The sequence below is a fragment of the Pinus tabuliformis genome, chromosome 5_2 (genome assembly GCF_031772625.1).
Source record: "Pinus tabuliformis cultivar Carrire ecotype Pingquan chromosome 5_2, CPIR1, whole genome shotgun sequence".
Taxonomy (NCBI): Eukaryota; Viridiplantae; Streptophyta; class Pinopsida; order Pinales; family Pinaceae; genus Pinus; species Pinus tabuliformis.
This window is the reverse complement of record NC_142306.1, coordinates 489,146,192-489,218,280: the sequence shown is the minus strand read 5'-3', so window position 1 is coordinate 489,218,280 and position 72,089 is coordinate 489,146,192.

Here is a 72,089-nt window from a genome sequence, read left to right as displayed (position 1 = left end):
ACCAGCACACCACCTCACTCAAATCACCCATAAGAGGAAATAAATGTTGATCCCCATGCATAGAAGCATTCACATTCTTGAGGCTCACACTAGAAAAATTTCTCTCAGCCCTCAGGTAGTCTACAGGAAAGGAAAATTTCATTTTCTTCCTACACAAGACCACCTACAAGATCCTACAGGATCCTACAGGAGATCCTATAGGATATAGTCAGGTAGTTTACAGGATTGGCAGTGAGTAGCTTTAGAAGGGAAAAACAGAGGGTGGCTTCATCAAGTAGTGTTAAGGAGGTAGGATCTACATTTCCCCACATCCAAGTGAAAGTAACATAGAAAAATCTTCTATTTTGATGAAATTGATTTCAGTATAGGGGAGTTGTGTACTCATAAATTTTAGTTAAATTTCCTCCTTCATTAAATTTTGTATCAGACATCTACACTCCTCCATCCATCGGAGAAAATGATAGGGGGGTTTAATAGAAGGGATACCATCAACAATGTGAGGATTCATCAGCACCCTCCTATGCTAGAGATATTCACAAGGCATAATTGGATGGGTTTCTTTGAGAAATCGGGGGGAATGATGATGAAGTAGCCAGAGATTTTTCTCTCTACCTCATTCCATTGACTAGTACCCACGCCACTATTATGGTGAGAGGCATCTCCATAGAACTCACCCTTGAACTCATAGGCAGAATTACCACACTTCCCTTAGGAGTGAATTGGAGAAAGGAGGATAAGGGAAATAGCCAAACTACAAAGTAGAAATCCTTTTTAGAAGGAGAGGAGGCCATGGAAGACAAAAATGGAGTGAGGAGAGTAAGCCTACCCTATCCTTGGAATGAAATTAGCTACCACCTTATAAAGTATATCTCATGTGAAGGTAGGTACAATGTGGTATATGGATATTGTTGTCCTTTGAGATATCCCTCGGTAATTTAAATTTGATGTCTGATCATTTTTAGAAGAAAAGGAAATGTAAATGATCATATACTCAGATAGAATACTTAAACATTTACAAGAAGAAATCATTAAAATTGTGTTTCAATGATCAACATAATACAACCAAATTATAACAGAAACCTAATGCAATTTAACTTTCAAGAGGAAGTAGTAGAAGCAAACAGCTCTGTAACTTAGTCTCTTAATTAAATTACAATTCACAATGAATTAAAAATGAAATTGATACTCAATTAAGATTTTTAATTGGATAACTATCTATAAGATAAATTATATGAAGAAACAATTATGATAAACACAAAGAAGAACTCACTAGAAGACAAGCCATGTGTAGATAACTCAAAATCCTTTATTGACATTCAAAAAGCTCCAGCTTAGTACAATTTTGTTTAAAAACTAATTCCAAGGTGCAACCCCTGATTCTTTATCAGAATGAGGTATTTATACAAAAAAAGGAGTTTTACAATTAATGCCTTATTGACTAGGCATGCTAAAATATCTAAAACTAAAACAGAATTGAAGGATTCGATCTAGGAAGAATGCATTTGCGTTCTGGCCCTGTTCTGCTAGAATCTATTGCTGAGTCACCTCTTTTTTTGGATATACTGGCAACTGACTATTGTGATGGAGTTAGGTGTTGGAATAATATTGTTGGCTTGATGGGGCCTAACCCAAGTTTGGAAGCGTTTTAGCGAAACAAATCCCATACTATTGGCTGTTTCGGCAACAGTCCATAGAGTGCAGACTGAAGTCTCACCTGAGGTAGTATGGGATAGTGCTGTAACCAGGTTTCCACACCCTAGGGATGTCTTGATGAGGACTGGAAGGGTTGCGAACCGATCTACGCACTCGTGCTACTCTGCACAACTGTCAGGCCTTCGCGTAGCTTGGCGATGGGGTAATTCTTAGATTCTTATTATTAATGTGCTTATTATAGATCAGATCTAATTCTTAAGTTCTTGAATCAAGCATTCAACAGTTATAACTAGCGCACATGACCTTAAATCTTAAAGATATGCATAAAGTCAGAACATAAGCACAAACACATAGATCTGCGATCAAATGCACAATTTTTCCAGAACAACTTATCTTTATTAACTTAGATCCAATACATTCTGATTCCACCCTGCACACTTAGCTGCAGGGGTTCGCGCACACACTTGTGGACCCTACTAGGCCTCTACGCACACAGCTACAGAGCCTCTATCTAACTACTACCAACCTCGACTCAGACTTATAGAACCGGAGTGAATAATTCCTTTACAAACCCATACACTTCAGATCTAAACCAAGGCTAAAAACTAAAAACTGACCTCTAAACCTAGAGCCTTGCTTTATTTATACATTCCCATGGTCTGCAAACCATGGGTAGGCCGACTCACTTTCTATTATCTTACATTATTCTTGGGCAGACAACCCTTTAACTTGACTCATTACAATTCGTGCTCCGCGCACTTCGCGGAACTTTTACCATACTTTTTCCCCAAAATTGTGGGCTTTGAGCCCCAAAACCCTTATGCGAGGGGCCCGCTGCACAACAAATATGTTGGTAGGCTTTATTTTTTTTTATATTCTTCCAATTTCTCCCAATGTTCTGAATTTGGAATTGTTACCTTTATAGCCTTTCGGTAGATTTCATCTACCTCAGTGTATTTAGTAAAGGTAGGTTTTACTAGAAAAACATGTTGAATCTCATTTTGAATAAAACAAATATTTCCAAATGCTTCATACAAAGCTCTGCCAGTGATTGATCCTTTGATTGAAGATGATGCAACAATTGAAGTTTTCATTTGTTCCTGTAATATTTGAAAATAATCTGTTTTGTCCATCATCTTGTCATTCAACACAAAAATAGAAGGCAGTGCTTTCTTAATCAATGCCTCAATTCTTGATAGAAACCTGTTAATGCCAAAATATAGAGTATGGAATTTTTCTTCTAGCTGTGTCACTAAGTTCTTCATAGTAAGAACCTTTTTTACTTCAAGGATTGTTTCAGTTCTGTCTTCTACTCCCAATTCTTACAGCTCATATTTATCCTTAGAATTCAGAAACTTAATGATTTTGTTTGTTGTTGCAAGCATTCTTCCTAACTAATCATTTATTTCAGAAATAGATTTGTTGGCTTTTTCTACCAGTTCTCTTTGTTCAAACATAATCTGGATGCAGGGCCAAATTTGTTTCATTTCATTGATGATGTTGTTCCAAATGATTTCTTTAACCTAAGCAAGGGGAGTACCAATGGAATTTTCATTTGTTGACTTCTTCCAATTCTCTATCTGAGTTTGGGCTCTTTAGAGTTCTATTGAATGATTGGTGTCAGCCATACTTTTAATGTCTTCCAGTTTCTTTACCTTTTTCTCCAACTTTTGGATTTCTTCAGATTGAAGTGACATCTTTTGAACTACTTGGGCCAGTTCGATAGCATCTCCTTGAGTGCTTGTGGTAGGTTTAGCTGAAGGAATATTAGTGATTGGAAGTGCTTGTAGAGGAACAACTAATTTCTTGGCTTCTTCAATGAGTCTTTCTATTTGAACTTCCATCTGCTTTATCTGTGAATTTTGTTCAATAATGATCTTCATCATATCTTCTTTTTGGTTCTCTGTCTCACTTATTTCCTTAGCCAAAGGATCTTTAGTTGCTGGGAGTTTGAGTTGTTTCCTTAATGCAGCAATATGTTCATTCTTATTTTTGATTAATTCCTTTACAACTTTAACATTTGCAGGGTCATAACCCAATTTAATTACCAGGTCTTCTAATGTTTTAATCCTAGATTCTTTGGCATGAGAAGAAACCCTTTCCATGTCAAGCTATGATCGAATGGTGGAAAATGTAGCCTGTAATCTAGACAATGTCATGGTAGTATTAGTAGCAGAGGAAAATATCATCTCTCCTGACTATTTGTGCATTTCCATTTGATCAATTAAATGCACATCCTTAATATCAAACTCAAGAGTTGCTTTCTTGTAATCTGCCTCTCCTTTGGGCTGAGGTACTTGAGCTTGGAGAAATGCCATGTGCATTCTTCCTTTCTCTGAATCAAAGGAAGTTAACAATCTACTCCATGTGCTAGATGTCTGTTTCCGTAATTGATTATAGACATTGATTTTTAAAGCTTCATTCTTTAGCTTGATTTCTTTGTAGATGTCCATTGTGCTTTTCGTAGGCTCGCTTGATGAAGATGCTTCTTTCTGTATGATCTGTTGTTGCTGAATTTGAGAAGGTGTTGAAGATTCAGGAGGATCTATAGATCGTTCTTCTCCTAATATAGTCTTAGGAATTTCCTTTGAAGTGTTAGGCTGTTGCTGTTGTGAATCCTTGTTGAAGTTCACCCTTGAACTGCGTTTTTCCTTTTTCCTATATATAAACTTGAAAGCTGAGTTGACAATTTCTGTTTACATCGGAGACACTTCTTCTCTGTTTCTCTTTCCTGTCTTTTCTTCTTGCAGGGAAGGTGTATTCACAGAAGAATTAGAGACTTTTTTCTCTTGTGATCCTGTAGAGTATTTGGTAGCCATTGTTTTTTATTTTTGTATTGTTCAATCCTTGGCCTTGTTGTATGAAAGTACAGTGTAGATTTGGTGTCCACCCTTAACTTAGAAATGATTCCTAAAGGGTTATAAGACCAAGTAAAACTTAAATCAAAATTCATGGTTTTCAATATCTTCTCTCCCTCTTCTCTTGCTGCCCTGCTATTACAAATAAACTGACCAACCTGAGTCTTTATTCTGAATTGTGATTTATTTTTGGCATATGTAAAGTGAATCTGGTCCATGTTTATCATCTGTCTGATATATTCAAGTGCAAAAATCCTCATTGGGAGGTATTTAGGCAGCTTGAAAGGTGGTAGTTCACAACCAAAAACTCTAATCTCAGTGTGTTTCTCATAGAGATACCAATCTCCAGTTTATGCCTGCTGTGTAAGCTGTAAATTTTTTTTGAATTTCTTCACTTAGTCTGCTCTCAGTACTGCCACTCAAAAGACTCATGGCAGGATGAACAAACATGTCTATGAATTGTTTAAATGAATATTCATTTTGCTCTTTCCTGACCATGGTAGTCCAAAATATTACTGACTGCTATTCTCCTTTATCATCTAACTTATACAATGATAGATTTAGATGATCTCCTTGGAAGTATTTGAAGATATAGATCAGAACATAAGTATATTTAAAAACCTCTTGAGTATCAAAGTTAACAAACTGCTGATGGATAGACTCTGCTAAAAGCTAACTGAAATTAAACACAATGGTAGGTTGGGCATCATTAGAAAATATTGACAGGAATCCAATAATGGCATCATTGACCCATTCATCAGAGTAATAGCCAAGTAAAGAAGAAATCAGAGTGATAATTTGCCTAGATCTTTCTGGGAACATGGATGAAGGATATGGAGGATTTTTTTAGGCATAGGGGCATCTTTTGAAAGGAATAACTCCACGGTTTGAGATCTCTTGGTAAAATCTAGTTTTTGATATAATTAAATTAAGGCTTCATGAGAAAATGAAGTGGTATCTTTGACAGTTGGAGCTTGCATCATCTGGTCAATAGATTCAGGGTTATGGTAAACTGAATTTGGCCCTGAGAGTTGACAATAGCTCTCTGATCTGGGAGACAAGAAGCTTGACATCTTTTGATAAATTCTGGAGCACTGAAGGTGAGAGGAATGATGTAATAGGGGAGGTTTGATTTCTGTAGTTGAAGTTCATTAGTTTGGTTGAAATATTTATCTTCTAGCCAACAATATCAGTTTCATGAATCATATAGTCTCTATTGGCTAAAGGAATATGGTGAATGCCAACAGAGGGAAAAATGAGAGGGTTAACATCTTCCCATGGTTTCTTTTGTTTAGGAGGCATGCTGATAGAAATTTGACAGTGGATTTTAAATTATAAACAGAAGAATTGAGTTTTATAATGGAAAGAAGGTTTTCTAACCAATATATGAAGAGGGGAAGTGTACTTATGAATTTGGATGCTGTTCAGATCGACGATGTAGCTTTGAGAATCAATGGAGTACCTGTGATCGAAAATTGACAGCAATTCTAGCTCTGTAGACTGTAGTATGAAAAAAGGAAGTTCGCAGAGGGTTTGAAATAAGTTTATAACAAACTTAGTTTCAACCGTTGATGATGTGGGGTTAATGGACAATTGTAATAAATGAATAACAAGAATATGGAGGGAGGTGATTTAATTCATTGATGACAGGCTACGTGGTAGTAGCGGGATGGTAGAGTAATCAGTGGTCAATGATAAGTTGTTTTGGAGAAACAACTTTCGGAGGGGGGGTGAGGCTATTTATAGTTTTGATGGAGGGGGGTCCGAAATCCTGTGATGGAAACACATAGCAGGTGGGTGGTATGGTGATACAACTTATTTCAGACCCCCCCTATTCATAAAGGTCAGATGAAGGAGGGGGTCCAAAATTATATAAGGAGCATTGGATTAGTTTTATCGGTCGGGGATGAGCAAAAAAATAGTCAGCTTTTAATGGTGGGGCCCGAAACCACATTAAAATTTTTAATCCAATGTTCACATGATGGGATATATGAGGTAAAATGATAATGTGTCGAGAATATAACTTAGGAAAGTTATATGGTAGCGGGGTAGGGAATGAAACATAATGTGTCAGGAATAAATTATTGGGAAATAAAACTTAGGATATAAATATGAGGGGAGTGTGTAATGAAGAAGGGAATTAGGGAAATGAATGTGTAGGGGATTATAATGTAGGAAGGGGATTTTTAGTGTAAGAATGGGAGCATGACCTCCTTTGATAATTCTTCTACACATGCAACATAGGATCAACATGATGATGGTGCATTTGAGCAAGAAGGGAATTAAGGAAACGAATGTGTAGGGGATTATAATGTAGGAAGGGGATTTTTAGTGTAAGAATGGGAGCATGACCTCCTTTGATAATTCTTCTACACATGCAACATAGGATCAACATGATGATGGTGCATTTGAGCTAGAAACCTTATGTATTCCAAAAACTTTTAAATGAATCTTATTTTTCTTTTAGCTTGCCTAACATTTTATTCTACCTTATTTGTTTAAAGAAACTAACACCTAACATTTTATTGATGTGGATGCTTATCATAATCAATTTTTCCTAACATTTTTAAAACAAATATTTTTATTTTTTTTGCATCCACATCCTACCTTAAAATTTTCCAAATTCATATATCTAATATACTAACTTATCAAAACTAGATATGTTACAACATTGGCTCCATCTAGGGAGTGCTTCCCCCTATGGGATGCAGAGAACAATTATATCCAAGTGCCCTCACCTCAGGCTATGGAGTTTTTTCTGCAAAAGATACTCACTTGCAGATATGAAATTAATCCCTTTGAATATTTACATATGGTGGATGAAATGATAAACTAATATTGAATGTAGTGTTTCAAGTATTCCCCATTGACTTGCAATGAGGAATACTCTCCTTCCAGATTCTGCAATATAAGTGTGTTGTTTCCTTTGAATTCTACAATGTTGAATGGACAAAACCAAATATTTTCAAATTTTTGATGCTTGCCTTTGTCTTCTCTTCTTGAATCCCATCTGAGCACAAGATCATCCTTTCTGAAATTTCTTTCTCTTGCCTTTCTGTCAAAAAGGTCCTTCATTTTGTTTTGATACTTCTTCAGCTGATACTGAGTTTCATCTCTATCTTCATTTAGCTCAATGATTTGATTAATTCTCCTTGAAAAATCATCCTTTTCCTCATAAGATTCTTGAAGAAATTTCATTGCAAGTAAAGCTAAATGAGTGGGAAAAATAGCTTCCTTACCATAAACCAATTGAAAAGGAGACTTGCCTGTTGACCTTTTAGGAGAAACTCTATTTGCCCAAATAGCATGGATCAAATGTGCATCCCAACTCCTTTTTTGATCTTCAAGAGTCTTCTTTATAACCTTAACTAAGCTCTTGTTGGAAGATTCTTCCAACCCATTACCCTATGGATAGTAAGGTGAAGAATGATGCAATAAAATTGAATATTTTTGACAAAATTCAATCATTTTTATACCACTAAAAGCTGCTGCATTATCTGTTACAATTTGCTGAGAACATCCAAACCTTGATAAAATATTTTCCTCAAGAAACTTAATTACATTGGTATCATTATCATTCTTTACAAGTATGGATTCTACCCACTTGGTAAAGTAATCAGTAGCAATTAAAATCCATCTATGTTGGTTGCTTGATGGAGGATAGATTTCCCCATTGAAGTCTAACCCCCATTGTAGGAAAGGAGCTTAAACTAACACTAGAACTAAAGGAAGTGATGACCTTGCAAAAATTTGGCATGGCACACAACTTTTTACCCTTGCTGCAACTTCTTTGAAAAGTGAAGGCCAATAAAAACCTACTTTCAAAATATTATAGGTTGTTTCTTTGCAGGCATAATGTCCACCATAAAACCTTGCATGCAACTGATCTATTATTCCTTCTATTTCATTTTTCAGTTAGACAGAGAAGAAGGATGTTTAAAGGATCTTTCCAATACAGGTTTGCATTGATGATGCAGTATTTAACTAATTTTAGTTTTAAAGCTTTGCATTGTTTCAAACTAATATCAGTTGGACATTGAAAATCTCTGAGGAATTGAACAATATCATAATACCAATAAGAAAGAAGATATTTCTGATTTATATGAACAACAATATTATGACCATGAAGGACGAGGTTCTTGTGGATTCTCTCCTTCTATATAAGGAAGAGGTTCTTGTGGATTTTCTCCTTCTATATGAGAAGGAGGTTCTTGTGGGTTCTCCTTTAATATGAAGGAAGGTTCTTGTGGATTCTTCCTAGGTGACATTTCAGCAACCAAATTAATTCCTAGTATTTTGCAATTAGATTCAACCAATAGTTTGGCTAAACCTTGGCCCTTCATAGGATTTGTGGTTTTGATGTCAAGGTCAAATTCAAGGATTTTGGCAATCCATCTCCCCCTTTTCCCATCAGTATCTGGCTGAGTTAAAACAGTCTTCACAACATGACTAGGGACATATGCAGTAATGTGTGAATGCAGCACATAAGTTCTGAAAGCTTTGAGGCCTTGAATAAGGGCATATGCTTGTTTCTCCATGATATCATATCTAAGTTCAGCATCCCTCATGACTTTGGAAAAGAATTCTATGGGATGATCATCATCATTAATGTTTTTCTGTAGGAGTACAATAGCTAAAGTGGTTTCGGATGCAAAAGAGAATATGCTAAAAGGTAGAGAATAATCAGGACTAGCTAATGTAGGGGCTTCAAAAATAAATTTTTTGATTTGGTCAAAATCAAACCTAGTAGAAACTGTCCATTTTACTTCTTTATTTTTCTTAAGCATGTCAGTTATATCTTTTACTATCTCTACATAATTTGGAATAAATATTCTAAGGAAATTAATTTTTCCAAGGAAAATTTGTATTTCCTTCTTATTTCTTGGTAGAGACAATGTTTGAATGGTTGATACTCTTTTTGGGTCAATTATGACTCCATCCTTTGAGATAATATGCCCTAGTAATTTCCCTTCCTTGACAACAAATAAGGATTTCTTAGGATTAAGGGAGATACCAAATTTCCTGCATCTGTCAAAAACCTTGCTCAAGTGCTTTAAATGATTTTCATCAGAATCAGAAAAGACAGTTAAATCATCTAAATATATAACAGTGAATTCAAAAGTTTTACCCATAAATGCTAGGTCCATGGCTCTTTGAAAAGTGGCCCCAACATTGGTCAATCCAAATGGCATCCGGGCATACATAAATGTACCCCAGGGAGTGACAAATGCAGTTTTATCTTGATCCTCTTTGCTCACCATGATTTGGTTATAACCTGAAAAACCATCAAGCATAGATATCCTACTAGATCCTGAAACCTTTTGAAGTAAATGATCCATTTTGGGTAATGGATAATTATCTTTTAAGGATGATTTATTCAGATTCCGGAAGTCTACACACAACCTAATATCATTATTTTTATTTCGGACTGGAACTAAGTTAGCTACCCAATTTGAATACCTCAGAGGTAGAATAATGTGAGCATCAAGTAGCTTCTTTAGTTCTTTCTCAATAGTTGGGAGTAATATGGGATTGATTCTTCTTAATTTTTGCTGAAAGGGTTTTGCATCTGGTTTTAAGGGAATTTTATGTTCAATCAAAGCTGTGTCATAGGTTTTTAATTCACTGTAAGACCAAGCAAACACATCTTTATAGTTTTTAAGAAGATTAAGATATTTAGCTTTTACATCCAAAGGTAGGGTTGATGATAGCTTGATATTTCTAACATCCTCTGTTGTCCCAATATTACACTCTTCAATTTCTTCATCAAGTGTTTTAGACATAGGTTTCTTAAACACATCATTATCATCAAAAATATTCTCTAATGGAATCAATCCTTTAGGAATAAAATTATTGGACAGTTGTATGATTTCATGATCAATAATTTTTTACTCAAGTGGATTATCAGAATTTTGGTGAATTGTTTCATGGACCTCTTTGTGATCTTCCTCAATCTGCATGTTTGAAAATTCTTCAATGACTTGGAGAAAGGATTTTAGTTGCTCATCATCTTCAAAAACCTGCCAATTCCAATATTTTAAATTGCCAGGTATTGGTGGTCTATATTTAACTTGGGTCTGATATTCTAACAATGCTGGTTGAGGAATTTTAAAAGAACCTGCTGAAATAGCAAGTGATCCACATGCATGTTTCGATCTCTAGGAATAGCAGTAATGTTTAAACCAAAGAAAATTTGTTCAATTACATCCCAAACTTCATTCCTATAGGATCTTAGTCTTGGGTGTTTGGTTTGACAAAGGTTTCTAACTTGTTTTACAATAAGTTCAGAATCTGAAAACACAGCCAAGTTTTGCACCTTTAATTCTTTAGCCATCTAAAGACCAAGCAGAAAATCTTCATACTTAGCCACGTTATTAGTTAATTCAAATTCTAGTTTACATGACTGAGTAATATTCTCTTTATTTTGTGAAATTAAAACAATTCCTGCTCTTGCTTCATCCTTTGAGCAGGAACCATCAAAGTAAAGTTTCCAAATATATGATTTTTCAATTTCTGGTTTGGAAACAATATTTTGAATAGCAAGTTGAGAGTTTGATGCATTTTGTGAGGATAATTGAAAACAACTGAAGTCTTGATCAACAACATAAATAGGGGAATTCCTTGCTTGATCATCTCTACAAATAGTGTGAAGGAATCTAACTTCCCTATATAACCTCAATTGCTTACCACCAAAAACTAGAATAGTTGCATAAGACATGTCCATCTATAGAGATCCTCCAAGTTTGGCACAACATGATCTAGAAGAAGCATGCCAAATTTAGGTGGGATGTTAGTGAAAACAATGTTGAAGACTATACTTTTAACAAGAATTTGAGCAAAGGTTACAACTAGGTATTTAATCAATCCTAAGCAAGGTACTTTCTTGGAATCAAACATGTAAAGGTCATGATAAGATCGTGTGACCTGTAACTGCAACTGGTCCATAATTACCTTAGGCATAAGGTTGTGTGATGCACCAGAATCTAGCATACAATTATATAACAAATAATCATGAGCTTTCATAGTCACATAGAATGGTGGAACAATTTCATCAATTATGTTAGAACTAGGACCAAAAACCACAGAAGGTTTTTCATCCTGCAAACTAATAACATCTCCTTCAGCATCAACACTAGAAGACTGGATCCATTTTGACACTTGGTTTTTGTAACCAAGTTTCTTAGAAATTTCAGCTAGGAGAATGGGAATCTTGACTCTTTCCAACTCTCTTTCAATATGGAAAGCTGTTAGAATAGTTTTATCAGGTGGAAGAGTTTTAGTTGAGGAATTTGTAGTTTGAGGTGTTGGGGTTTGGGTCTGAATAGACTTTACTGCAGGTTCAATGGTGGCAGTAGCCTTAGGAGGTCTACCAGGGCCTACTCTTGGTCTGAGATCATATCTTTTATTTAACTCTGCAATAAGGAATTCAGAGAAAGCTTGATATTTGGAGAGTTGAGTGTCTTCTTGTTCTTGTTCCAAATATTGAGATGAAGATGAAGGGACAATGTCCATTTGTACTAGTGAAGAATCAACAATATTGATATCTTTAGTAATTATAGGGATTATGTCTTGTGGCTGCTGATCATCAATCAACAAGGGAGGCTGAATGTTTGAATCTGGTCTTTAAAGAATTTGAAGTTGAGGAGCTCTCTACTGTTGATTTTGATTTTGATTTTGAGGTCTGACAATAACTTGTTTAGAAGTTTTGGGTTATGTTTCAATTTTGGAGATCTTATTAGACAAATTTCTGATTAAATGTGTGATTTCATCAATTTTTTGATCTTCAAGTTTGGATTTAGAAGAGGATGATTCATCAAGTTTAGATTTTAATTTTCTTTGTTCTTTCTCTTCTTTAGCTTTGATTTTACCAGAAGCTGACCTATTAGCTTCTACCTCAATGGAATTTGTTTGCATGTCCTGTAATGTATTAGAAACTCTTTCCCTCAACATAACCGCAAAGTCATCATCAAATGCTTTGGAAAATCTGACTTTTGCAGCTGCTACTGGTGGTTTGCAGTCAACAGGCATTTTGTGGTAGAGTTTATTAAATCTTTTAATAAATTCGGCAACTGGTTCACCAGGATTCCTCTTCAGTTCTTCAAATTCAGTGAGAAAATAGAAAGCATCTTTCTTTACCCCCCATTGGTTTTTAAAGATGGAAATGAGTTCATTCCAATTCCTAATAGAATTAGCAACAAGTTGTCTAAACCAGACTCTGACATTTCCCTCTAAGGATTGTACAAAACATCTCATGTAAACATTTTATTCTTCTATGTTCATATTGTCAGCAAAGTCTAGGAAGGAAGAAATGTGATCTTCAGCTAAGGGGTCTGTTTCTCCATTGAATCTAGGTAAATGTTTAAGGTAACCATAAGGAAAATTACAAAAACTCTGAGGAAGGGCCAGTGCAGCATATCTTGCCTGCACAATAGGCTGAAAATCCATGATAAAAGAAGGGGTATGGGCTGTATGAGCGAATGATGAAGATGATGATGATGAAGATCTAGGTGATTATAGAGGGGGTGAACTATTATGTGGAGGTGAATTAGGAGGAGATAAAGAAGGTGGAGACGTCCTGAATGATTTCAAGGGAGTCTTAATAACCAATTTGTGGACCTGAGAATGAATATCCTCCTTTGTTTCAAAAAGTTTATTAGAATATATATCAATGGTCCCTTCAGTTTGTTTAGAGGTAGAAGATTTAGGTTGTTCAGAAGTGGAATTTCCTGAATAAGTAGTGGGGGATATAAAGTTTGTAGGTTTGTATTTAGGTAAATGAACACCTAGATCAGACTCAGATTTTGGTGATCCCGACGCAAGTGGGGGTTCTCGATGGGATTCAAGTGAATGAATAAGGAAATTTGATTCGAAATCAACTCCCTTATCTAAGAGTTCTGCAACCCTAGGTGATAAGTGAGTGTAGTCTAGATTGGATGGAATGTTACTATAAGGATCAAATTGTATTAGATCTTCAGATTTCAAGGCTAAAGTGGAAGAATATGGTTGATGTATTCTTTTGGAACTAGTCTTTCTCACAAGTCTTTCTAGATCTAACAGAGGACTAACTGTGTCAGATTCAGAATGGGATCTAGTGTGCTTAAAAGGTGCCAGTTTGGCACAGTGGAATCGCCAGGTGAAAGATTTTGACCAATGATCTAACCTTTATTCACCTTAAAGGAAAGAGGAATTTCGTTGTCCCAAAGAAAATTTCATTTCCCCAGCAATGACGCCAATCTGATGTTGTCCTTTGAGATAACCCTAGGTCAGTTGGTTATGCCAAAGCATCTGGAATATTTTGGGGTTTTTGATTTTGTGGATGACTAGAGAACAGTTAATTAAAACAGGTGTTTCTAAAACTTAGAAATATCTTAAATATAATGAAGGGTTGTTTTTTATTTTCACATAGTAATTTAAATTTGATGTCTGATGATTTTTAGAAGAAAAGGAAATGTAAATGATCATATACTCAGACATAGTACTTAAACATTTATAAGAAGAAATCATTAAAACTGTATTTCAATGATCGACATAATGCAACCAAATTATAACAAAAACGTAATGCAATTTAACTTTGAAGAGGAAGTAGTAGAAGCAAACATCTTTGTAACTTAGTCTCTTAAGTAAATTACAATTCACAACGAATTAAAAATGAAATTGATACTCAATTAAGATTTTTAATTGGATAATTGTCTATAAGATAAATTACATGAATAAACAATTATGATAAACACAAAGAACAACTCACTAGAAGACAAGCCATGTGTAGATAACTCATAATCATTTATTGAAATTCAAAAAGCTCTAGCTTAGTACAATTCTATTTAAAAACTAATTCCAAGGTGCAACCCCTAATTCTTTATCAGAATGAGGTTTTTACACAAAAAAAGGAGTTTTCAAATTAATGCCTTATTGACTAGGCATGCTAAAATATCTACAACTAAAACATAATTGAAGCATTTGATCTAGGAAGAATGCATCTACGTTCTAACCCTGTTCTACTAGAATCTGTTGCTAATTCACTTATTTTTTTGGATATGTTGGCAATTGACTGTTGTGCTGGAACAATATGCTGGCAGGCTTTATTCTTTTTTATATTCTTCTAATTTCTCCCAATTTTCTGAATTTGGAATCGTTACCTTTATAGCCTTTCGGTAGATTTCATCTACGTCAATGTATTTAGTAAAGGTATGTTTTACTAGAAAAACATGTTGAATCTCATTTTGAATAAAACAAATATTTCCAACTGCTTCATACAAAGCTCTGCCAGTGATTGATCCTTTGATTAAAGATGATGCAGAAATTGAAGTTTTCATTTGTTCCTATAATCTTTGAAATAATCTATTTTTACCATCAGCTTGTCATTCAACACAAAAATAAAAGGCAGCCCTTTCTTAGTCAATGCCTCAATTCTTGACAGAAACCTGTTAATGCCAAATTCCAGAGTATGGAATTTTTCTTCTAGCTGTGTTACTAAGTTCTTCTTAGTAAGAACCTTTTTTACTTCAAGGATTGTTTTAGTTCTGTCTTCTACTCCCAATTCTTCCAGCTCATATTTATCCTTAGAATTCAGAAACTTAATGATTTTGTTTGTTGTTGCAGGCATTGTTCCTAACTGATCATTTATTTCAGAAATAGCTTTGTTGGCTTTTTCTACCAGTTCTCTTTGTTCAAACATAATCTAGATGCAGGGCCAAATTTGTTTCATTTCATTGATGATGCTGTTCCAAATGATTTCTTTAACTTGAGCAAGGGGAGTACCAATGGAATTTTCATTTGCTGAATTCTTCCAATTCTCTATTTGAGTTTGGGCTCTTTGGAGTTCTATTGAATTATTGGTGTCAGCCCTACTTTTAATGTCTTCCAGTTGCTTTACCTTTTTCTCCAACTTTTAGATTTCTTCAAATTGAAGTGACATCTTCTGAACTACTTGGGCCAATTTGATAGCATCTCCTTGAGTGCTTCTAATAGGTTTACCTGAAGGAATATTAGTGATTGGAAGTGCTTGTAGAGGAACAAATGATTTCTTGGCTTCTTCAATGAGTCTTTCTATTTGAACTTCCATCTACTTTATCTATGAATTTTTTTCAATAATGATCTTCATCATATCTTATTTTTGGCTCTCTGTCTCACTTATTTCCTTAGCCAAAGGATCTTCAGTTGCTAGGAGTTTGAGTTGTTTGCTTAATGTAGCAATATGTTCATTCTTCTTTTTGGTCAATTCCTCTACAACTTTAACATTTGCAAGGTCATAACCCAATCTGATTACTAGGTCTTCTAGTGTTTTAATTGTAGAGTCTTTGGCATGAGAAGAAACACTTTCCATGTCAAGTTGTGATCGAATGGTGGAAAATTTAGCCTGTAATCTAGACAATGTCATGGCCGTATTAGTAGCAAAGGAAAATATCATCTCTCTTGACTGTTTGTGAATTTTCCATTTGATAAATCAAAATGCACATCCTTAATAACAAACTCAAGAGTGGCTTTCTTGTAATCTGCCTATCCTTTGGGCTGAGGTACTTGAGCTTGGAGAAATTCCATGTGCATTATTCCTTTCTCTAAATCAAAGATAGTTAACAATGTGCTCTGTGTGCTAGATGTCTGTTTCCGTAATTGATTATAGACATTGATTTTTAAAGCTACATTCTTTGGCTTGATTTCTTTGTAGATGTCCATTAAGATTTTCTCAAGCTCACCTGATGAAGATGCTTCTTTCTATACGATCTATTGTTGCTAAATTTGACAAGGTGCTAAAGAATTAGGAGGATCTGTTGATTTCTCTTCTCCTAATATAGTTGGAGGAATTTCCTTTGAAGTGTGAGGTTGCTACTATTGTGAATCTTTGCTGAAGTTCAACCTTGAATTGAGTTTTTTCGTTTTCCTATATATAAGCTTGAAACCTGAGTTGATAATGTCAGTTTCCATGGGAGACACTTCTTCTCTGTTTCTCTTTCCTATCTTTTCTTCTTGCAGGGAAGGTGTATTCAATGAAGAAGTAGAGACTTACTACTCCTCTGATTCCAGTAGAGTATTTGGTAGCCATTGTTTTTTATTTTTGTATTGTTCAATCCCTAACCTTGTTGTATGAAATTAAGGTGTAGATTTGGTGTCCACCCTTAACTCAGAAATGATTCCTAAAGGGTCATAAGACCAAGTAAAACTTAAATCAAAATTCATAGTTTTCAATATCTTCTCTGCCTCTTCTCCTGCTGCCCTACTATTACAAATGAATTGAACAACCTGAGTCTTTATTCTGAATTGTGATTTCTTTTTGGTAGATGTAAAGTGAATCTGGTTCATGTTTATCATATGTCTGATATATTCAAGTGCAAAAATCCTCATTGGGAGGTATTTAGGTAGCTTGAAAGGTGGTAGTTCACAACTAAAAACTCTAATCTCAGTGTGGTTCTCATAGAGATACCAATCTCCAGTCTATGCCTGTTGTGTAAGCTGCAAAATTTTCTGAATTTCTTCACTTATTATGCTCTCAATACTGCCACTCATAAGACTCATGGCAGGATGAACAAACATGTCTATGAATTGTTTAAATGAATATGTTGGGTTGTTTTATATTCTTTCCACGACTAGCCCATGTAGTTAACTGGGGGGTTGGAAGGGGGCCGGAGTCACCCCTTCGTTGTGCTGATTGCGTAGTGGGGGGAGTCATAGGGGGTCTGAGGGGTGCATATAACCCCACTCTATGGGGTCCAGGGCAGCGCCGCGTAAAATTTTGGGTTTGGACCCTATGTTAGGTTGGTCAGACCTACTTATGCTTTTGTGCATGATTTTCGCACATGGTTTTGGATGCGATGGTTTTCAGTCCATGGTTTTGGACGTGATGGTTTTCGGTCCATGGTATTGGATGCTTCAGCATGTATAAATATGTATTGTAACATTGAAAGGAACATAATGAAAAATCAAGCTGGTAGTCCTGGTCTTGGGATCCAGGGGAAAATCTCTGTGTATATGTGTTCTATGTGTTATGCTCTCACATTGTTTATTTTCTGTGTTTTAAAATTTGTATGCAGGTAATTTCTATACAGGGTCAAAACCTACATTTTGGTATCAGAGTTGTTTTGGCTTCAAGGGGACGCCTTTATTGCTGAAGGGTTTCACTAGGGCCTGTGGTAGACCCTGTTCAGTGGGAGATCTGTGGGATCGATTCTAGTAGTGAAAGAAGATGGCAAGCAGTGGAAAGATAGAGATAGAGAAATTTAATGGTCAAAGTTTTGAGTTGTGGAAAATCAGGATGGAGGATCTGTTGGTGGATAAAGATCAGTGGATTTTGGTAGATCCGGGTACTAAACCAACGGGAGTGTCTGATGAAGATTGGAAGAAGTTGGATTGGAAGGCAAAGAGCACAATACGATTGTGTGTCTCAGATTCGGTATTACTAAATGTATTAGGGGAAGCTACAATGAAGGATTTGTGGGACAAGTTAGGGACTTTGTACCAATCTAAGTCTCTGGTGAATAAACTGTTCCTATGGAAAAATTTGTATAACCTGAGGATGAAAGATAGAGACTCGGTACCAAAGAATATAAATGCATTTAATACTATAGTAAGTCAGTTATCGTATGTTGATATCAAAACTTCAGATGAATATAAGTGCATTAGCTTGTTATGTTCAAACCAGATTTGTGGGATAGTTTGGTTATTGCAATAGGTAGCAATGCAATTGCCTTGTAGTTTGATGAAATAGTCTCATCCTTGCTGACGGAGGAGATGAGATAGAAAAATATGGAGAGCCAGAATGGTGATGCCTTGTCTATACGAGGATGGTCCCAGAACAAAAACAAAAATAAGTCATCAAGTGGGAGATCTAAATCTAGAGGGAGATCTAAATCTCCAGGAAAACCTGTAAAGGTGGTGTGCTGGAAATGCGGAAAGGAAGGGCACTACAAAAGGGACTGTAAATCTAAAACTCCTGATAAAGGAAAGGGATCTGATGATGCTCCTTCTACAGAGGCGAAAACCACCTCAGATGAAGGTGGGGATGTGTACTTGGCTTCTTCAAGTATACATGTAGATCACGAGGCATAGTTGATTGACTCAGGTGCATCCTTTCACTTCACTTCCCATAGAGAGTGGTTCTACGAGTATGAGAAATATGATGGTGGTGATGTCTTCTTGGGGATGATAGGAAGGCTCGAATCATTGGTCATGGAAAAGTAAAGTTGAAGTTGCAAGGTGGAAGGGTTAGAACACTTCCGGGTGTTCTACATATTCCTGCATTAGCCATAAATCTGATTTCCGTAAGCAAGATGGATGATGCAGGTGTAAAGCTAGTGTTCAAGAAGGATACCTACAAGATGGGTTGGGGGAAATTGGTATTAATGCGGGGAGTTCAGATTGGAACTCTATACAAGCTGCAAGGTAGCACCGCTGTTAATGGGTGTAACAGTTTTGTGGTTCCTGAAAGTGGAGCAGAAAATCTAGTGGTCTCTGGAGAGAAGACCATGTTGTGGCATTAAAGGCTTGATATATTGGAGAGAAGGGCCTTTGAATACTTCATGGTAAAGGTATGGTAGAAGGTATGAGTAATAGTTATCCGGATATTGATTTCTGTGAAAATTGTGTATATGGGAAGCAAAATCGGGTGAGTTTCCCCTCTGGTGGTAAGAGGGCGAAACAGATATTACAGCTTGTGCACAGTGATGTGTTTGGACCTGTGAAGGTTCCATCACTGGGTAAGTCTATGTACTATGTATCATTTATAGATGACTTCTTAAGGAATACATGGATATATTTCCTTAAGAAGAAATCTAAAGTCTTTGACAGGTTTAAAGAATTTAAGGCTTTGGTGGAAAACCATACAGAGAAGAAGATAAAGGTTCTAAGGACAGACAATAGTGGAGAGTTTTGTAGTAAGGAATTTGAAGAATTATGTAAGAAGTGTGGTATAGCACGGCAGAAGACTACTCCATATACACCTTGGCAAAATGGAGTTGTAGAAATAATGAACAAGATGTTGATGGAAAGGGAAAGAAGCATGCTTAGTGGTACTGGGTTAGAACAAGAATGCTAGGCAGAGGTAGTGGAAACAACATGTTACCTGGTTAAGAGATCACCTTCATCAGCATTGGAGGATAAAACTCCACAAGAGGTGTGGACTGGTAAGAAACTTTCTCTTTCACATCTGAGGGTATTTGGATGTGATGCATATGCACATTTTCCAAAGGATAAACGAACCAAGTTGGATAGTAAATATGAAAAGTGCATATTTATTGGGTATAAGGATGGTTTAAAGGGTTATAAGCTTTGGAACCCAGTAACAAGGAAGGTTGTGTACAACCAAGATGTGGTGTTGAGAGAGGTGAAAGATGTTATTAAACATGAAGTCCAACCAAAAGAAGCTGAGAAGATAGAGTTTGATCTAAAGGAGGAAGAATCAAACTCCACAACAAAGGAGGAATCAGAATATGAAGAGCCACAAACTCCAGGTCTGATAAGATCAGTTTGAGAAAGAAGGTAGCCAGAAAGGTATAGACCATCTACTTTTTGTTAAAATTTTGCTTTATCTATTACTGATGATGATCCTAGAATTGTGAAGGAAGTAGTAGATTCAGAGGATGGAAAACTCTGGAAAGAGTCCATGGTTGATGAAATGGCATCTTTGTACAAAAATGAGGCTTGGGCTCTAGTGGAGTTGTCGGTTGGAAGGAAACCCATTGGTAGAAAATGGGTTTTCAAGAAGAAGACAATTGCAAAAAGGAAAGGTGGAGAAATACAAAGCTCGGTTGGTGGCAAAAGGTTATTCCCAGGTGCTGGGAATTGATTTTGGTGATATATTTTCTCCTGTTTCCAAGGTAACTTCTATTATATTACTTTTATCTGTTGGTGCTACTTTTGATTTTGAGGTAGAATAGATGGATGTGAAGATAACATTTCTTCACAGGGATCTGGAAGAGGAGATATACATGAAGCAACCTGAAGGCTTTGCGGGAAGGGTAAAAAAGAACTGGTATGCAAGTTAAAGAAGTCTCTGTATGGGTTAAAACAGTCACCAAGGATGTGTTATCAGTTTTTTGATACATTTAGATGGGGACTTGGCTTCCCAAGAAGCAAAGCAGGTCACTATGTGTATTTTAAATTAATTGGTGACTATGTTATCTATCTAGTCTTGTATGTGGATGATATGTTTCTGGTTGGAAATGACAAAGAAATTATCCAGGATTTGAAGACCCAATTGTCCTCCAAATTCGACATGAATGATCTTGGTACTGCAAACTATATTTTTGGCATGGAAATTAAAAGAGATTGGGCAAAGAGGAAGCTTTGGTTAAACCATAGGAAGTATGTCGAGACAATATTGCAGAGGTTTAATTTGCAGGATAATAAACCGGCAAAGGTTCCTATTCTTGTAGGTGTAAAGTTATTTGCTGAATAGTTTCCCAAGACACAAGAAGAGGAAGAGGACATGTCCCGTGTTCCATATTCAAGTGCAGTTGGTAGCCTGATGTATGCGATGGTATGTACTAGACTAGACATTGCACATGCAGTGGGAGTATTGAGTAGGTTTATGACAAAACTAGGGAAGGAGCACTGGACATTAGTGAAGCGGGTTTTCAGGTATTTGTGTGGCACTATTGATTATGGTTTGTGCTACCAAGGAAGACTAGGATTGGACAGAGTGTTGGATATTCATGGCTTTGGTGATGCAGACTGCGCTACATATCTGGATCAGAGAAGATCTACAAGTGGGTATGTGTTTAACCTATTTGGAGGTGCAGTCAGTTGGATGAGTAAGAAACAATCTATAGTGGTACTATCAATTAAAGATGTAGAATACATGGCAGCAACTCATGCAAGCAAGGAAGTAGTTTGTTTGCAGAGATTGTGTTCAAATATGGGGTTAGTATAGGGAGCTATAAGGATAGACTGTGACAACCGAAGTGCAATTTTCTTGGCGAAGAACCCTACATATCATTCAAAGACAAAGCACATTGATGTTCAATATCACTTTGTGAGGGATATGATAGAAGACAAAAAGGTATTGCTGGTAAAAGTGGACACTTTGAAGAATACTGCAGATGCATTGACAAAATCTATGAGCTCTGAGAAGTTCTCTTGGTGTAGAGAAACAATGGGTGTTGCAGGGCTAGATAAATGACTAAGCTCTCATGTGGTCCCCTGTGGAAAGACAACAACAAGTTGGAGAATGTTGGGTTGTGTTATATTATTTCCATGACTAGCCCACGTAGTTAACCGAGGGGTTAGAAGGGGAGTGGAGCTCCCCCTTTGCTGTGCCGATTGCATAGCAGGGTGAGTCACAGCGGGTTTGAGGGGTGCAGATAACCCCACTCTATGGGGTCCGGGGCAGCGCCACGGAAAATTTTGGTTTTGGACCCTATGTTAGGTTGGACAGACCTACCTATGAATTTGTGCATGATTTTCGCATATGGTTTTGGATGCGATGGTTTTCGGTCCATGGTTTTGGACGCGATGATTTTTGGTCCATGGTATTGGATGCTTCAGCATGTATAAATATGTATTGTGACATTGAAAGGAACATAATGAAAAATCAAGCTGGTAGTCCCAGTCTTGGGATCCAGGGGAAAATCTTTGTGTATATGTGTTTTATTTGTTATCCTCTAGCATTGTTTATTTTCTGTGTTTCAGAATTCGTATGCAGGTAATTTCTGTATAGGGTTAAAACCTACAGAATATTCATTTTGCTCTTTCCTGACCATGGTAGTCAAAAATATTACTGATTCTCATTCTCATTTATCATCTACATTATACAATGATATATTTATATGATCTCCTTGGAACTATATGAACATATAGATCAGAACACAAGTATATTTAAAAACCTCTTGAGTATCAAAGCTAACAAATTGTTGGTGGATATACTTTGCTAAAGTCTGACTGAAATTAAACACAATGGTGGGCTAGGCATCATTATAAAATATTGACAAGAATCCAACAATGGCATCATTGACCCATTCATCAGAGTAATAGCCAAGTAAAGAAGAAATATGAGTGATAATTTTCCTGGCTATTTCTGGGAACATGGATGAAGGATAGGGAGGATTCTTTTTAGGCATAGGGGCATATTTTGAAAGGAATAACTCCAAGGTTTTAGCTCTCTTGGTAAAATCTAGTTTTTGATATAATTCAACTAAGGTTTCATGAGAAAATGGAGTGGCATCTTTGACAATTGGAGCTTGCATCATCTGGTCAATAGATTTAGGGGTTATGGTAAACAAAATTTGGCCCTAAGGATTGACAATAGCTCTCTAATCTGGGAGATAAGAAGCTTGACATCTTCTGATAAATTCTGGAGCACTGAAGGTGAGAGGAAAGATGTAATAGGGGAGGTTTGATTTCCATAGTTGAAGTTCATCAGTTTGGTCGACATATTTATCTTCTAGCCAACAATATAATTCAAAAAGATCAATCTCACAATTCGTTTCATGAATCATATAGTCTTTCTTGGCTAAAGGAATATGGTGAATGTCAACGGAGGGAAATATGAGAGGGTTAACATCTTGTTGTGGTTTATTTTGTTTAGGAGGCATACTAACAGAAATTTGACAGTGGGTTTTAAATTATAAATATAAGAATTGATTTTTATAATGGAAAGAAGGTTTTCTGACCAATATATGAAGAGAGGAAGTGTACTTGTGAATTTGGACATTGCTTAGACATGCGATGTAGCTTTGAGAATCAATGGAGTACCTGTGATTGAAAATTGACAGCAATCCTAGCTCTGTAGACTGTAGTATGAAAACATGAAGTTTGCGAAGGGTTTGAAATGAGTTAATAACAAACTTATTTTCAACCATTGATGGCGTGGGGTTAACGGGTAATTGTAATAAATGAATAACGGGAATATGGAGGGAGGTGATTTAATTCATTGATGAGAGGCTACGTGGCAGTGATAGGACGGTGGAGTAATATGTAGGTTTTATCCTCGTACAGAAATTACCTGCTTACTAATTCTAAAACACAAAATAAAAAATGTGAGAGCATAACACATAAAACACATATACACAAAGATTTTCCCCTAGATCCCAAAACCAGGACTACCAGCTTGATTTTTCATTATGTTCCTTTCAATGTTACAATACATATATATACATGCTGAAGCATCCAATACCATGGACCGAAAACCATCGTGTCCAAAACCATGGACTAAAAACCATAGGTAGGTCCACCCAACATAATATAGGGTCCAAAAAAAAAATTCTCGGGGCATTGCCCTGGACCCCATAGATGGGGGCTACCCACCCCCCTATGACCCCCCCCCCCCACTGTGCAATCGATGCAATGGAGCGGGGGCTCCACCCGCACTCTCACCCCCCAGTTCTCTGCCTGGGCTAGTCATGGAAATAATATAACACAACCCAACATTCTCCTACTTGTTGTTTTCTTTCCATAGGGGACCATAAGAGAGCTTAGTCATTTATCTAGCCCTGCAACACACATTGTTTCTCTACACCAAGAAAACTTCTCAGAGCTCATAGATTTTGTCAATGCATCTACAGTATTCTTCAAAGTGTCCACCTTTACCAACAACACCATTTTGTCTTCTATCATATCCCTCACAAAGTGATATTGAACATCAATGTGCTTTGTCTTTGAATGGTAAGCGTGGTTCTTTGCCAAGAAAATTGCACTTTGGCTGTCATAGTCTATCCTTAAAGATCCCTGTACTAACCCCATACTTGAACACAATCTCTGAAACCAAACTGCTTCCTTGCTTGCATGAGTGGCTGCCATGTATTCTGCCTCTGTATTTGATAGTGCCACTACAGATTGTTTCTTATTTATCCAACTGACTGCACCTCCAAATAGGTTAAACACATACCCACTTGTAGATCTTATCTGATCCAGATCTCCAGCCCAGTCTGTTATGTTCCTATGCCAATAGGGGTCATAATATATGAATGGCTGAGTTTAGCTCTGTAATATGTACATTCCTTTTTTTCTGCAAATGTTTTCCATATTTGTAAAAAATAAAAAATAAAAAAATAAAAAAATAATAATAATAAAAAAATGTAAAGAGGGTATGTCCTAAAAGAAAAATCAAAGGACAAAAAGAATGGAAAAGGTCAAAAAAGATGAAAAATGAACCCCAAGAAAAAGAAAAAGACCATGAAATTGTGCAAGTCAAAATGCCACTACTATTTTATTTCTTTTACAATAATGATTGTGTGGAACTTGTTATTTATGCCACAATCCATGGTAACCAAATAGTTAAATCTTGGGTATTCCATGTTTTCAATTTCATTCTTAGAGACAGAGAATAAAATTTGATCAAACTGTTTAATCTTGGCAGATAACTATATAGGTAGAGTTAATAAAAGGAGCTCAACAGTTTCATTTGATCCCTTGGATGTAATAAGGATAGACTTAGATAGATTTCCATTGTAAAAGAAAAGAAAAGTTTGATAAGGGTTTGCCAGTTCAAGTGCACCCTAATAAAAAGTAGAAAAAATGGTAGGATGTGTAGGTGGGTAAGTAGATGAATGGTTGCAGAATTATGTATGATGAATGTTTAGTTAAAACTTATATCATTTACTTTCATCATCATATTGCTTTAAAAGTATGGATAACAAGGAGACATTTACAAATTCAAGTGATTAATTTCCTCATTCATTTTACCCCTTATTTCACTAATTTCCCACAAATAACAATCAAAGTACCTAAAAGCCTTAAGTTAAAGGGGCTCAGAGAATTTCTCTAACATCTGGAGGAACCGGACCCTTAGCCCGATAACTTACAAGGTCTAAGTGCTAAAGCCCCTTATCAACATTTACCCCCTCCATAACCCCCTTTTTCTAAAGTAAAACCACTATTTTCCTGGGAAAAGTAATTACCCCATATAAAAACTCACAAATGCACATAAACCTAAGTTATGATGTTCAAATGCGGAAATGTCAATATATTTCAAAAGCATTTTACTTAGCATATTTCCATTTCCATTTTCATATTAACATCTAATTTTATTTATGTATTTAAATCCCAAAAATACACCCCTTTCCCATATATATTATTAAAATTCCATATGTTAATATCCCACCTCGATGGTTTGAAATATAAACCATAATAAAATAATCAAATGGATTAATTAATCAATCCATGATTAATTAAGAACCATAACCCTCCACCATGTTGAAAGGGATTAATTAATCAAACTATGATTAATTAATAACCTTCCTCCAATCCAATCACTCCCAACGTCATTAAATCTCCCTAATCCATAATTATTATGCCATCGGGCCCCTCCATTAATTCCTGGTCAAATCATTGCCCCGACCATTGTACGATTTGACACCTTCAGATCTAATGGCTGATGCTCATATTGGGCGGCCCCCGATGCCGACCTTTACCCACCCGATGTAAGCGGTTTTACTATTCATCCCGTGCTACGTGTCGCCCGATGAATGGCAATGGATGGACCTATCCCAATACTACCAAGCCCTCAAAAGCAATGTGATAGATTCTGCTTACCGCCTCCATTTACCACCTCCACCAAACGACAAAGCGTCACCTCTGCTAGTTGGCGCCAACTGTCACTTTCCATTATACTCGCCAAAAACATTGAATTTGCAAATAAAACCAAAAATACTCATTATTTTTGTTTTTACTTGGAAAAGAGCATTATGTTCTCTATGCACATGCAGAGTATGTTCAAACTGTCACCCTGCTTCCAACCGTCAACCTCCAAAAGCCGCTAAACTCTAGATTACCATTGCAAACCCATGTGCTCCCTGCGAACAATGCACCAGTGCGATTTGTCCCTTCATACAACCAAAACCAGGTATTTACCCCTTTTTCAACTAAGAAACCTTGTTTTCATATTGAACCTGAGCTAAATTGCTGTAAAAATTAAGCTTTTGACAGTCTTGACACTCTCTGAGATGACCCAGTTTTCCATAGTTCCCTGAAATTCTATGCCCTCATACTTGAATCCATAAGAACCAAGGATGAATGCCCCAATATCCTTAAATGTCATGCCAGTTATCACTCCCCACAAAGATATAGACCATCTTCCCCTAGCTGAAAAATATTTTTAGATAAAATACCTCACCTTCGTTGAAACCCCTCTGAAATTATATTGCAGATACTGAGATAATTATTTGAACCATGTAGATAAGATAGGCCTCTGGGAATCAAACCTGCCCAAATATCAATTCCCTAGTGTTCATGTCTTTCTGGAAATCATTCACTACTGTCATGCAAACTATGACCCTATCATGAGAGATGTAATGTCCCTGGACCAGAAAGTCCTGATCACTATCACTCCTAAATCCATAAATGAAGTTTTACAGTTACAACCTAGTCAAGATCTCACGCCCATTACAATTACTGATTTGCTTGAAAGATTCTCTAAGCTATATAGTTCCAGAAGTACCCAAATCCTCCAGACTTTCATTGTTGAAGAAAAATATATGCCAAAAGAACCCCCTCCTTATGTGTCAGTTGTCTTTTTTGAGATTGGAAAAGATATCACAACAATGATATCATGCATTTTAGGTTTTACCACTAATGAATATGTAGATGAGATTATTTTTACCTACATGTTTATTTTTACCCTTGGTCCACCTCCTGCAGTCAAGTTTTGTTATGCAAAATTCATCGCTGATAAAATGCATGATTAGTTTAAGAGATTAGAAAACAAAAGAGTGTTCAAATATTCATCAGTCCTGTACCATTTTTTTCTCTACTATCAAACTGATAAGTTTCCCTTCTCTTTCCAAAAAACTTGATACTAGAGGGAATCCTAGATCTGTCATCTTCTGGACCTCTTTATTCCATGGGTCTAGTTCTTCTCACTATCCATACATAGATTTTATTGACCTATTTGTACATCCAATGACTACAATGTTATTAGGAAGTCCCCCTCCCAGAGTCAATGCAGACATTAAGAGGGTTCTCTAGGTGTCCAAACAATACAAAGTAGGGGATCGGTACTTGTACCAAAACCATACTGAAATTAGAATTTATGGGTGTGAGCTGCCTCCTTACAAATTACCTAGATATCTCCCCATGTGATTATTTTCTCTGGAGTATTACTAGAAAATGATCAATTTTGATGAGATTCACTTTGTAAAAACCAAGAAGAAGGCCCAGCTAAGAATAAAAGATCATCTAGGCCCATTTATTTGCAATAATAGAGAAGCAAGAAAGGAGGCAGATGAAATCCTCCAAAGATTGAGATTAAAACAGAGTTTCATTTGGACCTATGACCCCCACAGCTTCATTTGTAATAGAAGGAAGAAACATAAACTATCTCCTTATATCCACCATAGGATCCCTAAAATTGAACAATATTCCAATCAATCTGAATGGGTGGAAGGCACTCTAATAGATGAAGATAGCACACAAGTGGGAGTTGACAATGTTTTGGTGGATTTTGAAATAAGGCTTCATGAAGATTCATTTGTACAGGGGCCAGGAGAAACTTCATCACAAAGGTAGTCATAGGAACATAGTGGACATTCTTCAGAGCAAGCAGGGTAATCAGGCCAACCAGAATCATCAAAACGACAAGAGTTGTCAAAACAAAAAGAAGAATATGAACAACCAAAAATCTCAGAGGAGCTTGCTCAACCTAAACAAATCATGAGCAAACCTCCTATTATGCAGAGTCCTCTCAATGACGAAAGAAACCTTAAAAGAGATGGAGAGGAGGCCACTCCTTCTAGCAAACCTATTGCTCAAACTTTTGCTAAAAGACAAAGGTTAAACCCATATGCAGAACAAGAGTACACTGAGGAAATAGAAGGAAACAGAGCGGCAGAAAGGATAGAAAGTGGGCACACTACCCCTTCAGGAGGTTCACAATCCACCTCACAGTTCTAGGTATTAGATAGGAAACAAAGCACAAAGGTGTCTTCATTTAGAGCTCCTTCAGAACAAAGCCAGGACATAAAAGGAAAATATAAAGAGATTAAAGCAGGGAATGAGAAACTAAAAGCTCAGACCTATGCTCACTATTTTAGAATGGCTCCAACCAACCAGACAAGGCCGATGTCAGCCTTTGATATAGGGGAAGGAAAGATGCAGATGAGCTTCCTCAAGCCAACTGTGCAATAACCAAGATCCATGGCTGATTATTTGAAGACTAATTTTGAAGTTTTGGCAAAGGATATTCATCCTATTGACCAAATATAACTGCACAAAAAAACTGGTGAGATGGTATATTCTACATTGAATAATAATGCCATCACATCACATCAATTGTAGAACTCATTGAAGAATACCTATGCACAGCTTCAACTAGAAAAGGTCTCCTCTCAGGCTAAAGACACCAGGATAAAAACTTTAGAAGACTTGGTGATAGAGTTGAGACATGACCCCAAGGATTTCAAAGTAGTAGAATAGTTGATTAAAAAGGAAAATGATGATATAGGTGCATTGAAGAAGCAGCTTAAGATCCTTCCTCTCCACCATCCTCAAACTGTAGAAGTTATAAAGAGGAAAAAAGAGGAAGAACTTATGGACCTAGTCCTTAAGTTAAATGATCAGTTAAAAGAAACTGAAAAGGAATTGGAGAAAGTAATACAGTCTAAGCAGAGTGAGCTGGCCACCGCTCCTTAGTATGTCATACCTACAATTTCTACAGTAGTACCCTCCACTCTGGAAACTTCCTTGGCACCAACACTTCCACCAGTGACAACATTGCCTGTAGCAGTGACTATTTCAACCACAGGTACATCAATCAATGTAGGGACATCATTAGAAAAAATAGATGAATTGACTAAAGCCATGGAAAAAATGAGTATCTAGGCCACGAAATTGAAAAAGTTCAGAGAACAAATGACAAGTTTGGAAATAGACTACGAGCTTGTACAAATTTAGAATAAAGAAGAAGAACGAGAAAACAAAAGGATGGAGGAAAGAATTAGAAGGATTTTACATTAGAAAAACCATTGGGAGACATGAAAGATATATTGTGGGCCAATATCATTGATTCCATCAATGATATTTGGCCTTCTATCCAGGTAATTTTTGAACAAACTGAATTGATTAAAGTAGCTATGGAAGCTATACATAAGACTAAAGAAGAACTGGGAGATAAAACTAAAGAGGCAAATCAGTTGATTGATTTTTTGAACAGTAAGAACAGGCACCAGCTAGAGGAGTTAGAGATTGAGGATAGAACAACTACTATTATTGAAATAAAGAAAGTTATTACTAAAAGGAACTTAATGCTTAATCTAGAAAAATGGTGTCAGAGTATTCAAGTAGACATAGATACCTTCATGTTGAAATATGGAATTTTGAGAGAGAAAGGCCTTCTTAGCCCACTGGTTATACATGACAAGTTAATGAAACAAGAAGACTCTATCAAGAGATTAAATAAACAGGCCAGGAGTCAAGCAAGTTCTTCATGAGTAAAAGCATTACCTATAGGAAAGGTACTTTATGATGGCCTGGAGAATATATTCTACATAGAGCATGAAGTAAAACATCTATTCACCAACAAACCCAATTTTGCTAAGTACACAGAAGCTGATGAAGTTTACAGGAAGATGATCAGGATGAAATTACCAGATAAAAAATGGTGGACTAGTTTGACTGACCTACTGTGATGTTACTGTAGTAAATCTGTGGAGTAAAAAATGTTTACTATGGTAAAGTCTGGTAATATAGGATGAAAGGAAGAAACAACACAGGTAAAGAGTATCAGTAGGTGAAGATAAGAGTGAATCCATAACATAACTATCAAGGCAACTGCAAGAGCCAAATCCAAATTCCAGCAACCAGCACATTCACAAATAAAGGGACAACAAGCAAACAGATTTCCATCTGTCTCTATCTTCGTGTTGAAGATATTTTTTGTTTCCTAAATTAATTATCATATAGCTATGAGATATTTTGTATCAAATTTTGTATAAATACTTCACAAGCTGAAGTAATTAGGGTGAGTTAAAAAGAATTTCTGGAGACATTTTGTTGTAAGCTAAGGAGCTATTGTACTCAAGACTGGACTGGTTTACTGGATTATGAAATAAATCTGAGGACATTTCACTCGATTCTTATGCATGACTAGAAACAAATATGTATCATTTTCTCCTTTTTAAATCTTTTATTCTCTTTATGTTATGATATTTTCATATGTGTTCTTATAAAATCTTAAAAGCAAACAAGGAATGATATCATTAGAATTAGCTTAAGTGGTCTCTATTTTAACCGTTTGCTTTATTTATGTTTTCTGCTAAACTGCCTTGGTTTGGGGATTATTAATTGCCCCCTTAGTTTCGTAGTTCATGCCCCCTTTGGCCCATAGTACAAGATTCTTCATTGCCCTTTACTATTGGCCATCCTTCCTTTCTTCATCCCAATCGTGGTTAAGGATTCTTCATTGCCCTTGGCCCTGATTAGGACTTTCCATTCATTGAAACCTTCAAATTTGTTCTTGCCGTGTTAGCCTGCCCTGTGAACTCTTACCTCAGTGATAGATCAAATCCAGTTAAGCCTTTCTTGATTGACTCCATAGCCCAATGGTTTGAATACTTGCTCTACCCATCTGTTTCCTTAATTCCACCACCCAATCAAAACAAAACACCTTGAGCATTAAGAACTAGCCTGAAATCTTATTTAAACAAAGTTAAATCTTAAAGAGAGAGCCCTCTCTAGACTTAGGTTGGCTAGAACCTGAGTCTAAAAGATTGGTTTGTGGTTACCTCGGGCCATTCCTTCTTTAATAACTTCTAAGGAAAAAACCTAAGTGATAACATAGTGGTGACCATACTGGGGACTCAAAACCCTCAGTTTTAATAAACCTTTGAGGAATTCAAATTTTTATTCATAAGCATCTTAAAGGGTTATTAGAAGTTATATCCAAAAAGTTCACAGAAAAATAAAACAATTATAAAAAGCTCGAAATTTGGCTTCAGGGAGAACTCATTATACCAGGGCCAACCCTGATCCAAATCCTCCCCCTGTATTTGAAAATCCCAACCTTATTCCGAGAATAATCAGAAGACAAGAAAGTTCAGTAAGCCCTAGACCTATTTTTAGATCCCATTCATGCCCTATTGAGTGGTTGTTCCTTGAAGACCTCCCTTTTGATGAGTATTTTGGCCTCTCTCTGTTTAGAACCACATCTGATAGTGAATTGCTAGACCTAGTCCCAGATCCATAATTCATCAGAGAACTTGAAATCCAATGAGCCAACTTGTTAATTGATCGAAATCTACTGAACTCCCCTCAGTCATCCCTCACCACTGATAGACTCCCTGAACTTTCTGAAATAGCTTCAACATATTTTAGCTCACTATCATTTCCCCACACCTCTGAAGATCATCCCTCATCTCCATTCATACCTTCACTCCCTCATCAGCCTATCACTACCCCTCAAACACCTATTACCCCTGTTACACCAACTCCCCTTGTTGTTCCAAATCCCTCGGTTACCCCAACACCTGTTCTCAACCCTGTACAGCTTAGAGCTATGGCACTCAGATATGCCCCCCTTGTAATGCCTACTCCTCAAGGTGCCTTACCAGTAGATTATCAAAGTAAAATCACTTCATTTGATGGCACTGGAACTTACACAACTCAACAGCACACTAAGAAAATGACAAATTATTTTGAGTTGCATGAGATTGACATAGGAGATGTCCAAATGAGAATCTTTGTCCAAAGTCTAGCTGGAGAAGTGAGAACATGGTTTAGATCTTTGCCCCCTCAGAGCATAGATAGTTTAGAAGTCCTTTACCAACAGTTCTTAAATAGGTGGGAGAAAAAGAAAAATCCCCTTCAAATTCTATCTGAATATGAAAACCTTAAAAGGGGACCAAACGAAACTGTTCAGGACTATTGTACCAGGTTTAACAACATGTATAATGCAATCCCACTTGACCTTAGACCTCCACCTGGTTTAGCCTTGATTAAATTTCCAGATGGATTTGACACAGATATGGCTTTTCAACTTAGAGAAAGGAATCCCCCCACACTTGAAGATATGCAAAGTGTAGCTGTTAGCGTAGAAGCTAATTTGTTGTCCAAAAGGGCTAGAGTTAGAAATGAGAGAAGAACACCATTGAAAGATGAAACTTCACCCTTTGATCAGAAAATGGATGCTTTAGCCAAAGGAATGGAAAGGCTGATGGATAGAATAGAAGTCATTGAAAGGAAACCTCACTGGGATAACTAGCAGGCTAATCCAGTAAGGAATCCAAACTTTAGGAAAAACCAGAACCAAAACACTGGTAAAAATGGTCTTGATCAGAACATTAGGCCACCTTTCCAAGAAAATTATGCTGAGACTTCCCACCAAGAAGACCCTGAGATAGACACTCAGATCAACCTTATGGGTTTAGATAATGAAGAAACTGTTTTTCTAACTCAGGATGATCAAGAATTATACATGCTTCAACAGTTACAAATTCAAACATGAGAATCTTTCTATTATAAGCAAGGGTATGACTCTGCGATTTTCGAAGTTCATAAGCAGTACAGCTTAAGGAGCAAGAAAAACACTAATGTTCCTTATAAGAATAAACAAGAAATACCTAACCAGCCTAAGAAAGCTACAAAACAGAATCCTCAAGTTACAAAAAATTTACAAACCCTTTCTATACCACATCAAAATCCTCTTAATCCCACTATTGAAGATGTAACAGATAACCAGCCTTCTAATGAGCAACCTTCCACTTCAGTCCCCCTCAAAGGAACAGTGGAACAACCCCTAGAAAATAATATTAGAAAATCCAATTGAAAATACTTCTAACAATGAGAAAGAAAAACATACTACTCAGAACTTTGGCTCTAAAATTCTAAATATTCAAATAGATAAATCCTCTCTGCCTTTCAATTTGGTAGTAGAGGTGGCCAAACTCAAAATTTCAGTACCTTTGACAGAATTGGTTAAACATGAAACTTACAAATCTCAAATTAGTAAATCTTTGATGTTGAAAATGAAGATTCTGTGAATTTGTTTGATGACCAGCGTAAGTTAATTTTCGGACCAGATGTTAATGGAAATCCAGTTGAAGGAGGGGTACCACCTTTCTACATCAGCCTTAACATCCATGATAAAATCCTACATAATTCCATGTTTGACTCTGGGGCCTCGCATAATATCATGCCCAAATCAGTAATGGAAAAGCTTAACTTGGATATCACTAGGCCTTATAAGAATCTCTTTTCCTTTGATTCAAGCCAAGTTAAATGCTTAGGTCTCATGTGTCTCCTTGGTTCAATACCCTACCAAGACCATACTTATGGACATAGTTGTTGCTGACATACCACCCAAGTATGGCATGTTGTTGTCTAGATCTTGGGGTGCCAAACTCTAGGGATCTCTACAACTGGACATGTCCTATGCTACCATATCAGTCTTTGGACACCCCAAGAAGCTGTATAGAGAGACTCTGATGAAGTGTGTAGTAAGTTCCCAGGAGAGACCTTAGAATTTTCCCATATATTCGGTACATTCTGATATTGATTCCTTCATACTTTATAATGATGAAAATAATCAAGAAGACACTTCAAGTAGTATAACAGCAGAACCAAAAGAAATTGAAATATTAAAGGAAAATCAAAATGTCCAAATTCATGAAACATCAGATAAAAAAGATGATCTAGATACCTTAGTCAAGAAGGATTCCACTACCCCAGATGAAAATTATGAGCATGAAATCCTATGGCATCTTGAATTTGATGGGTTAGTCAACAAACTAGGTGCAGGAGCTGGTGTATGGATTTATAACTTAGAAAATGATCATGCAGAGGGCCATGCCTACAGACTAAACTTTAAATGTACAAACAACATGGCTGAGTATGAAGCACTTCTGTTAGGTCTGAAACTAGTTAAAAGGTTAGGAGCCATCAGAGTCTCTATCATGGGAGATTCTGAGTTAGTGATCAAACAAATTAAATCTATTTACATGACCAAGGATCCTAGGCTAGGATTTTATAGAGGAACAGTGATAGAAATACTAAATACCTTTTTAGAAACCAAACTTGCTATTATTCCAAGAAAACACAACATGCAAGCTCACAGCTTAGCCATGTTTGCTAGTACTTGTAAGTTGCCCTTTCAGCCCAACCATCAGTACACTGCTAAGGTTAGGCATAGGCCTGCGATTCCTGACAATTTAAAGAACTGGAAAGTGTTTGATAATGATCAGAAAATTAACCATTTTCTAACTTTAAATGAGGAATTTGTGAATAGTAACATAGACACAGACATATCAGTAGATTTTGATTGCTTTGATGAAGTGGAAATTAACAAACTAGAAGAGGATCAGATAGATAGATTGCACCCCACAAAGTTTACAAAATCTGATATTCGAAATCTAAAACAAATGGAAATTGACGAAGCCTTTGATGAAGAAATTGAAGTCATAAACCTTAAGGATAATTTTCTACCCAAAGGATTAACTCCTTTGGAGGGCCTATTCGATTCAAATGATATTCCCAAGAAGCCTAAAATGGAACCTTTGAGATCAAACATTGAGGAATGAAATATAGGATTTGAAGAGAATCCAAAACTAATAAAGATGTCAAAATCATTACCCCCCAATGAAAAACTCAAATATATGGAATTGTTGAAATAATTTTAGGATGTTTTTGCTTGGAGTTTGAGGACCTGAAATCTTATGAAACTAGCATAATACAACACACTATTCCATTAAAAGAAGATCAAAAACCCTTTAGGCGGAAGCTTAGAAGAATTAATCTTGTTCTACTACCTTCTATTGAAAAGGATATTAAGAGAATGTATGAAGCAGCGATCATAGAACCTATTAGGTTCTCTGATTGGGTTTCCAATATGGTACCCACTAGAAAGAAAATGAGCGAAATTAGGTTTTGCGTTGATCTTAGAAATCTGAATAAAGTTTCACTTAAGGATAACTATCCTCTTCCAAAAATGGATCACATATTAGAGAGGGTAGTAGGTTCCTCCATAATCTCAATGCTAGATGGTTTCTCTGGTTATAACCAAATCCTAGTCCACCGAGATGATCAAGCAAAAACTACATTCACAACTCCATGGGGCACTTTCATGTATGTGAAAATGCCATTTTGGTTAAGAAATGCAAGGGCCACCTTTTAAAGAGCAATGGACATAGCCTTTGCTAAAGAAATCCATGACTTCCTGGTAATTTACCTTGATGACCTCACAGTATTCTCAAAATTAGATCAACAACACCTGGATCATCTTAGGTAGGTTTTTATCAAATGCAGGAAATATGGTATTTCTCTGAACCCTAAAAAATCTTTATTTGGGTTGGAAGAAGGGAAATTGTTAGGCCACATTATCTCCAAAGATAGTATCAGGATTGACCCAACAAGAATTGAAGCTATTTTGCAGATACCCCATCCCAGGAACATCAAAGAACTTCAAGAATTTTTAGGGAAAATAAACTTTTTGAGGAGATTTATCTCTAATCTAGCTGAATTAATTAGATTACTGAATAACATGTTAAAGAAAGATTCGACTATTAAATGGACTATAGAGGCAAAAAAGTCATTTGAAGATATAAAGCTGGCCTTAACTCAAACTCCAGTCCTCATCAGTCCAATGTTTGATAGGGAATTTATCATATTTTCTTTTGCTTCTGAACACACCATTGTTGCAGTCCTTTTGCAAAAAAATAATCAGGGTTTTGAATAGCCAATAGCCTTCTTTAGTAAAGCCTTGAGAGATGCACCTTTAAAGTATAACATAATGGAGAAATAGGCTTTTGCTTTAGTTAAAGCAATAAAAGATTTCAGAGTTTATATTTTGTACTCCCATATAGTAGCATATGTCCCCAATGCTGTAGTCAAGGACATTCTGACACAGAATGGACCTGATGGGAAAAGAGGAAAATGGATAGCTACCATTTTAGAGTATGATTTAGAAATTAAACCTACCAAATTGATCAAAGGCCAAGGTTTGGCTAAGCTTATGGCTGAAACAAACTATCAGGCCCTAGACATAAACTTCATTGCAGAACTGGATAATGGAGAGGAGATGACAACTCCACAGATCAGCCAAGCCTTTACAGATTCACCATGGTATGTTGACGTAATATATGTTCTGCAAAACCTTCAAGTTCCTCCCAAGCTATCTAGGACTAGAAGTACGTTCTTAAAGATGAAATCTTTAAAGTTTTTGTATAATTGATAATGCCTTATTTTGGAAAAATCATGAAGGCATATTGTTGAATTGTTTATTAAAAGAGGAGACTGATAAAATTTTGCAAGAGTTTCATGCAAGTGGTTGTGGGGGACACTCTATTGGAAGACAACAATTGATAATATCTTGATGGCTAGTTTTTACTGGCCCACTCTATTTGCTGATGTGAAAAAATTTGTAACTTTATGCCACAAATGCCAAGTTTTTGAAGGGAAAAGAAAACTATTGCCATTACCTTTAAAACCTATATCAACTAAAACACCATTTCAGCAATGGGGTCTTGACTTCATTGGTGAAATTCATCCTCCCTCCTCTGCCCAGCATAGATGGATATTAACTGCCACAGACTATTTTACAAAGTGGATAGAAGCCATACTCTTAAGACCAAGCCACCGATACTGTCATAATAGGTTTCCTTGAGGCCAATATTCTATCCATATTCGGTTGTCCCACCAAAATCATCACAGACAATGCTGCAGCCTTTAAATAAAAAAGGATGATTGATTTTTGCAACAGATATCACATAACCCTTGGCCATTCCACAACCTACTATCCCCAGGGAAATGGACTTGCAGAATCATCCAATAAAAGCCTAATTAATATCATCAAAAAACTATTGGAAGACAATAAGAAGACCTAGAATAAGAAATTTGTGAATGCTTTGTGGGCAGATAGACTGACCACAAAGAAATCTATTGGCACCAGTCCCTATCAGCTAGTCTATGGAATGGAGGCTATCTTCCCATCTTCTTTGGGAACTCCAGTGATGAAATTACTCCAAGAAGCACAAATTGAGCCCAATGATATTCAGAGAAGGATCAACCAGACTATTCATTTGTAGAAAACCAGAGAACAAGTCTACATCAGATCTCAAGTGGTGCAGAAGAAAATTAAGAAATCATTTGACGAAAGAACCAAGGCATAAGATTTCTATCTAGGTAACAAAGTATTGAAATTGGACTCAAGAAGGGAAGATAAAGGAAAACATGGGAAGTTTGACTTCCTGTGGAAAGGTCCTTACATTATTTATGCTTTCAGAGGTAATAATGCTTATTTTCTTAAAGAGCTAGGTGGTGCAGAAGTAGAAGGAGGACCAGTGAATGGTTGAATGCTTAAACATTATATAGATCCTAGTTACTGATTCCACTAATCACTTGTACATACTATATCTTGCATAAAGTTTAGTGTGGATTGGATGGTAAATTTTGGGGTTAAAGCCTAAAGAGAAGGCCCTAAGCTTCAAAAGTTTTACTATCATAAATATTAATAAATAAACAAAGTAAAAAGGAAAGTTACAGAGTAAAAAGCCACATAAATTCAGAAGGCCATTGATCTACTAGTTCTTGACAATTCACCAAGAAATGTCATCCCCAAGTGGAGCCACCGTTATGTTCATATACCAATAGGGGTCATAATATATGAATGGCTGGTTTTAGCTCTATAATATGTACATACCTTTGCTTTCTGCAAAATTTTTCCATATTTGTAAAAAATAAAAAATAAAATGTAAAGAGGGTATGTCCTAAAAGAAAAATCAAAGGACAAAAAGAATGGAAAAGGTCAAAAAAGATGAAAAAATAACCCCAAGAAAAAGAAAAAGACCATGAAAGTGTGCAAGTCAAAATGCCAAAACTATTTTATTTCTTGTACAATAATTATTGTGTGCAACTTGTTATTTATGCCACAATCCATGGTAACCAAATAGTTTAATCTTGGGTATTCCATGTTTTCAATTTCATGCTTAGAGATAGAGAATAAAATCTGACAAAATTGTTTAATATTGGCAGATAAGTAGATAGGTAGAGTTAATAAAAGGAACTCAACAGTTTAATCTGAGCCCTTAGATGTAATATGGATAGACTTAGATATATTTCCAATGTAAAAGAAAAGAAAAGTTTGATAAGTGTTTGCCAGTTCAAGTGCACCCTAATAAAAAGTAGAAAAAATGGTAGGATGTGTAGGTGGGTAAGTAGATGAATGGTTTCAGAATTATGTATGATGAATGTTTAGTTAAAACTTATCATTTACTTTCATCGTCATATTGCTTTAAAATTATGGATAACAAGGAGACATTTACAAAGTCAGGTGATTAATTTCCTCATTCATTTTACCCCTTATTTCACTAATTTCCCACAAATAACAATCAAAGTACCTAAAAGCCTTAAGTTAAAGGGCCTCAGAGCATTTCTCTGACTTTTGGAGGGACCAAACCCTTGGCCCGATAAATTACAAGGTCTAAGTGCTAAAGCCCTTATCAACATTTACCCCCTCCATAATTCATTCATTTTCCCTAAAAACCCCCTTTTTCTAAAGTAAAATCACTATTTTCCTGGGAAAAGTAATTACCCCATATAAAAACCCACAAATGCACTTAATCCTAAGTTATGATGTTCAAATGCGGAAATGTCAATATATTTCAAAAGCATTTTACTTAGCGTGTTTCCATTTCCATTTTCATATTAACATCTAATTTTATTTATGTATTTAAATCCCGAAAATACACCCCTTTCCCATATATATTATTAAAATTCCATATGTTAATATCCCGCCCCGATCGCTTGAAATATAAACCATAATAAAATAGTCAGATGGATTAATTAATTAATCTACGATTAATTAAGAACCATAACCCTACGCTATGTTAAAAGCGATTAATTAATCAAACTGTGATTAATTAATAACCATCCTCCAATCAAATCACTCCCGATGTCATTAAATCTCCCTAGTCCATAATTATTATCCCATTAGGCCCCTCCATTAATTCCTGATCAAATTATTGCCCCGAACACCATACGATCTGACCCCTTCAGATCTAATGGCTGACACTCATATCGGGCAGCCCCCAATGCCGACCTTTACCTGCCCGATGTAAGCGGTTTACTATTCATCCCGCCGCTATGTGTCGCCTGATGAATGGCATCGTGCAGACCTCTCCCAATACTGCCAAGCTCTAAAAGCAGTGCGATAGATTCCGCTTACTGCATCCGTTTACAACCTCCACTAAATGAAAAAGCGTCACCTCCACTAGTTGGCGCCAACTGTCGCTTTCCATTATACCCACCAAAAACATTGAATTTGCAAATAAAACCAAAAATACTCATTATTTTTGTTTTTACTAAGAAAAGGGCCTTCTGTTCTCCATGCACATGCAGAGTATTTTCAAACTGTCACCCTGCTTCCAACCGTCAACCTCCAGAAGCCGTTGAACTCCAGATTACCATTGCAGACCCGTGCGCTCCCTGCGAACAGTGCACCAGTGCCATTTGTCCCTTCATACAACCAAAACCAGGTATTTACCCCTTTTTCAACTAAGAAACCCTATTTTCATACTGAACCTAAGCTAAATTTCTGTAAAAATTAAGTAATTTAGTGAAATTAAGCTGTTTGAAAGCCTTGACACTCTCTGAGATGACCCAATTTTCCATAGTTCCATGAAATTCTCTGCCCTCATCCTTGAATCCACAAGAACCAAGGATGAACGCCCCAGTCTCCTTAAATCTCATGCCAGTTACCACTCCCCACAGAGATATAGACCATCTTCCCCTGGTTGACAAATATTTTCAGATAAAAGACCTCACCTACGACAAAACCCCTCTAAAATTGTATTGTAGATACAAAGACAATTATTTTAACCATGCAAATAAGTTAGGCCTCTGGGAATCAAAAATTCCCAAATATCAATTCCCTAGTCTTCATGTCTTTCCAGAAATTATTCACTACTGTCATGCAAACTATGACCCTATCATGAGAGTTGTAATGTCCCCAGACTAGAAAGTCATGTTCACTATCACTCCTGAATCCATAAATGAAATGTTACAGTTACAACCTGGTCAAGATCTCACCCCCCTTACCATTGCTTAATTGCTTGAAAGATTCTCTAAGCTATCTAGTTCCAGAAGTACCCAAATCCTCTAGACTTTCATTATTGAAGAAAAGTATATGCCAAAAGAACCCCCTCCTTATGTGTTAGTTTTCTTTTCTGAGCTAGGCAAAGATATCACAACAATGATATCATGCATTTTAGGTTTTACCACTAATGAATATGTAGATGAGATTATTTTTGCCTACATGTCTATTTTTACCCCTGGTAAACCTCCTACAATCAAGTTTAATTATGCAAAATTCATCGTAGATAAAATGCATGATCAGTTTATGAGATTAGAAAATGAAAGAGTGTTCAAATATTCATCAGTCCTATACCATTTGTTTCTCTACTACCAAACTGAGAATTTTTCCTTCTCTGTCCAAAAATTTGATACTAGAGGGAATCCTAGATATGTCATCTTCTGGACCTCTCTATTCCTCTAGGTCTAGTTCTTCTCACTATCCATACATAGATTTTATTGACCTATTTGTACATCCAGTGACTACAATGTTATTAGGAAGTCCCCCTCCCAGAATCAGTGTAGACATTAAGAGGGTTCTCCAGCTGTCCAAACAATAGAAAGTAAGGGATTGGTACTTGTACCAAAACCATACTGAAATCAGAATTTATGGGTGTGAGCTGCTTCCTTACAAATTACCTAGATATCTCCCCATGCGGTTATTTTCTCTAGATTACTATAGGAAAATGATCAATTCTGATGAGATTGACTTTGTCAAAACCAAGAAGAAGGCCCAACTAAGAATAAAAGATCATCTAGGCCCATTTGTTTGCAATAATAGAGAATCAGGAAAGGAGGCAAATGAAATCCTCCAAAGATTGAGATTAAAATAGAGTTTCATCTGGACTTATGACCCCCACAGCTTCATTTGTAATAGAAGGCAGAAACATAAGCTATCTCCTTATATCCACCATAGGATCCCAGAAATTGAACAATATGCCAATCAATCTGAATGGGTGGAAGGCACTCTAATAGATCAAGATAGCACACAAGTGGGAGCTGACAATGTTTTGTTGGATTTAGAAATATGGCTTGATGAAGATTCATTTGTACAGGGACTAAGAGAAACTTCATCACAAAGGCAGTCACAGGAACACAGTGGACAGACTTCAGAGCAAGCAGGGCCATCAGGCCAACCAGAATCATCAAAACAATAGGAGCTGTCAGAACAACAAGAAGAATCTGAACAGCCATAAATCTCATAGGAGCTTGCTCAACCTGAACAACTCATGAGAAAACCTCCTATTTTGCAGACTCCTCTCAATGAGGAAAGAAACCTTAAAAGAGACAGAGAGGCGACATTTCCTTCTAGCAGGCCTATTGTTCAAACTTTTGCTAAAAGGCAAAGGTTAAACCCATATGTAGAACAAGAGTACAGAACCCATATGTAGGCAACACGGCGGCAGAAATGACCGAAAGTGGGCACACTATCCCTTCAGGAGGTTCACCATCCACCTCACAGTTCTAGGTATTATAGAGTCAACAAAGCATAGAGGTGTCTTCATTTAGAGAACCTTCAGAACAAAGCCAAGACATAAAAGGAAAATATAAAGAGATTAAAACAAGGAATGAGAAACTAAAAGCTCAAACCTATGCTCACTATCTCAGAATGGCTCCAACCAACTAGACAAGGCCGATGTCAGCCTTTGATATAAGGGAAGGAAAGGTGCACATGAGCTTCCTCAAGCCCACTGTGCAATAGCCAAGATCCATGGCTGATTATTTAAGGACTGATTTTGAAGTTTTGGCAAAGGATATTCATCCTATTGACCAAATAGAACTGCACAAACAAACTAGTGAGATGGTATATTCTACGTTGACTAATAAGACCATCACATCACATCAATTGCAAAACTCATTGAACAATACCTCTGCACAGCTTCAACTGGTTAAGGCCTCCTCTGAGGCTAAAGACACCAGGATAAAAACTTTAGAAGACTTGGTGATAGAGTTGGGACATGATCCCAAGGATGTCAAAGTAGCAGAACAATTGATTAAAAATAAAAATGTTGATATAGCTACATTGAAGAAGCAGCTCAAGATCCCTCCTCTCCACCATCCTCAAACTGCATAAGTTATAGAGAGGCAAAAAGAGGAAGAACTTATGGACCTAGTCCTTAAGTTAAATGATCAGTTAAAAGAAATTGAAAAGGAATTGGAGAAAATAATACAGTCTAAGCAGAGTGAGCTGGCCATCGCTCCTCAGACTATAATACCTATAGTTTCTACATTAGTACCCTCCACTCTGGCAACTTCCTTGGCACCAACATTTCCACCAATGACAACATTGCCAGTAGGAGGGACTATTTCAACCACAGGTACATCAATCAGTGTAGGGACATCAGCGGAAAAAAAAAAGATGAATTGAGTAAAGCCATGGAACAAATGAGTATCAAGGCCATAGAATTGAAAAGGCTCAGAGAACAAATGACAAGTTTGGAAACAGACTACCAGCTCGCACAAATTCAGAATAAAGAAGAAGAACAAAAAAACAAAAGGATGGAGGAAAGAATCAGTCCTGGAGAAGGATTTGACATTAGAAAAACCGTCGGGATATATGAAAGATATATTTTGGGCCAATATCATTGATTCCATCAATGATATTTGGCCTTCTATCTAGGTAATTTTTGAATAGACTGAATTAATTAAAGTAGCTACGGAAGCTATATAGAAGCCTAAAGAATAAATGTTAGATAAAACTGAAGAGGCAAATCAGTTGATTGATTTTTTGAACAATAGGAACAAGGACCAGCTAGAGGAGTTAGAGATTGAGGATAGAACAACTACTATTATTGAAATAAAGAAAGTTCTTACTAAAAGGAACTTAATGCTTAATCTAGAAAAAGGGTGTCAGAGTATTCAGGTAGACATAGATATCTTTATGTTGAAATATGGCATTTTGAGAGAGAAAGGCCTTCCTAGCCCAATGGTTATACATGACAAGTTAATGACACAGGTAGACTATATCGAGAGATTAAATAAATAGGCCAAGAGTCAAGCAAGTTCTTCAGGAGTAAAAGCATTACCTACAGGAAAGGTACTTTATGATGGCCTAGAGAATCTATTCTACATAGAGCATGAAGTAAAACATCTATTCACCAGCAAACCCAATTTTGCTAAGTACACAGAATCTTATGAAGTTTATAGGAAGATGATTAGGATGAAATTACTAGATAACAAATGGTGGACCAGTTTGACTAACCTATTGTAAAGTTAGTGTAGGAAATCTGTGGAGTAAAAAATGTTTACTATGGTAAAGTTTGGTAATACAGGATGAAAGGATGAAACAACACAGGTAAAGAGTATCAGTAGGTGAAGATAAGAGTGAATCCAGCACATAACTACCAAGGCAACTGCAAGAGCCAAATTCGAATTCTAGCAGCCAGCACATTCACAAATAAAGGGACAACAAGCAAATAGATTTCCATTTGTCTCTATCTTCGTGTTGAAGATATTTTTTGTTTCCTAGATTAATTCTCATATAGTTATGAGATATTTTGTATCAAATTTTGTATAAATACTTCACAAGCTGAAGTAATTAGGGTGGATTAAAAAGCATTTCTAGAGACATTTTTTTGTAAGCTAAGGAGCTATTGTACTCAAGACTGGACTGGTTTACTGGATTATGAAATAAAGCTGAGGACATTTCACTCAATTCTTGTGCATGACTGGAAACAAATAAGTATCATTTTCTCTTGTTTAAATCTTGTTTTCTCTTTATGTTATGATATTTTCATATGTGTTCCTATAAAATCTTAAAAGCAAACAAGGAATGATATCATCAAAATTAGCTTAAGTGCTCTCTGTTTTAACTATTTTATATTTATGTCTTCTACTAAATTGCCTTGGTTTGAGGATTCTTAATTGCCCCCATACTTCCGTAGTTCATTCCCCCTTTGGCCCATAGTACAAGATTCTTCATTGCCCTTTACTACTGGCCATCCTTCCTTTCTTCATCCCAATCTCGGTTAAGGATTCTTCATTGCCCTTGGCCCTGATTAGGACTTTCCATTCATTGAAACCTTTAGATTCGTTCTTGCCATGTTAGCTTGCCATGTGAACTCTTACCTCAGTGATAGATCAAATCCAGTTAAGCCTTTCTTGATTGACTCCATAGCCCAATGGTTTGAATACTTACTCTATCCATCTGTTTCCTTAATTTCACCACCCACTCAAAACAAAACACCTTGAGGATTAATAACTAGCTTGAAATATTATTTAAACAAAGTTAAATCTTAAAGAGAGAGCCCTCTCTAGACTTAGGTTGGCTAGAACCTGAGTCTAAAAGATTGGTTTGTGGTTACTCGGGGTATTCCTTCTTTAATAGCTTCTACGGAAAAAAAACTGAGTGATAACACAGTCCACATCAACAAAGCCATGGATATCCAAAACCCTGTCCAATCCTGGTGTTCCTTGGTAGCAAAAACCATAATCACTAGTGCCACGCAAATACCTGAAAACCCACTTCACTGTTGTCCAATGATCCTTCCCTAGTTTTGACATAAACCTGCTCAATACTCCCACTGCATGTGCAATGTCTAGTCTAACATAGACCATTGCATAGATCAAACTACCAACTGTACTTGCATATGGAACACAAGACATATCCTCTTCCTCTTCTTGTGTCTTGGGACACTGTTCATCAGATAAATTTAAACCTATAGGAATAGGAACCTTCACGGGTTTACTATCTTGCATATTAAACCTCTCCAATATTGTCTCGACGTACTTCCTCTGGTTTAACCAGAGCTTCCTCTTCATCTGATCTCTTTTAATTTCCATGCCCAAAATATATTTTGAAGCACCAAGATCTTTCATGTTGAATTTGGAGGACAATTGGGTCCTCAAATCCTGTATAATTTCTTTGTCATTTCAAACCAACAACATATCATCCACATACAAGACTAGATAAATAACATGATCACCAATTAATTTAAAATACACACAATGATCTGCTTTTCTTCTGGTGAAGCCAAGTCCCTGTATGAATGTATCAAATTTTTGATACCACATCCTTGGTGACTGTTTTAACCCATACAAAGACTTCTTTAATTTTTATACTAGCTCTTTCTTACCCTTCATCGCAAAGCCTTCAGGTTGCTTCATGTAGATCTCGTCTTCCAAATCTCCATAAAGAAATGTTTCTTCACATCCATCTGTTCTACCTCAAAATCAAAAGCAGCAACAATAGATAAAAGTAATCTAATAGAAGCTACCTTGGAAACAGGAGAAAAAATATCACCAAAATAAATTCCTGGCACCTGGGAATAACCTTTTGCTACCAACCAAGCTTTGTATTTATCCACCTTTCCTTCTGAATTTGTATTCTTCTTGAACACCCATTTTCTGCCAATGGGTTTCCTTCTAGCTGGCAACTCCACCAGATCCCAAGCCTCATTTTTGTGCAAAGATGCCATTTCATCAACCATGGCCTCTTTCCAAAGTTTTCCATCCTCTAAATCTATTGCTTCCTTCAAAGTCATGGGATCCTCATCAGCAATAGATAAAGAAAAATTTGAAGAGAAAGCAGATGGACTATACCTTTCTAGTTGCCTTCTTTCTCGAATTGATCTTCTCACACTTGGAGATTGTGGCTCTTCATATTCTGATTCCTCCTCTGCTGTAGAGTCTACTTCTTCCTCCTTTAGCTCAAACTCTATCTTCTCAGGTTCCTTTGGTTGGAATTCATGTTTAATAACATCTTTCACCTCTCAAAACACCATATCTTGGCTGTACACAACCTTCCTTGTTACTAGGATCCAAAGCTTATAACCCTTTAAACCATTCTTATACCCAATAAAGATGCACTTTTCAGATTTATTATGCAACTTGGTTTGTTTCTCCTTTGGAACATGTACATATGCATCACATCCAAATAACCTCAGATGTGAAAGAGAGGGTTTCTTACCAGTCCATACCTCTTGTGGAGTCTTATCCTCCAACGCTGATGAAGGTGATCTATTGACCAGGTAACATTCTGTCTCCACCGCCTTTGCCCAGATTTCCTGTCCTAACCTGGCACCACTGAGCATGCTTCTTTCCCTTTCCATCAACGTCTTGTTCATTTTTTATACAACTCCATTTTGCTGAGGGGTATATGGAGTAGTCTGATGCCATGGTATACCACACTTCTTACAAAATTCTTCAAATTCCTTACTGCAAAACTTTCCACCGTTATCTGTCCTCAGCACCTTTATCTTCTTCTCTGTCTAGTTTTCCACCAGAGCCTTAAATTCTTTAAACTTGTCAAAAACTTTAGGTTTCTTCTTAAGGAAATATATCCATGTATTCCTTGAGAAGTCATCTATAAATGATACATAGTACACAGACTTACCCAGTGATGGAACCTTCACAGGTCCAAACACATCACTGTGCATAAGCTCTAATATCTGTTTTGCCCTCTTACCACCAGAGGGGAAACTCACCCGATTCTTCTTCCCATATACACAATTTTCAAAGAAATCAAAATCCAGAGAGAAATTACTCATACCTTCTACCATACCTTTACCATGAAGTATTCGATGGCCCTTATCTCCAATATGTCCAAGCCTTTGATGCCAGAACATGGTCTTCTCTCTAGAGACCACCAGATTTTCTGCTCCATTTTCAGGAACCACATAACTGTTGCACCCATCAGCAACAATGTTACCTTACAGCTTGTACAAAGTTCCAATTCAAAATCCCCACATCAAAACCAGTTCCCCCCGAACCATCTTGCAAGTATCCTTATCGAACACTGTTTTTACACCTACATCATCCAACTTGATTACAGAAATCAGATTTCTGGCTAATGCAATAATATGCAGAACACCCAGAAGTGTTCTAACCCTTCCACCTTGCAACTTCAACTTTATTTTTCCGTGACCAACAATTATAGCCTTCCTGTCATCCCCCCAAAAAGACATCACCACCATCATATTTATCATACTCGTAGAACCACTCTTTATGGGGAGTGAAGTGAAAGGATGCACTTGAGTCAATCAACCATGCCTCATGATCTACATGTGTACTTGAAGAAGCCAAGTACACATCCCCACCTTCATCTGAGGTGGTTTTTACCTCTACAGAAGGAGCATCATCAGATCCCTTTCCTTTATCAGGAGTTTTAGATTTACAGTCCCTTTTGTAGTTCCCTTCCTTTCTGCATTTCTAGCACACCACCTTTACAGGTTTTCCTAGAGATTTAGATCTCCCTCTATATTTAGACCTCCCACTCAATGAATTATTTTATTTCTATTTTGGGACCATGCTCATACAAACAAGGCATCACCATTCTGGCTTTCCATATTTTTCCATCTCATTTCCTCCATCCGCAAGGATGAGACTATTTCATCAAACTGTAAGGAAATTGCATTGCTACCTATTGTAATAACGAGATTATCCCATAAATCTGGTAGAGAACACAACAAACTGATGCACTTATCTTCATCTGAAATTTTAATATAAATAGATGATAACTGACTTACCACAGTATTAAATGCATTTAGATGCTCTGTCACCAAGTCTCCATCTTTCATCCTCAGGTTATACAACTTTTTCAGTAGGAACAGTTTATTCACCAGAGACTTAGATTGGTATAAAGTCCCTAACTTGTCCCACAAAGCCTTCGCCATAGCTTCCCCTGATACATTCAGTAATACTAAATATGAGACACACAATCGTATTGTGCTCTTTGCCTTTCGATCCAACTTCTTCCATTCTTCATCAGACACTCCCGTTGGTTTAGTACCTGGATCTACCGTGATCCACTGATCTTTATCCACCAATAGATCCTCCATCTTGAGTTTCCATAACTCAAAACATTGACCATTAAATTTCTCGATCTCTATCTTTCCACTGCTCGCCATCTTCTTTCACCACCAGAATCGATCTCGTAGATCTCTCACTAAACAGGTTCTACCACAGGCCCAAGTGAAACCCCTTAACAACAAAGGTGTCCCCTTGAAGCCAAAACAACTCTGATACCAAATGTAGGTTTTAACCTTGTACAGAAATTACCTGCATACGAATTTTAAAACAAAGAAAATAAACAATGTGAGAGCATAACACATAAAACACATATACATAGAGATTTTCCCCTGGATCCAAAAACCGAGGCTACCAGCTTGATTTTTCATTATGTTCTTTTCAATGTTACAATACATATTTATACATGCTGAAGCATCCAATACCATGTACCGAAAACTACCGCGTCCAAAACCATGGACCAAAAACCATAGGTAGGTCCACCCAACCTAATATAGGGTCCAAAATATATTTTCCGGGGGCGCTACCCTGGACCCCTTAGAGGGTGGCTACCTGGACCCCTCAAACCCCCAGATAGGAGGGGTTGCTGCCCCCTGTGTGACCCCCCTGTTGCACAATCGGTGCAATGAAGGGGGGGCTCCTCCCCCCCTCTAACCCCCCTGTTCTCTACGTGGGCTAGTCGTGGAAAGAATATAACACAAACCAACATAATCAATGGCCAATGGTAAGTTGTTTTGGAGAAATAGCTTTCAAGGGGGGGGAGTGAGGTTGTTTACGGTTTTGATGAAGGAGGGTCTGAAATCCTACGATGGCGACATGTAGTGGGTGGGTGGTATGGTAATACAACTTATTTCAAACCTCCCCCTATTGATAAAGGTTAGACGGTGGAGGGGGTCTGAAATTATATAAGGAGCGTTGGATTAGTTTTATCGGTCGAGGATGAGCAGAAAAATATTCAACTTTTAATGGTGGGGCCCGAAACCACATTAAAACTTTTAATCCAATGTTCACATGACGAGATATATGAGGTAAAATGATAATGTGTCAGGAGTATAACTTAGGAAATTTATATGGTATGGAGGTAGGGAATGAAACTTAATGTGTCGGGAATAAATTATTGAGAAATAAAACTCAGGATAAAACTATGAGGGGAGTGTGTAATGAAGAAGGGAATTAGGGAAATGAATATGTAGAGGATTATAATGTAGGAAGGGGACTTTTAGTGTAAGAATGGGAGTGTGATCTCCTTTGATAATTCTTCTACATATGCAACATAGATCAACATGATGATGGTGCATTTGAGCTAGCAACCTTATGTATTCCAAAAACTTTTAAATGAAGCTTCTTTTTATTTTATCTTGCCTAAAGTTTTATTCTACCTTCTTTGTTTAAAGCAACTAACACGTAACATTTTATTGATGTGGATGGCTATCATAATCAATTTTTCCTAACATTTTTAAAAGAAATATTATTTTTTTTGCATCCACATCCTACCTTAACATTTTCCAAATTCATATATCTAATATACTAACTTATCAAAACTAGATATGTTACAACAGATACCACTTTAGGCTTCTTGAAGAAGTGAGGTTTGGGGCAGACACACCTCCTCAACAGAGACTCAACATACTCTACTTCTTTCTTCAAAAAATGATAGATATGAGCATGAAGGTGCAGGAATGAAACCATCAACAGTTAGCCCATCATGGTTTAATTAGATTCATCATATAAGATGCCATCCAAAACCTCAGAATTCCTATCACATGGGAAACTTTCAGAGACACACAAATAGAGGGAGATATAAAAGCCCTTGAATATGACAAGAGCCCCACTACCAGTGAAAAATATGAATAAGAAACAAAGGAGGATGAAGGAGAAACTGGAAAAGAGGAAGAAGAAATAGAGAGGGATGAAGAGGAAATAGATGATGAAGAAGAGGAAGAAAAAGAGAAGGAAAGTGGTGAAGAGATAGAAGAAGATGCCAAGGAGGAAACTGATGAACAAAGTGAGGAACTAGAGGGAGAAGAAGAGGAGAAAGACGTATATGAAGAGGGGAATTGAAAATAGGAGGTGGAAGACAAGAAGGAGTCACCCAGGGTGTCTCCGGAACCCACTGAAAAAGAGGCAGCAATTTCCCTCACTTCCCTTAGCACCCCTATCAAACAAAAAGGTAAAATACAGAGACAAAATCCATTGTACTTTAGGACAAGAAAAAGTACAAGAATAAGGCAGGGAAAACCTCAAACTCCCACCAAGGTTCCTATTGTTATTGAAGACTCACCTAAACAATAGGAGAAGATGGCTCCTCTTATGAAAACTCAAGGAGAAGGATCCTCAGGAAAAGCCTCCCCTAAGTCTCCTATCACTTATGTGAGAAGGCCTGTGACTAGATCTACCTCATCCAAAGGAAAGTGTATCCTATAGGATACACAACAAGACCTACAGGAAGCATAGGAAATCCTATAGGAAACTATGCTAAACCTACAAGAAACTCTTCTAAACCTATAGGAAACTCAGAAATTGGATAAAGAAGGGAGTATGTAGCAAGAAACAAAGAAGGAGGATCTAGAGCTAAGGGAACCTAGTCCTCAACCTAACCTTGACTCCTACTATAGGTTTATTAAAGGGGGTAGGGCCACTCCACAAAAATTTTCCATCCCATTATTCTTTGAGCTTGAGAAATAAAGAGCAAGAACACATAGATGGATGCATTTCGCCAAGTCCAAGGGAGTGGATGACATAGGTCACATGGAGAAAAAGCTTAAAAATATGGGCAGATAACTGAGTAGCCCAAGGGGTAGAGAGGTCATATTGAAAGCTTAGTTGGAGGCAGAAAATGCATGGTTGAAAGGATAGCTACAAGAAAGAGAGAATCAATTGGCATCCATGGCCAATTTATCCTTAGAGGAAATCCAGTGCAGGATGTCAGCTAAGTCATATGCATTATACCTTAAGGAGCAGTGGTTGCAGTTCCAAATGAAGACACTAGCATAGAGAGGCACTATGCCATTCTATTGTGGCCAGCAACAACCCCCTTCTTATTTAGTGTTATTACTAATACTAAATAAATCGGGACCCCTAGTCAAAAATTTAAAAAATCAATTAGTGCTTGAATTTCCTTTTTCAATAAAACTTACCATCATAAACTTAGGAGAATACCCTTGAAAAATCTATAAAAGCTTAAGTTTTATGATAAGGTAGGATAAAATCATTCCTTAAGAAATATTGCATCGCAAAAAGGATAATGGATACCTCCTTACAAACACAATTCTAAGGTTGCGAGATCGTGATGCGAAACTTCATTGCATCGCATGCATCAAATATCACTTACGTTGAAAAACCTCAAACTGCTGATATGTGATGGCATGTATCGCAAAACGCATTTCGCGGAAAACACATCAACAGATGATTCTCATATGATACGCTCCAGCGATAGTGAGATTTTTTGATAAAGTGATATTTCGATAAAGCAATAAAGTGATAAAGCGATAGAGCAATATTGTGATGTTATGATCTGCGATATTGCGAAGCAAATCACAAAATCGCTTCATCGCAAACCTTTTGGGCTAATTGTTCAAAAAATTATTTTCCATAAACCGAGACCTGGTTATGCGCTTTAATGTTAATTAATGAGTTAGTTGCCAATCATTAATGAAATAGGGTTTCATTCTTATCAAAGAGCCATTTCATATAAGGTGGTATATTTTATATGTCTTCGGCATTTAAAGCTTTCCCGTCACCTTTTCCTTATCATGATTCTCACCTTATTTGTAAGCTGTAGGAACAAAGAACAAAGAACTATACAAAGCAGTATTCAGGGTACTATGGGAAAGACAGGTAAAGCTCCAAGTTCTGAAGGTCAAGAAATGATGCCCTTGTATACAGACACCACATGCAACAGAGACGCTGGTATTACTACTTGGGAAGGCATGTATAGTCTACTTGAGGAAGAGAATCCCAAAATAATGGAGGTTACAGCTACTGCAGGCTCACATGGGTCTTCTAAGGCGTCTATTGTAGAGCTAGCTTGCTCATTCTTACACCAGATAGCGGCGAGGCCCAAAATTCTTCCATACATGGACATGGTTAAATGGGTACTGGACAGTGCTGACATCACAAACAGACAATTTAAGACTCAGCGTCAACAACTTACGGAATCATTATTTTCACAAAATTTAAGCTTTATATCCGCTAACAAAAAGCACGCAAGAGGCAAAAAATCACACCAGGGAAGCCCGGATCAAGAAACAGAGGCAGTTTCTGATGCACGATTGGTGAGAAAAACCTCTTGAAAGGGAAAGCGGTTAATTGCTCAGTCACCTGTGAGCCTAGAAATTTGTAAGAAAGCAACGCTAGAGGTAAAAAAGTAAAACTTGAATCCTAAAACCAATGGTATTTGTCAGAAATATCTTCAAAATGGTATGTATATATGCACAGCAACTGTAGACAGGCTGGAGATAGAAAGCTCAAGAAAAGGCAAAATCGATCAAAAGATTGACTAAGTTGAATTGGGATTCTTACTGGGCACATTTGGTAAAACCACACAACCAGTGCATGACTCTCAAATGTATCATCAATTCTACCGAGAAGATGGTGCCAGCTCTTGCCGATGCCATTTTCACAAGACAGTTAAAGTCAGAAGTCGGCCAGCTGACTCTTCTCAAACAAATGCTGAAAGCTTGCGAGTTCAAGGAACAGATACAGAAATAATTAGTTGTTAGTTTTGATTCTAGATTCAATGTTAGTGTTAATTTTTCTTTATTTTTGCCTGAAATGAGGATGGTCATTTAAACCGCATCCCACATTTTTGTAATAAGTTATTTTTAGATTTAGTTATTAGTATTTAAACCCTTCTCATGCATTTAGAGAAGGGTCCTAAAATTTGTCAAAAACTTGTCCTCAGAACATGCACTTTTGCACCCTCCGAGGAGGTTTTGATGAATGAATGGAATAGGATTTATTGATATCTACATTTAATATGTACTACTGATGTTGCACTTTTGTACTCTTAGTGGATGTTGGATTAAGAAGAGATAAATCATTATCGCTTCAAGCTCATGAGTAGAACTAGTTATAAATGGTACTTATATCTCTTAACTCTTTCTGCCTTTGTGTTAAAGTGATATTTATGTTCAGTTGTTTATATATTGATGCGTGAATGCTTGAGTTATCATTTGGCACTTCTGTACAGTGATAGCTATTTATTTATGCTTAATGTATGAGTAGCTTATTATGCGATATGTTTTTCACAATTGTTTCGTCTAACTTTTTATACGAAGTGGTTTATCTCTATTGAATTCTCTTCTTATAACAGTTGAATGATCTTTATTACCAATTGTTATTTGAAATCATTTTATATCGTATAACGGAAAGATTACACCCCGGATTAATGTAGAATTATATATTTCTATTTATTAGAATACAATTGCATGTTATTAGATTAGAGTTAAAGTAAAAGCATTTCACTTAGGAACTTTTAGAAAGGAAATATCAAATCTCAACACACACACACACATAAATTGGGAAACTGGTCCCATATCCCTAGTCGAACCCACTATACCAAACGAAAAAGGAGCTGCTAACCAAGGTCTAGACTGAGTGGGTATCCCCCTTGTTGTAGACCTGATTTTCGAGGCTTCAACATATTTGGTGCTAGAAGGAGGGCCCCGAACTTTGAATGGCAAGTAAGTCTAAATCCAAATACCATTCTAAGAGTAAATCGCCCTCACCATCTCCCCCGACTTCTCCATCGCACTTAGAATCTTTAAATCTAGAGCCAGAAGTCGAAAGAACATACCAATGAAGAAGAAGTTGTAGAGGTACAAGGTATGTGGGACTTCATCCTCCTAGATGAAGAGGATCAAGAGGCATCCCTGATTAGTACTTGAAGTAGAAATCAACTTGATCCTCCTCAACCTACTCCTAAGCCAAAGAGCACAAGCTCAATGATTAAGGATAAAGTCGCAGTGAAGAAAAAGACACCTAAAGCGACTCAAACCAGCCCAGTCTGAACAGATTCATCAACTCCATCAAAAACGTTGATCGTTTCGAATGAAATGGAGTATAATATCATAGAAGATATGAAAAAGACTAGGGCTAACATCACTTTTTACGAATTGAGAAAGTTAAAACACCAACAAAAGGTACTTTTGAAAGAATTACATGCTGTACCAGTTGCACCTTTGCCCGCCACTGTAATCTCTCAAGCTTCCCATGAAATGGGAAGACCTCCAACTAACGTGATTAATAAAGTTGATCCAAACAACATCGCTTTAATTGGAGGAAGGTCGAGATCTCATACTCCCCCATTTCTTCTTACTTATGAAATTTTCAATAAAAATTTTCATAATTGCTTAGTGGATTCTGGAGCTTCATCTAATATTCTACCAAAATCAATATGTGAAAAGTTGAACGTTCAACCGCAAAAATCTGCTGTGCGCATAGTTCAGCTAGATCGATCGCAAGTTGAAGTGATTGGCAAATTAAATCAGGTTACCATAAGGCTATCATCCAATCCAAAGGTATGTCAAGTTATCGACATTTTAGTTGCTGATATTCTGAAATTTTATGGCTTAATTCTTAGCAGAGATTGGTCAGAAAAACTTCATGGATACTTTGCAACTGACTGGTCGCACATGTGGCTCCCTTACAACGGTAAACCAAATCATATAAAAGTTGAGCGAGAAAGACATCAGAAATTGATAGTAACGGAATTGGAAGGAGAGAATGAACCAGTAGCATACAACAATAACATCATTGGCAACTACTCAGTAGATTCTTTCTTAGGAAATTTTAATTCTCATACTTCACCTTACTTAGAACATTTTGTTTTATCTCAAATAGAAAATTTCTCTCAAACAGATAGTTATAAATGTATTAATTTTATAGATAGTCCTATAAATAAATCTTTATTTTGGAAGTTATTTTTTGATGGTTCTAAGTCTAACGAAGGAGCAGGAGCAGGATGCGTGTTAATCAATCCAGAGGGAAACAAAACTATGCTAACTTGTAGACTCGAATTTGATTGCACCAATAATATTGCAGAATGCTAGGCTTTAGTCCAAGGATTATATAAAGCAATCGGATTAGACATCAAATATCTTCAAGTTTTCGGAGATTCTGAAATTTTAATCAGACAGGTACACAATACTATACATTGTTTATCAGGTCATTTAAAGCATTACCAATCTTTAGTTCAAAATCTAACAGAACACTTTATAGCATTTAATATTTCATCAATTCCTAGACTCCAGAATGCTAGTGCAGACCTCCTAGCTAACGTAGTTTCCAAGCTCATTCCTTCAGAAGACTATAGCCCTAATCGATTTTCAATCGAATTAATCTTTAGACCCTCAATTCCTGATAACATTACCAATTGGAGGATTTTTAACGACGATCCTGATATTGTGAGCTTTCTCACATCTGAAGGATCTTACACCAATCAGATAATTGATGAGGACCAACATGACAGACAATTGCAACAAGATAGCACTAATAATGCTATGCCAAAATCAGAAGTCAAGTTAACAGACCTTTATGATTTGAAAGATTGATTTAAAAGATCTACCAATTCAAAACTGCAAAGTTCAACTTTGAACTATGAATTAGTAAATCTAGGAACTGATGCCAAACCACAGAATATCAACCTAGGCCTTGGCCTAGCTCCTGAAGAAAAATTAGCGTATATTCGTCTCTTGAGACAATACAAAAGTGTCTTTGCTTGGAACTACGATGAACTCAAAACTTATGACACTTCTATCATCCAACATACTATCCCAATGCTAAACGATGAAAAACCTATCCAGCAAAAGCTGAGAAAGATCCATCCCAATCTAGAAAACTAGATCAAATCTGAACTCAATAAGTGATTGGAAGCCAAAATCATTTTTCCTGTTTGACATTCCAAATGGGCTTCCAATATGGTTCCCGTTAGAAAGAAAAATAGAGACATTAGAATTTGCATTGACTTTCGAAACCTTAACAAAGCCTGTCAAAAGGATAATTTTCCTTTACCTCCCATGGAGAAAATACTGCAGGCAATCGCAGGATCAGAATTAATGTCCTTCTTGGATGGATTCTCAGGATACAACCAAGTGTTGGTTCATCCCGATGATCAATTAAAAACCACATTCAGAACCAAATGGGGCACTTACGCATATCAAAATATGCCCTTTGGTCTGATCAACGCTAGTGCCACATTTTAGCGAGCCATGGACATCGCATTCAAGGGATTAGTTAACAAATCAGTGGTAATCTAATTGGATGATATAATTTTATATTCCAAGAAACGAGGCAATCATCTTAGAGATTTAAAACAAATATTCCAACGTTGTCAAAGGTATGGAATTTCACTTAACCCGAAAAAATCTTTTTTTTGCATTAAGTGAAGGAAAACTTCTTGGATTCATAGTGTCAAAATCTAGAATCATATTGATCCGAACAGAATTAAGAAGATTTCTGAAATACCCCTACCTCACAACAAGAAATCTATGCAATCTTTCCTTGGCTAGATTAATTTTGTAAAGAGATTTGTTCCAGATTTTTCAAGAATCGTGTCTCCTTTACAAGCAATAATTAAAAAGAACTCAAACATCAAATGGGGCCAAGACAAATATGAGGCATTTAATCTAATCAAACAAGCAATTGTTAACGCTCCATCTTTAGCAACTCCAAATTTTTCCAATCCTTTTATTTTATATACATTTGCCTCTGATAGATCATATGCTGCGATAATCACTCAAGCAAATCAAGACAAGACAGAAGCTCCAATTGCTTTTTTCAGTTCAAATTTACAAGGGGCTGAGTTAAATTATTCAGATGTAGAGAAACAAGCTTATGCTATTTTCAAAGCAATTCAATATTTCAGACACTTTCTACTTAAGACCCATACAAAAATCATAGTATCGTTTACAGCGGTAAGAATTCTCTTAGTACAGAAAGATGTGGGTGAGAAAAGAGCCAATTGGGTTACTGCCATACAGGAATATGATGTAGAAATCAAACCAGCAAGTATTGTAAAAGGTCAAGGCTTTTTCAAAATGCTGGCTGGAGCATCACATATTTCTAAAATGCCATCTACAGAGATACAAATGTATGAGGTAAGCCTAAACGATGTTGAATCATTATACGCTGATATCATATTTTATCTAAAGAATGGATATGCTCCTTCAAACCTTGATCATACCAAGAAAAAAGCTCTAAGCTTGAAGGCTAAACAATATCAGCTCATGAACGATGTTCTTTTTAGAATAAATTATGATTTTGTTCTCCTTATATGTCTCGAGAAATCTGAAGCTGAAAAGGTCTTTCAGGAACTCCACGATGGACCAGTAGGCGGACACTATGCTGGAGACGCTACTGCACATAAAATCTTATGCGCAGGCTATTACTGGCCCACATTATTCAAAGACTCACATAACTATGCAAGGAAATGTCAAGTTTTTCAAACTGCTGCTGGGAGACAAAAGAAACCATCATTGCCACTGCAACTGGTCAACATTGAGCAGCCTTTTGATCAATGGGGATTGGACATAATAGGTGAGATCGTTCCTCACTCCTCTAAACAACATAGATATATCCTTACAGCAACAGATTACTTCACTAAATGGGTAGAAGCAGTCCCTCTCAAGACGGCTAATGCCGAACACATCATCGAGTTCATAGATCAGTTCATAATCACCAGGTTTGGGTTGCCTTCTGCTTTAATGTTTGATAATGCATCATATTTTTTTGGTAATGCGATGACTGAATTTGCACTCAAAAGGGGTTTCAAGCTTAAATACTCTGCCAATTATTACCCACAAGGGAATGGGTTAGCTGAATCTACAAATAAAAACTTAATCAGAATCATTAAGCGAACCATTGATCAAAATCACAAAAATTGGCACAAGTCTTTAATATATGCTTTATGGGCAGATCGAATAACGCAGAAAGCCTCCATTGGCACTTCTCCCTTTAATTTAGTTTATGGGAAAGAAGTGGTTCTTCCAACTCATTTAGCAATTCCCTCTTTGGCCTTAGTTCAATATATTGATGAAGCACCAACTTCTTCCTTACAACTAAGGCAACTGGGAATAATTGAGTTAGAAGAGAAAGGAGAACAGGCCAAAATAACACATGCTCATCACCAAGAATTAGTAAAAGCTTCTCTTGATTCAAACATAATATCCAGAAAGGACTTTCAGATGGGATATCTAGTTCTAAAATGGGACAAGGCTCATGAGGGAAAAGGGAACATATGAAATTTCAACGAATGTGGCTTGGCCCTTTTCAAATCGCAGAGGTCATAGGTCCGTCTACTTTTATGTTACAGGATTTAACAGGAAAAAGAGAATCTTTACCTGTTAATGGACAGATCCTCAAAAACTATTTTCCATAGGAGATCATTCTTCTATCTTGTAGATTAGTTTTTTTTTATTTTTTATTTTCATAATAAAACCAGTTGTAAATGGTTACATTTGGAATTCACGAAAAAGACACAAATTCTCTGTTAGATTTTGTTTTTTCACTTGTATAAATATAATTATTTTAGAAAATTGATCGTTATCAGTAAAAGATATAGTTAAAGGCTCTAGGCCTAAAAATGATACTAGTTTCAACCTTGTAAGTTTTGATGAAAAGTGACCTTTAGTGGGAAATTGTTTTATATCAATCCAATGAAAGGTATCAATAAGAAAACAAAGATTCTCTGTAGAAAATCTCTTTCCAAAAAAATCTACCATTGTCGTCCAGAGCTATCTTAAGGAAACAATGACTTCCTCCCCACCTAGGAAATTACAACGTTCAAGGAATAATCCAATGATACACTTTAACTTAAAGAGTAAGAGGTCTCATCACGAGCCGACTTATCATGATCATAGATATTATAGCTTGCTGACTTTTCCAATACTGCATACCACAACAGGGCAATGACTCAAAGATTGTTGCAATCAAAAGACAAGGGGTCTCATCACGAGCCAACTTGTTCAGCAAAGTTATAAATCAAGTGAATGACACTGTCATAAATTGGCTACCAAACCAAGACATTGTTCTTTAAGGGTAAAAAATAAAAATGAAACCAATAAGTGTGAATATGGATTTCTCTTTGAAAATTGTATATTTCTCTAAGTGGGATACAGGATCATTGCTGGGTAACAGGTAACCCTGTCGAGGCTATAAATTCCTGCTAGCAGCAGAGGCTCTACCTACGACAAATGAGCATATTTAAAACTAATTTATAGAGAAGGCTTTGTTTTTATCTTTATAAACCAAGTAGTGACTGATGTAGATACAAGGACTAGCTTGAGGGAGTAAATAATTAAAATTAAAAATAAAAATAAAAGAAATGAAATATCATTGATAGGTAAAAGCATAATGTACTTTGTCATTTTATAATAAAGTTTGATTTTCTGGAAAATTTTCTGTTTTGGAAGTTTAGAAAATTCAAAATAAAAGCAGAGATAACTGGTTCTTCCAAGTGAATCGCCAATTGTTGTGGCTAGCAACAACCCCCTTCTTATTTAGTGTTATTACTAATACTAAATAAGTGGGGACCCTTAGTCAAAAATTTAAAAAATCAATTAGTGCTTGAATTTCCTTTTTCAATAAAACTTACCATCATAAACTTAGGAGAATACCCTTGAAAAATCTAAAAAAGCTTAAGTTTTATGATAAGGTAGGATAAAATCACTCCTTAAGAAATATCGCATCGCAAAAAGGATAATGGATACCTCCTTACAAACACAATTCTAAGGTTGCGAGATCGCGATGCGAAACTTCATCGCATCGCATGCATCAAATATCACTTACGCTGAAAAACCTCAAACTGCTGATATGCAATGGTGCATATTGCAAATCGCATTTTGCAGAAAACACATCAACAGATGATTTTCATATGCTATGCTCCAGTGATATTGTGATGTTGTGATAAAGTGATATTGCGATAAAGCGATAAAACAATAAAGCAATAAAGCGATAAAGCAATAGAGCGATATTGCGATGTTGCGATCTACAATATTGCGAAGCAAATCGCAAAATCGCTTCATCACAAACCTTTCGGGCTCATTGTTCAAAAAAGTATTTTCCATAAACCAAGACCTAGTTATGCACTTTAATGTTAATTAATGAGTTAGTTGCCAATCATTAATGAAATAGGGTTTCGTGCTTATCGAAGAGCCATTTCACGTAAGGTGGTATATTTAATATGTCTTCGGCATTTAAAGCTTTCTGTCACCTTTTCCTTATCATGATTATCACCTTATTTGTAAACTGCAGGAACAAAGAACAAATAACTATACAAAGTAGTATTCAGGATACTATGGGAAAGAAAGGCAAAGCTCCAAGTTCTGAAGATCAAGAAATGACGCCCTTGTATACAGACACCGCCTGTAACAGAGACGCTGGTATTACTACTTGGGAAGGCATGTATAGTCTACTTGAGGAAGAGAATCCCAAAATAATGGAGGTTACAGCTACTGCAGGCTCACATGGGTCTTCTGAGGCATCTATTACAGAGCTAGCTTGCTCATTCTTACACCGGATAGCGGCGAGGCCCAAAATTCTTCCATACACGGACATGGTTAAATGGGTACTAGACAATGCTGACATCACAAACAGACAATTTAAGACTCAGTGTCAGCAACTTACAGAATCGTTATTTTCACAAAATTTAAGCTTTATATCCGCTAACAAAAAGCGTGCAAGAGGCAAAAAATTGCACCAAGGAAGCCCGGATCAAGAAACGGAGGCAGTTTTCGATGCGCGATTACTGAGAAAAACCTCTTGAAAGGGAAAGCCTCTAATTGCTCAGTCACCTGTAAGCCCAAAAATTTGTAAGAAAGCAACGCTAGAGGTAAAAAAGTAAAACTTGAATCCTAAAACCAGTGGTATTTGTCAGAAATATCTTCAAAATGGTATGTATATATGCACAACAACTGTAGACAGGCTGGAGACAGAAAGCTCAAGAAAAGGCAGAATCGATCAAAAGATTGACTAAGTTGAATTGGGATTCTTACTGGGCACATTTGGTAAAACCACACAGCCAGTGCATGACTCTCAAATGTATCATCAATTCTGCCGAGAAGATGGCGCTAGCTCTTGCTGATGTCGTTTTCGCAGGATAGTTGAAGTCAGAAGTCGACCAGCCGACTCTTCTCAAACAAATGCTGAACGTTTGTGATTTCAAGGAACAGATACAGGAATAATTAGTTGTTATTTATAATTTTAGATTCAATGTTAGTATTAATTTTGCTTTATTTTTGCCTGAAATGAGGACGGTCATTTAAACCATATCCTACATTTTTGTAATAAGTTATTTTTAGATTTAGTTAGTAGTATTTAAACCCTTCTCATGCATTTAGAGAAGGGTCCTAAAATTTGTCAAAAAATTGTCCTCAGAACATGCACTTTTGCACCCTTCGAGGAGGTTTTGATGAATGAATGGAATAGGATTTATTGATATCTGCATTTAATATCTACTACTGATGTTGCACTTGTGTACTCTTAGCGGATGTTGGATTAAGAAGAGATAAATCGTTATCGCTTGAAGCTCATGAGTAGAACTAGTTATAAATGGTACTTCTATCTCTTAACTCTTTCTGCCTTTGTGTTAAAGTGATATTTATGTTCAGTTGTTTATATATTGATGCGTGAATGCTTGAGTTATCATTTGGCACTTTTGTACGGTGATAGCTATTTATTTATGCTTAATGTATGAGTAGCTTATTATGCGATATGTTTTTCACAACTGTTTCGTCTAACTTTTTATACGAAGTGGTTTATCTCTATTGAATTCTCTTCTTATAACAGTTGAATGATCTTTATTACCAATTGTTATTTGAAATCATTTTAGATCGCATAATGGAAAGATTACACCCCGAGTTAGTGTAGAATTAAATATTTCTGTTTATTAGAATACAATCACATGTTATTAGATTAGAGTTAAAGTAAAATCATTTCACTTAGGAAATTTTAGAAAGGAAATATCAAATATCAACACACACACACATAAATTGGGAAACTGGTCCCATATCCCCAGTCGGACCCACTATACCAAACGGAAAAGGAGCTTCTAACCAAGGTCCGGACAGGGTGGTGTCGTGGCGGAAAAAGTCGTTTGTGCGGACACAACTGACCTCCCTAGGAGTCTAAACTCTCTAGCGACAAACAAGACAAAATGGAGTGATCTTTCTCTAAATATACCTTTTAAAACATGAAAACTACAAGTGTTTAGGCTTACCTTATTCCAAAACGCTGTTGTTGTAGTCCGTCCTTGCCGATCCGGATGAGCTCCTCCTTCAAGTCAATTCCTGCAACCACAAACAATCAAACAATTACCAAGCACTTGCATTTCATATAATAAAACATATATTCAACATGCAGACCAAGGAACACATGAAATAACTCATTAACACAAGCTATTGAGAAAAATAAACCAGTTTGTATTAATAACGAAACAAAGAAACTCTTACAACCTGGCCTTGGTGTTGTGCAAGTTCCTCCCAGGGTCCATCAAGGGTTTTCCTCTACTTTGACAAAGCTCACCCACTTCCAAGTAGAATCAAGCAAAGACAATCTCTCCTCACAAGGTTCTAAATGGGAGTCCTAATTCCTGCAGCATTTACCCAAAGAAAATGTATAGCTCCAACCTCTTCTCCTTCTGGCTCAATGCCTTTATTTATAGTGCTGTAAAGAGGTTATTCAGGTCCACCATCAATGGGATAATCCCCCTCTTTGGGTGGGATAGCTCCCTTATTGATGGGATAAGTTCCTCCTTAATAGGGATACATGAACCAACTGGAGGCGCACCCATTTCATCAAACCGACCTCTAGAAAGTTCTAGAAGTAACCACAAGTAACTTTTTTGAGATGAAACTCGCGCATTTTGCCTTTTACAGAAGGACGCACCTGTCCCTTAACATACAGAGCGTCCATGGACGCAACTTTTGTGAACATTGTGAGCGTCCCCGCAGGTAAGGCTAGAGAGAACCTGCGACCCCAGAGATAAACACATTTTTTACAAGACCTTCTCTCTTCTTTGAGTTTGAGATGGATAGCAGAGGCATAAGACTTGCCTAAGAGGGTAGCATGACAGTTGATTTGAGCCACACTAACTGTAAGTAGTCATGGTGACATTTTTTAGTGTAACAGGTGGGTATCCCCTTTGTTGTAGACCCGATTTTTAGGGCTTCAACACATTACGAGATTATAGACAGTTCATTGATCTTTGTGATCAATGCGCATTGGAGGATAGGGATAAGATGACTAAGTTATACCTACATAACTTAGCCTTGACAGATCTAAATGTATGGGACCCTAATGAAAAACTAGGGGATCTACAGTTGATGGCTTTGACATCATGGATGAACCATGAGGAAGCAAGGGCTATAGAAATGAAGAAGATAATGGAAAGGGAACAAATAGAGCCTCTCAGGATAAGAGCTGAGTAGTCAAATCCAATGGCTGTCATCAGCACATATAACTTAATTTCAAATGACCCTCAACTTGCACCCAGGTATATTACAGCCCAAGAGTAAGAAATTACACATTTTGAGGATATGTTCAGGCTATTAGGGAATGAAAACATGCTTGCTAAAGGAGATGGAATTATTTTCCATATAGTTTGAAAATCAAATAGTACCATTCTCCTCAAGGAATGAGAGAAGCACTAAGTAGGATACCCATGTACAAGTAAACCCTCCAAAGACTCAAAGTCAATTGGATTGGCTTGAGACTCGATCCACCACTGCTCTTAGGGATGTTAGAAGAAAGGAAGGAAGAGGAGGAAAGAAAGCAATGGGAGGAGATAGAAAGGAAGGCGAGATTCTATTCACAAGAAGAAGAAACTACAGAAGAAGCATGAGATGTCAGGGAGGCCACTAGAGCTATGAAATACATGGATATTGATTGAGTTGTTTAGAGGATGAGTAACACTTTTAGTAGGGGGTGACAATGAGCCTCTTCATTGGGTAACTATATGGACCTTAATTCACCTCCTAGCTTAGTCAAATAAACTCTTCCCACAATTTATTACGTATTTTGATTATATTTTGTAGAATGAGATGAGTCAAAGTGAGATATTATGCCTAGTGGACTAATGTGCATTGAATGCAGGTTTGTGAGAGAAAATAAGGGGATTTTGGCTAGATTAAGGGCCAAGACTTGAATGAGACAAGGAAGAGAGATTGTAGGAGGTAAATCCTCCTCATTTACTCCTCCCTCATTTGAATATCCCTCCATCAATCACACTAGCTCGGAGTACAAGAAGCCAAGTCATGGAGATCAAAAGGCAGTCGAGAAAGTGATAGTTAAAGAGTTAGTTTATCTCAATTTTAGAGGCCGAGCCTCCCTAGATTTAAGGAAGTTGTTGGAAAATTCAATTTTATAAATAAAGAGGCCTAGAGCCTCATTAGGATTCGATTTTTTGTTCTAATAACACTATTGATTTTCGAGTTCAAGACTTATGGAAGACATTGCTATGTAATTTTCTGTTTTGATAATTAGAATGAGAATTTCCTTGATCCAACACTGAGTTAAATTAGAGGGCTGAAGCTCTTGGTTTAGGGCCCAACCCTAGCAATAAAGGCTCCTCTTCTTGTATTTGTATGCTTAGATTGATTCCATAGATTCATGGTTGAATTGTCTTTAGAAGTATTTCGTTGCAAGTAGTGTAGATTTGATTATTTTGATAATTAGTTTTCTTCCATTCGTGCTTTACTTTAGCAGTAGTTTAGAATAGATAAAAGAACATAAAAAAGCTATCAATAGTTTTTTTGGCCTCACTTCTTCCTTCAGGGACCATGATTTGGGGAAAGAACTCCTATGTAGCCCCAAAAAGACAGAATTCTAGTTTCTCATGGAATTTAGGGTTTTCTGTACTTAGGCCAGCATTTGATCAGTTTGCAAGAGTAGGATTTAGTTATCATTTCTTCCATCTTCAGTCTTACATTATATCTCATCAACGATTCCATCTTATTCTACAAGTTTTCTTCATGCATGAAGTAGAAAACTAGCTCATTAAACTCTTTTTTCCTAGATCGTTGCTTGTTTACATGATTTTTGCGTAAATTTCAAATTTTGATGCACTAAAGGTGTTTCAAAAGTACAGAGAGATCTCATAGTCAGCAACATCATTCCAACTTCATCCATCCATGATCATTCCTTGCTTTCACTAAAACCCTCGCCAATTTCATCATTTCACAAGGAAACTTCTCCAAACTTGTTGAGAAAATCCAACCATCTTCCAACTTTGGTTTTGAGTTTTGGAGTGATCCTAGGTATTTCCTTGCCTCATTCCATCCACCAACCACCTTCCCTAAGCCTTCCATCACCTTCAACACCCATCCTTTTCTCTTGATTGTATCCTGTAGAAATATAGGGAATCATGTAGCGTTTTAGGGCATCTTGTAGGTTTTCCTATAGTGGTCTGTTTTGAGGCCGAATTGAGGGAAAAGCCTCTAGGAAGCTAGAAAAGGTCACCTACTGGTCTCCCCAACCTTCTAACCATTCACCAGCATCCCTAAGCCACCTTCCACATCACCAAAAGAGATTAGCTTTCACACTTTTCCATAAAAAAGACAAAAAGAAAAACAGATTTATTTTAGTCATTTACATGCACAGTAGTAGAATGTTTGATGTTTTGAATTTACATGCTTAGGACAGTAGGATTTCATACATGTTAACTTAGCATTCTTTTTGAAGCATAGTCTCTTAGCAGTTAGTTAGAAAATGGTGTGTTTTTAGCATTTGATTTCAGTCTTCTTCCTTACTGCAGTAGACAAGCTTTCTCTTAGAGTAGATTTCTCTTTCTCTCATGAGTAATCAAGCTTCTTCTGAATCCATAGAAGTTTGGCTTGAAAAATCCTAGTGATCTATCGCCAGCTGAGTAGTGACAAAGAGCAGACCCATCACTTTTACTTTTGTATACAACATTGTCACCTCCAAGTTTGTACGAACCCCGGGTTGATAAAGTAATGTTGGTAGCCCCAGGACTTGCAACATTCTTGATGCAATATTGGTGTTGTTCAGATGCTGGGTCACTGGCAGCCAAAAGTGTGCAATTCCCAGAGGGAACTGGCAGTTGTTTCTCAGTCACTGGCAACAAAAACTATGCAATTCTTGGAGGGAACAGGAAGTCTGCTGCTAGGAGCCGTTGGCTGGGAAAACTTCACTAAGGCTGAGAGGTCGGCTTGCTGATCATCTCTGCACAATTTCTAAGATGAGATGACTAATGGGAAGTGGAAGGCCTGTTCATGAGCATTGTGAAATTTTTGAGATGAAAAGTCGGTTGACTATCTAGATGACTAACTGGGAAAACTACACAATTTCCTGAAGGAGATAGGGACAGGAACTTGTTGTCTATTTGGTTTGTCTGCAATTTCCTCAGTCAATTGAGCAGGTGAGGTCAATAGCCTCTGCACAAATTTGGAGGAGATTTAGTTGGGGGGTGACTCTCGGGTCTGATTGTCTGGGTGGGCAACATGAGTGTTGATTAAGTTTCTTGCGGGAAACACAGCTTGAAAGTACTAACTTGGTGCATCTGCATTGTTCTGGTTGACAGTCGATCGATTTGAAAGCAAGGTGATGTTCTGGATTTCAGTGAGGCGTTTGGTCGTCAAAACTTTAGAAAAAATGACTATGTGTGTGAACATTCAAAAGATGCATAGGCAATCACACGAACACACACTCGCATGACTTGACGATGAAACGACCAAACCATCCAGACACACATGTTCAACATCACTGACCAACAGTGCAAGCGAAAAGCATGACACTCATGATTGATAGTTAATTGATTGAGACGATGCTTGTGTGACATTGAATGTGAATCTGTGTGTGAGTGAGACAAATGCTTTCATGGTGAACACAAAAAACACATATGAAGAAAAGACTTTGAGCATAACTAGAACATAGTCGCAAGCATGAATTAGATATCCAGATACTTGAATGTAATGAACAAGCAAGGCGAATGTAAAGACTCACATGAGCTCATGGAGTGAACCTGAGTGTGTAGAGTCATCAAGTGAAACTCTTCAAGGGAGGCTCTGAAATTGGTGCAGGCCAAAATTTTGGAGGGTGGTTGTAGCCGCTATAACACTTGGTGACACACTGGCAGAACTCCAGTTTATCTGTTTCAATTCATTGCTAACACAGGGCCTTGGTCTTTCAGGGAGTATTGAATAAATGTGTAGGTTATTTTAGTTTCCCCACTTACCCCATGGACATACGTGGTTCACCCTTTGCCAACTCAGTCAAACACAATCAAAATTTCAACTTAGATCTCAGTGTTTCAAATCCGGGAAGGGTAGTTTAGCTTGTGAGTTGAAGATTTTCAAAGAATAAGTTTTCATCTCTGGAGTTACTCCACTACCAGTAGGCCTGGATAGTACCCCGGTGGAGTCACACAAGAACACACACATTGCTCCACTGCTAATGAGCCTCGTCAGTACCCTGGTGGAGTTGCATGCTTCACCTCTCTGCACAGGAGGCCTTTCTCTTCTTTCGCCTTTGTATTTTTTAAGAGAACTGTGCATAGGCACTTATTTAGTTTTGGGGCGAAAGAGGGATCCCAAGTTATTGATAGCAGAAGAGGTTTTTCCTTCAAAGAAGCATGTAAGACCTTTGACATAGGTTTTCTCATTTAGATTTTTCCCCTTCTTCGTTTCCACTTGTTGGATTAGCTTAAACACATAGAGTAGAAGGTTGAGTACAGGTATAGGGCTTCCCAGTGTGGACATAGGTTCATGGTTGGACCAAATCTTCCCTTACAGATAGTTCATGTTTTCCTTCAGGACTTCATTAGCTGAAGGTTGTAACCAAGCATAGAGAAAATGGACAGAAGACTGGTCAAGTGCTGCAGTGTCACAAGTCTCTTCAAATTTCAACCACATACTCTACTCAAAAGCCAGAACGTAGTAGTTGGCAATACTTATTTCCAGAAACAAAAATAGTAATATATCAAACGAATGAAATGAATGTGAACAAAAATAGTAAGAAGAATGAAACAAAGTGAAAGGAAAGGTAATAATCAAAACAACCCAAATGAAACAACAAGTAGAAAGTAGACTATGTACATGGCACAGGCGCAGCCCAACCTTTTGAGACTAATTCTTGAGGACTTGGCCCTTGATAGGAATATTATCAATCCTCCCGCTAAGTGATTGCAAATGGTACATGTGTAGGCCAAGTTTCTCGTGGACCAGTGCCAGTCCACCATGCTCCACTACTAGAACTTGATGGCACTCCAGAAGACCTTCAAGTGAATACAACACCACTGTTTTAGGTACTGTGTGCAACATGGGCTCAGATGATGGCACGGGGTAGTTGTTTTTACTTCGAGAAAGGTTCATGTTTCTGAAGTCAATGTGTGAGCAGATCTTCCCATATTTTTTACATGCTAGATTTAAAACAGAAAACTAAGTATGATAACGAACTTTGCAAGTAGTCCAAACATTTAAAATGTTAGTCAATGTTTTTGGAAAAATGAGGACAAACAACATATATGTGTTACCTGTTCTTTGATGCAATGGCTTGTCTCCTCCTTTACCTAGAATATCATGTTGGATTGGTTGCGTGCAATGGGTACTCAGGTCATCATCTACTCGTCCAAGCCCATCTCGGTATTATTCAATCAAGTGGTCAACAATTGGTTTCTATTGAACTATGTAACTTGTACCAAGATTGGCCATCTTTGGATCATGTTAGATTCCCAGGTTGCTTCGTGTGTTCATCCTGAGTGCTTCGGCATCACTTTTTGTGACTTTGAACTTCAAAAATCTTGAAATCATGCATTGTCCATTGTTTTGGATGACTGAGATACACCCGGTCCTTGAGCCATCATGTGTTCCCGATTTGTCAAGACTCATGGCCCACAACTTGTCTGTACATGGACCGTTTGGCATTCTGGTACTGCTGCTACTACCACTGTTTCTACTACTGCTACTATCAGGAAAACAAACTATACAAGTTTCATTATCATCAGTTGGGTGAGGAAGCAGTCCCAACTTCTTGTCTAATGAGGTTGGAGTAGGTCGTGTAGGAGAACACTCCAATGTCTTTTCCAGGAGGTAGTTGCTGAACATGAGTTTTGCGAAAGCCAATGGCTCATTCTCACTGTTAAGGGGAGTGACATTGTGTTTCATATACCTCTCAGATAACACCTAGATTTGGTTACATCTGCCCTTGTACGAAAGCCATGTGTGAGACCAGTTTGTAGCAAAGTATCCATCTAGCTTGATGGACCAGTCTTTGCTGAGCAACAGACTATATGCTTCCGGTATGTCAACAACAACGATGTTGATGCACTGGTGGACTAGAATGTTATGGGATAGTGGGATGATCACATCTCATAGTTCACCAATGGATGATACTGATGTTATATCAAGTTGGATGATTCTTGCGGATGTTTCACTCCATCGTGCATCGATATTCTTAGCAATGGAGAGTGGAATGACATTGGCTGCAATGACAGAATAAACCAAGCAGTTGTGGAAATTGTAGTTGAAAACTTTGAATGAAAGTAGGAATGGGGAGCAACCTGAGTTTGCTTCTTCCATCCGGAGTGTATTGAGAACAGTGGATAGTGATCCGGGAGGTGTGCATGCTCCCTTGCTGGTAGAGGTTGTGTTGTCTATTGTTGTTTGTCCTAATGCACACAATAGGATATCTTGCTGACTCTGGACTTTGGATAACTCGAAAAAACTGATTTTCACTCGTGTTTTCTTCATGTCATTAACTATGTTGTAATCCTGAGGTGGTAGACTCACCAAGGTGTCCGGCGTGAAATGGATGTTCGTGTTGTCTGGGGAAGTGTTCTGCAACTTGCTGCCTATGGACGTACTATTATCCGCCACTCTTTTCTTAGACTTTATTTGTGTTTGTTGCTTATAGGAAGCCATTCGATCAACCTTATTTATCAGCAATCTCACTTTCTCTTGCATTTCCCCAAGCGTAGGGGGAGCCCCTTTACTTCTAAGATTGTAACGATGAGTTTTTTTTGGGCTACTTCTCGGTGTTCGTCTTCAAGACTAATTACGAGAATTGATATGAGTTCACCACATGCCCAAAACATGGTGCTTCATCAGGTGCAACCTCTTTGTTATCATCAGTTTCTTCCTGCTACTCTTGTATGTCACCATCCACATCGAGTGTATGAGTACAGACAGAGGTAACAACTCACTTCCAATCTGAACAAGAGTTCTCGGGATAAAATTATTTATGGAAGGAATATAACTTAGGATCAACGCATTGATCTACTTGGAACATAGGCTTCTGAACAAATTTGGAACTGAACCAGTTGTTTCTTGATGAGCCATTTGATGAAATTCTTTCCCATCTATACCTGGGCGGGTGAATGCTCACGAATGTGTTTGTCTTTCGTTGCTTGAGTTCAGACTTTTCGGTGGTCAAGTTCTTGACAAGGCGAGTGAGGGTCTCAATCTCAGTTGCTTCCTTGTCTTTTCCCTTTCTCGTTGTTTCTTGGGGATTTCTACTCGCATCCTTGGAGTCTTTCATTGATTCGTTATCCTTGATGACTCCAATGACACGCAAGTCTTTCGCAACAACAATGGCCTCTTCGCAGCTTTCTAAAAGTGTTGTCTTCACATCTCACTTGACGAACAAAGCAATGGTGGTTGGTAGTGCAGACATGTAATAGTCAACATTGATGGAGTCATAAGGTTTGGTGTCTACTGCAAGCTTGTTCAAAATATGCATAAACCTCTGATTGAAATCTTTCACTTTCTCTTTTCCCTTCATCTTGAGGCTTCCCAATTCTTTGAGTAGCATGGTTGGGGTCTTTTCATCAACAAAATTTTCAATGAACATATGTTTGTAAGAACCAAATTTTGTATGGAGTTGGGTGGAAGGCTGTGATACCAAGCAGTTGCATGCCTGTCCAAGATACATGGAAATAATCTACATGCTACGATGTCATAATGTACCTCAAGGGTCTGCAGTTATAGGTAGAAGTTGTCTAAGTGGTCCTCTACCTTCACCATGCTGTCAGGGTTAAACTTGATGTTCATTATCTCCATTCACTTCAACATCTTGTGTAGGAAAGTCGAGAGAGCTAATGGTCCCTGAGTCATCCATTCAAGATTTGGGTCAGCCATCTCTTCATCTTCTTCGTCTTCTTTGTCTTCTTCCTCTCCTTTAGAATCTGATGGTTTCAGATTTGATTTTGTCAGTTTGTCTTTACCTCCACCTCCTCTGCTGCCTTCCCCTCTACCTCCTATACCAGAATTCGATCCCAAGACCACAAGAGTGACTTGTTCATCTTCAAAGAAGATTAGAAGTTCCTCTCTGTATTCAATAGCTTCTTCCAAAACTTCAATAGTAGGAAGGAATGCTTCTTCCACCGATGATACAACAACCCCTGTCGAAGTGGCTTTTGGATTCTTAGATGTGTGTGGAAGATACTCTATGTTTGGGATCAGTCTAAATGCTTTCAATAACTGACGAGTGATGGAACAGACGAAGCGAATGTGTTGATATGAAATATCATGTCCAATTCTGGGAGGTGAGGAGTAACCAACTACTGAGTCGTGAGAGAGGGAATGTGAGTTATTTCCTTGACCAAATGGTTGATGAGTGAGTGTGATAGGAATTTCAGTCATGTACAGTTGGTTTCCCTCCTTCTAGCGATAGAAATGTTGACAGTGTTGGACCTGCCAACATTTAGGGTATCACCCCAGTATGAAGTCCCAAATAGACCTCTCACTGTTTGGTGTGGGAGTCCCATCTGGTATGATGGACCGATTTCCATTTTCTTAACGATTTTCCTCAACTCTTGCTTGTCAGCATAGAAGAGTGGTTCACTTTCTCTTCGAGAAGTGAGGTTCGTGTGCCTGGTGAGTGTATGTGTACTTGTGTCAATGGTTC